The sequence below is a fragment of the Malus sylvestris genome, chromosome 1, assembly GCF_916048215.2.
Source record: "Malus sylvestris chromosome 1, drMalSylv7.2, whole genome shotgun sequence".
NCBI classification, from domain to species: Eukaryota; Viridiplantae; Streptophyta; class Magnoliopsida; order Rosales; family Rosaceae; genus Malus; species Malus sylvestris.
In genome coordinates, this window is record NC_062260.1 from 21,889,923 (window position 1) to 21,954,549 (window position 64,627).

The 64,627-nt window shown below is 37.0% G+C and overlaps 7 protein-coding genes, 2 non-coding genes and 2 pseudogenes across 10 annotated transcripts; 8 read left to right on the plus strand and 3 right to left on the minus strand.

Moving 5' to 3' along the window:
* Positions 1-6,080: 6,080 nt before the first annotated feature.
* On the plus strand, positions 6,081-9,436 carry LOC126623773 (triosephosphate isomerase, cytosolic). The gene is made up of 9 exons (XM_050292763.1): positions 6,081-6,245; positions 6,464-6,539; positions 6,682-6,805; positions 7,289-7,373; positions 7,460-7,592; positions 7,722-7,816; positions 8,156-8,234; positions 8,946-9,028; positions 9,169-9,436. The coding sequence occupies exons 1-9, from the start codon at positions 6,207-6,209 to the stop codon at positions 9,217-9,219; spliced, it is 765 nt and encodes a 254-aa protein (XP_050148720.1). The 5' UTR covers positions 6,081-6,206; the 3' UTR covers positions 9,220-9,436.
* Positions 9,437-14,650: 5,214 nt separating this feature from the next.
* On the plus strand, positions 14,651-18,378 carry LOC126621366 (receptor-like cytoplasmic kinase 176). Its single transcript, XM_050289851.1, has 6 exons — positions 14,651-15,026; positions 15,864-16,168; positions 16,442-16,577; positions 16,710-16,852; positions 16,942-17,065; positions 17,720-18,378. Exons 1-6 carry the CDS (start codon positions 14,975-14,977, stop codon positions 18,184-18,186), a joined length of 1,227 nt encoding a protein of 408 aa, XP_050145808.1. The 5' UTR covers positions 14,651-14,974; the 3' UTR covers positions 18,187-18,378.
* Positions 18,379-18,851: 473 nt separating this feature from the next.
* LOC126634041 (U5 spliceosomal RNA) lies at positions 18,852-18,968 on the minus strand. Its single transcript, XR_007627169.1, has one exon. It is a non-coding gene; the product is annotated as a U5 spliceosomal RNA (small nuclear RNA).
* Positions 18,969-19,282: 314 nt separating this feature from the next.
* On the plus strand, positions 19,283-20,870 carry LOC126621372 (probable serine/threonine-protein kinase PBL3). Of its 2 annotated transcripts, XM_050289866.1 has the most exons (3): positions 19,283-19,731; positions 20,224-20,476; positions 20,571-20,870. In XM_050289866.1, exons 2-3 carry the CDS (start codon positions 20,257-20,259, stop codon positions 20,708-20,710), a joined length of 360 nt encoding a protein of 119 aa, XP_050145823.1. In that variant the 5' UTR covers positions 19,283-19,731; positions 20,224-20,256; the 3' UTR covers positions 20,711-20,870. The 2 variants fall into 2 exon arrangements, with proteins under 2 accessions (XP_050145823.1, XP_050145827.1); XM_050289870.1 differs by lacking the exon at positions 19,283-19,731 and having other exon boundaries at positions 20,145-20,476.
* Positions 20,871-21,445: 575 nt separating this feature from the next.
* LOC126621370 (serine/arginine-rich SC35-like splicing factor SCL30) lies at positions 21,446-24,498 on the plus strand (annotated as a pseudogene).
* Positions 24,499-25,928: 1,430 nt separating this feature from the next.
* LOC126630803 (16 kDa phloem protein 1-like) lies at positions 25,929-28,836 on the plus strand (annotated as a pseudogene).
* A 123-nt stretch (positions 28,837-28,959) lies between these two features.
* TRNAK-UUU (transfer RNA lysine (anticodon UUU)) lies at positions 28,960-29,032 on the plus strand. Its single transcript has one exon. It is a non-coding gene; the product is annotated as a tRNA-Lys (tRNA).
* A 404-nt stretch (positions 29,033-29,436) lies between these two features.
* Positions 29,437-32,834, plus strand: LOC126622529 (uncharacterized). Its single transcript, XM_050291325.1, has 9 exons — positions 29,437-29,761; positions 29,874-29,990; positions 30,214-30,532; positions 31,073-31,487; positions 31,567-31,666; positions 31,760-31,819; positions 31,949-32,032; positions 32,136-32,243; positions 32,330-32,834. Exons 1-9 carry the CDS (start codon positions 29,693-29,695, stop codon positions 32,636-32,638), a joined length of 1,581 nt encoding a protein of 526 aa, XP_050147282.1. The 5' UTR covers positions 29,437-29,692; the 3' UTR covers positions 32,639-32,834.
* On the minus strand, positions 32,767-38,481 carry LOC126622523 (AP3-complex subunit beta-A-like). Its single transcript, XM_050291321.1, has 11 exons — positions 38,195-38,481; positions 37,998-38,074; positions 37,638-37,887; positions 36,662-37,285; positions 36,282-36,455; positions 35,941-36,067; positions 35,752-35,861; positions 35,398-35,598; positions 34,347-35,311; positions 33,558-33,827; positions 32,767-33,433 (listed from the first exon to the last, which is right to left on the minus strand). The coding sequence occupies exons 1-11, from the start codon at positions 38,408-38,410 to the stop codon at positions 33,058-33,060; spliced, it is 3,390 nt and encodes a 1,129-aa protein (XP_050147278.1). The 5' UTR covers positions 38,411-38,481; the 3' UTR covers positions 32,767-33,057.
* A 1,680-nt stretch (positions 38,482-40,161) lies between these two features.
* On the plus strand, positions 40,162-45,319 carry LOC126622509 (protein INVOLVED IN DE NOVO 2-like). The gene is made up of 8 exons (XM_050291311.1): positions 40,162-40,365; positions 41,292-42,234; positions 42,535-42,716; positions 43,050-43,139; positions 43,237-43,524; positions 43,856-44,065; positions 44,658-44,899; positions 45,007-45,319. Exons 2-7 carry the CDS (start codon positions 41,313-41,315, stop codon positions 44,895-44,897), a joined length of 1,932 nt encoding a protein of 643 aa, XP_050147268.1. The 5' UTR covers positions 40,162-40,365; positions 41,292-41,312; the 3' UTR covers positions 44,898-44,899; positions 45,007-45,319.
* Positions 45,320-47,362: 2,043 nt separating this feature from the next.
* LOC126631081 (expansin-A4-like) lies at positions 47,363-48,782 on the minus strand. The gene is made up of 3 exons (XM_050301249.1): positions 48,556-48,782; positions 48,057-48,375; positions 47,363-47,957 (listed from the first exon to the last, which is right to left on the minus strand). Exons 1-3 carry the CDS (start codon positions 48,710-48,712, stop codon positions 47,648-47,650), a joined length of 786 nt encoding a protein of 261 aa, XP_050157206.1. The 5' UTR covers positions 48,713-48,782; the 3' UTR covers positions 47,363-47,647.
* Between the last annotated feature and the right edge of the window lie 15,845 nt (positions 48,783-64,627).

A 64,627-nucleotide genomic window follows, 5' to 3' on the forward strand; every position in this document is an offset into this window, starting at 1 on the left:
TAACTAAAAAATATAGTCTATTCTTTAAAAACATAAAAAGTGAGTTTTTTTTTACACATTTTTCGTCTCTCCTGCAATTCGATCTCTTCGTTTTTTCGGTTCTTTCAAATAAAATACCAAACAGACCCTAAGTATCTAGATATCATCAATATCTTGAGAGTTGATCATTTTAAAATTTAGAATTTGAAAATAATTGTTTCAGCTAAATCTTGTGATGATAAAGGGATAACCCGTTTTTGCCCAAAAAAAAAAAAGGATAACCCGTTAATTTCTTTTATTTTTTAAATTTTGCTACAAAGTTTATGTATATAAATTGTAAATAATAAATTTAAAATAGATGGATTGCTCCGATGGTTGGACTTGAAATGAGGTCCAGCTCAAAATTTTGGATTTAGAAGAGGCAGGCCGAATCCTTTTGATCAAGGAGAGGTGTGGAGGCCCAAATCCTTTATGAAATTGCTCATTTCGGATTTTTTTTTAACAAACGATATTATCTACACTAAAAATGAGATGATGAGCTTAGCCTTACAATGGTCTATCAATAATGTGGTTCAAATTCGTCTTTGACGATAATCAAATCTAAAACTGCTCATTTCTTAATTAAAGTTGGGAATTGGTGAATTTCTTGTACAATGTTGTGAAGGAGTTTAAAATCTCAATATAGGCATCAATTTCTATTACAACATGGCATACTTCAACTCTTTACCCTAAGACCTTGCACCAAAGACACGAAACTACAAGAAACCAGAACTCCAAAGTTTCAAACATGTGATCTAGACCGTTGGATTTGGAGCTTATACCTATTGTCACAGTCTCAAAGCCTACATCTTTAGCATAGGACCCTATATACTCATAACATCTAACACCAAAACTAATATGTATCACTAAATTCAAGCACACTTATTGGACAGAACAAGTAAATATATATCTTCTTACGTTTAAAAGTACTTTGTCGGAACTCAGAAAAGTAAAGTACTTCATCCAACACACAACTTAATAAGTTTTACATAAGTACAATATGAATAATCCAAGTTCCAACTAGGTTAGTGCTTACCCATTTAGAAAACGAGTAGGCGACCGTGACATGCTACAAGAAACAACATGTCAAAGCTGCACTAAAAAGACCACCAAACCAAACATCTGCACGCACGCCGCAGCAATACTTACATAAACAACGTTAAAGTATGACTCTAAACTTTAAAAAATACATTAAGCATGACTTGTTAGTGAATGTTAAATTAAATAATTACATCAAATTAAAAAACACAGGAAATATATAACACCACGCATGCATAAAAAAAATCTACATATATACATGGCATTTGGCAAATTGGCATCTGCCCTACCGAAAAAACTACGCATGCAAATTAGTCGTCACACTTGAAAATTTAATTATTTCATGCCTTACATTCTCAACACACTTAGAGTTCGGTTCCTTTACCTCCTCATACAAATTTAGGATGTGTTTGTTGCATCGAATTAACTCTTACTGAACTAGCTTCAAGGACTAAATTAGATTGGCTTAACTTGGATTATGCACGATAAAAATTGTGAAGCGTTTGATATAGTATTAGACTAACCAACAAACTAATATATTATTGATACCCAAATTTGTTTTACTGAAAATATGACTTTAACCCCTAAAACTTAATTTTCTCCATATAAAACCCGAAATAAGTTTTTTACTCTAACAAAACCCATTGACTAGATTCCACATCAGCAAATTCATTAATTATATTAGACTTTACACATGTAAAATTTTTTGATGCCTAATATACCCATATTTGAATGTTTGATGTACACCATTAATTCTATACGGATTGTAAGGAAGATTTAATGATTTTACAAAAATAATAAAATAATAAATTTATTTCCTAATATATAATAACAATAAAACATGCCTACTATATGTAATAATACATGCTTAGTTTAGTCAATCAAATTATATTTTACAAATAAATGTAGGTAAATTATTTCACACACACACACACGCACGCACACACACACACACACACACACATATATATATATATATATATATATATATATAACCCACAAAAAAAATTTTAAAAAAACAAAAACATGCCTGATATTGTAAAAATTCATTCGAAATAATTTACGTACAAACAAAATGTTATTTGATTTAGTGCACCTACTATTCAAATTTTAAAATGTTAGATGCTTAAAAAAAAGAAAAATAATTTACCCAATAAATGTAAAGTACATGCAAAATAATTTACCTACATAATAAAGCAAACCCTATAGATGCAAAATAATGTGCCTACATAAAAAATAATATTTTTTATTCAATACTAGTTTACCTATTATTTGTACATATAATAATAAAATGTGCTCAATATATGATACATACAAAATAAAATACCTACATAATGAAGAATGTAATTTGATTCAAAATTAATTTACTTACAAAATAAAGTAATTTTACTTGATTTAAAATTAATTTACCTATTATTCGTACATATATCTTATTATAATAAAACGTGCCAAATATAAGTAATAATACATGGAAAATATATTACCTACTAATTAAATAAAAGAATGTTATTTGATTCAACATTAATTTACCTACAAAATACATGTTAGTTGCTCATCATAAATTTACATATAGGTAGATTAATTAGTATAATATGTTTGAACATATATGTAGTATTGTGCACATATATATATATATATATATATATATATATATGTCAGGGGTAATAATTTGTGTAATAACTATTTGTTCATTGTAATTAAGGTGAGTAATTACATTTATTGATTTATTTTGAATATTGTGGCACAAGTTGTAAATATCTTGTAGTAATAGGTCAATTATTTTTCTACTTGACAGTCATTTTCAAAATTGGGTTTTATTTGGAAGTTTATAACTATGTGGATTTTTGTCTATAAAATAAAAGTTGCAAAAGTCTATATCTAAAGAACCCTTTTATCACTTATTTTATTCACTTTGTCCTTAAAAACTAAAAACTAAAACACAGACGTCATCACCATTGTCTATCTCCCTCTTCACACTCATCCATATATTTCTTCTTCCTCCTCTATTTCTTGCGTTTCAATTTTCTTCTTCACAAGCAACCATTATTGGTCAATTCTTAGGATCCAAACTATTTTGGCCGATTTCAACCCCCTCAGTCTTGCTATTCACTCTGTCTTTTCTACCTCCTTCTCGTCGGAGTCAAGGCCTTTGTCCGTAACCTCGTCATCCTAGCATTTCAAGATGCGGCCCGCTGACAAAGAATACATAGCTGATCAGTGACCCTAAGCCACTGTTGTCCTAAACCAAGATCTGCGCCAATGTTTTCATCGTCGCCGACTACGCCACCACTCTCTGTTTCTCACACTCATCTGATTTTCTCAACAAAAAAAAGGGATAATTTTTCTATGGATTTGTTTTTGTTATCATTTTGCTTTTTTGTGTGGAATTTTGGGGGTTGGAATAGAAATTTTATGGGAATCAAAAAATAAGAGTCGGAATGGACGAAGGGGTGAAGTGGGGAGGTGCAAAATGAAGCTGGTCTTAGCAATCCGCCCAAAATTGGGGGGTCTCACTAAGACCCCCTAGTAAGGCATTTAGTCTAGGCGAGTCCCCCTTGGTCTCATTAACCCTAGTCCCGTTGCCGACAAACACAGGATTTCATTAACTAATAATCCTAGCCAGTCCAATGAAATCTAGCAAGACCAAACAAACACGCCCTTAGTGGATCGCAAATGAATTTAAGAATAAGAAGATTTCGGATGGTTCTATAGCAAGGCATGAGGCGAGATTAGTTGTCAAATGATTTAGTCAATCTCACAGATGTCTGAGGTTCCAATCAATGGTAAAACGTTAAAGTCTGTAGTTAATCTAACATCTGTGAAATTGGTTTTAGCCTTAGCAGCTCACTTCAATTGGAATCTCAGACAATTAGATGTCAATACTTTTATCGTACCAATTACCATACCAAACTTTTGGTATGGTGAAATTGATTACAATTACTATGCCAAACTTCTTGTATACCGAATTTCGGTATGCCAAATAGTTCGGTTGGTATGATATAGTAATGGTAAATTACCACTTTATTTTGGGCCAACTTTTTGGACCACAATATAATTTTTTTTCATTCAACCCAATTCAAGGCCCATACGTTTTTTTAAAAACTTTTTTGGGTGCATGTACTGCTCTCCTAGTTTATATTCAGAAGGGTCGGATTTTGAAGGCGGGTTTGGGGTGTTGTGGGGGATTTGGTATGTGGGTAGTGGTCGATTTAGGTGGGAGTGAGAGGCATCTGAAGGATTTTTTTTTTCTTTCTAATATTGAAATATTATATACATTATTTATTTATATATTTATATGTTTTGGTATGGTATCGTAATGTCGTGGTAACAATATCGAATACCAATACTTTAGCAAAAAATCTCAGTTCGGTATAATACCGTGCTATTACCAATTGGCACAAAATCGGTATGATATGGTTGGCATGGTAATTTAATAAAAAAATCCACTACTTTTAAATTGTTATGTGAGACACAATCATAACTGTTTACATTCATTCTAAAACCACTATAAACTCATGCCCTTGGATGGATAAAGTCTTAAATCTGAAGCCAAACCACCTTTTTCGTCCGACTCAATTTCACAAACTATTATGGCCCACCATTTTTTTATTTGAGATGCCTCACTAATCCATGTTTTGGGAAAGGGATCCTCTCCGGATTCCTTTCACCTAATCCTCCTTATCAAACAATCCGGGTTCTTGAAATATGATTCAACGGCTAAAATTATTATAATTTTTAAAGTTGAACCTAATTGTAACCCTTGAATCAAATTTTAATAATCTGAATTATTTGATAAAAATGATTAGGTGGAAAGAATGCGGAAAGGATCCCTTTCCCATGTTTTGACACCTCCAATCTCTCGAGAGATTAAGGGCGTTGTACCTAAGAGCAAGTCCACCTATAAAGACTTTGTGCCAGCACCCAGCGCATTTATCTAATTAAATGAACAGTAATATATCCCAGTGAACAGTAATAGGCCAAAACATCTCCACCCCTAAAAATACACTGGCACCCAGCCCATCTAATATATATTATTTTATTCATAACAATTAATATTTTATCATTTAATTTATTTTGTCTTCTTTATTCCTTTCACTATCCGGTCCTTTCTTTCTCTCTCTCTCTCTTTCTCTCTCTCTATCTATCTATCTCCCTCTCCCTCTCTATCTATCGATCTCCCTCTCTTTTTTCCAGCTCACTCCCGTGAGCTTTCCTTCCTCTTCCTATTCAAAATCTTCAACAAATCAAACACAAAATATTATTTTTGTAATCCCTGGAGCTCAAGGAACCCAACCATGGCCTTGCATGCGGCATCGATGCATGGTGTGAGGTCCTACCATTGAAGTTGAGAGCTTAAGCTCTCCTCAGATCTCTCTCCCCTTGTTCTATTTTGCGGGTCCAAGGGTTTCGGTGTTACTAGATCTCTCTCAGCGATTTGAATCCCTCTCTGGGTTCGAACGCTTTCTCTTTGTCTCTCTCTCTCCAAGGTGGACACGGCTGCATCGCATCTGTATATCCTGCCAGAACGAGACATGAATCCTTGACCCTGAATTAAAAAAAAAAAAAAAAAGTGTCTGACGCCACGTTGGCGTCAGCATGGCATCAGATGACCCGGTCCCCAGGTCTGTCAATTTTGGGCTGGCCTAGAGACCAGCTTGAGCTGGGTGCCAATCAATCCTGTTGGCTAGAGTGAATTGGCTGTGTATCGGGCCAGTTTTTTTACTGGATGCTGGGCTATTCCACCTCAGGTGGACTTGCTCTAAGAACCTGGGTGGGCCGTACCCATATACAAATGTGGATACCAAAATCCATGGACTCGGCTGGCCAAGGCTCCACCCAATCCGCTAACAACCACCCACGTCTCGTGACGCACAGGAAAGAAAACCAGTGGGCCCTTAAGGCCACATTAATAGACGAAACTACCCCTCATCCATTACGCATAATCCAAATGATGCGCCAAAGCATATTCCAAATTCCTAGGCCAGAACCGTAATTCCGCCCAATAACGTGGGCCCAAGTAAATGGAATCCACAGACTCCACGCCCTTGGGCAACAAGGAAAGCCGCACTTAAATCAGACCCCAAAAACCCGAAAGGCTAAAACGCAGTTTACACTCTCTGTTGTGCCGGTTTCGATAATATCCAGAAAATATGGGCAGGAAGTTCTTCGTCGGCGGCAACTGGAAATGCGTGAGTTCTCCGATTCGTTATCTCCTATGTATTTTTTTTCTTTCAATCTGTTTGGTTGCTGAGAAAATCAAAGAAATTCACGGAAAATAATCAGATTCCGATACTTTCTCAGCAACCAAGCAGATCCTTGTTTCTTCGATTCCGATTTGTTTTGTGCTCTGATTTCGATCGAACCGAGTGATGATTTAGTTAAATCTGAGCTGATTCTGAATCTGTAGAACGGAACCTTCGATGAGGTGAAGAAGATCCTGAACATACTCAATGAGGGACAAGTTCCATCGCAAGATGTTGTGGGTGAGTTGATTGCTCCGATTATTTACTTTTCGATTTCAATCTGATTTATTTGCCTTTTTCTGCTTCAATCAACTGATGAGATTTACTGATCTGTGTGAGTTATCAAACCGTTAATTTGTTCTGTGGTTTTTCCTGATTGCAGAGGTTGTGGTTAGCCCACCGTATGTGTTTCTTCCGGTGGTGAAGAGTTCATTGAGGCCCGAATTCCATGTCGCTGCACAGAACTGCTGGGTCAAGAAGGGTGGTGCCTTCACTGGTGAAGTTAGGTGTGTATATTTATGATTTACTAGCTTTCGATTCGTTGCAGTGTTGACATCTGGGTTTAACCTGGTGAATTGTAGAAATTGAGAATGTATATTGCTGATTTTTGTGTAGTTTTACTGATTTGATGATGTGCCTAGAAATTGATACTTTAATTAGAGATGTAATTATATTGCTGATAAGGAAATATCGGAGTAAGAGGCATCCGTTCTGATGTAAAAAAAAAAAAAAAATTGAATACATTAGAACGAAGCATCAATCTGTGAAGATCGTTTGTTTACAAAACCCTTATCACTTAGTTTCGACTTTCTGGAAATATTTTAGATGATGAGTGATGAATTAGTAGTGACAAATTCAATGAGCTATAGGCATATAAGCATGAATATATTGAATGTGCATCATACATGTCTTGTCTATTGAATTTTTGTTTTTCATTTCTCATTTTACTCTGATTAAGTAAATTGAAAAGATTTATTGTGTATATTCAGTGCTGAGATGCTAGTCAATCTCGAGGTTCCATGGGTCATTCTTGGTCATTCGGAAAGAAGACTGATTTTGGGTGAATCCAATGAGGTATGCTTCCCCTTCCCCTGTATTGTTAATCAATTTATCAATAACGACTGCGTAATATTTTCTCATATATCACATACTTCGTTCAGTTTGTTGCGGATAAGGTTGCATACGCACTTTCTCAAGGTTTGAAGGTGATAGCTTGTGTCGGTGAGACCCTTGAGCAGCGAGAAGCTGGCACAACCGTGGAGGTTGTTGCCGCACAAACCAAGGCAATTGCAGGTACATAATGCATATCAGAACTCCTTTTTATTGGCCTACTGTTAGTTTGAAGAATATTTGTTGTGTTGTGACTTGTGAGTCTGCTTAATTTTCTTTCTTTACTCATCTAAATGATGCTTTCTGTTGCAGAGAAAGTGAAAGATTGGACCAATATTGTTTTGGCTTATGAGCCCGTGTGGGCCATTGGAACTGGGAAAGTTGCATCTCCAGCTCAGGCTCAGGAAGTAAGTGGTGCCTTTATCTGATTATCTGGATGTGGTTTTGTATATTAGCTTCAGATTGAACTCGATGTTGTTTGTGTATGTTAGAGCAAGGGAAAAAATGTTCTTGGTCAAAAATAAGAATGGGCACAATTTGAGGAGATTGTGTAGCCTTCTTTGTCTTTAAGGTCTGATAAAACTGAATTAAACGGTGCTTGAATGAGCAATTGTTTCAAAACTATCACCAACCCACTTTTGTGGTTGGGATTTCCTGGGTCATATACTGATATTATGCATTTGTGTATGTATATACATATTTCACCCTGTCTGTGTTTCACACAAATGTTTCTCTCCATACAACAGGTGCATTCTGAATTGAGGAAATGGCTTCAAGCAAACGTCAGTTCTGAAGTTGCTGCATCAACCCGCATTATTTATGGAGGTATGTTTCACACCTCTACTGCATCGATTTGTTGTTTATGTGCTGGGACATCCCATCCTTTTCTCACTTACAACTTTGAATCAACTAAAATATATTTCTGTTGACTGATGAGCTTTTTCCCCCCTCCAAGACGAATACTATCTATAGAACTAATAAAAGAGTCGGTGATTTGTATAACTATCCCAATAATGCAGCATTATGACAATTTGTATACATGTTTCTTTACCCTAGAGCTTGGACTTTTAAGTCACCATTCTGCTTATATACAAAAATGGATGCTTATTAAAACATAATTTATTATGACTGACTTGGGTGAAAGATTGAAATTCGAAAAGGTTAGAGGGTAGGATTAATCTGTTGTAAGGATGGAACTGGAAGCTATCATGTGCCAAAGTCATTTTGAGTTATAAACATATTTGTTCTCTTCCCATACACCCCTTTTTACTTCTCACACACCCTTCTAATTTTTGGCCGTCAGATCGGATGAAATGAAGAAGATCAACGGACATAATTTAACAAGGGGTGTGTGAGAAGTAAAAAGGGTTATGTGGTTAGCACACCCCTTGATTTAAGGAGTCCACTCAGTTATCAAGGCTTTCTCTTGACTAAAATGCACGCGTTCTCCTTTGTATATATGGGAAAGATAAGGAGTCAACTTGTCTTTCTCTGTTCCCTTTCACAACACTTGGCTGAATCGAATAATTTTTTCAGGGTCTGTGAATGGTGCAAACAGCAAAGAGCTGGCTGGTCAGCCTGATATTGACGGATTTTTGGTTGGTGGAGCTTCTCTAAAGGTAATGTTCATTCGCAAATTCGCAATGCATACTAAATACGCGTACTATGTTTCATTAGTAAAATAAAAGCTTTCTTGTCACCGAGTTTATCGACATTTGTGATCTTACATTTGTGATTCTGTTGTGCTGTTTGTCTCCAGCCTGAGTTCATCGACATCATCAAGTCAGCGGAGGTGAAGAAGAGTGCCTAAAGACTGAAGAGTTGGACCTGATGAGAGTAATGTGACTGTTAGATCTCTTGTCTGGTTGGTAGCGAATCTTTTCCGTACAATTTTACAGATACTCGTTTGAGGAAATAATTATGCTCTTTTTTGTTCAGCAGAATCAGCACCTAGATATGGGTTTTTTCCTGTATTAATAAAAATTCTCAAGTGTTAATGCTTTTAATTCAAGTTTTTTCGCTCTCAAGATCCAAATCTTCCAGTTTACTTGATCAAAGAAAATTGAAATTATTGTAGCTTGAGTGATTTGTGGCAGCACTGCGCTCGCATAGTCAAGTGATTTCTGCACGTTCTTTTTGTCCCATGCACAACAAACAAACAGTAGTAGAAAATATACGTGTGCGGAAATTATTTTTCTCAAAGTTGTGCTTCTTTTCTAGTCGGCTAGAAAAGAAGCACAGCTTTAAATCTCTAGTGGGCACTAACGAAAAGAATGTGGAATGGGCTTCACGGAGTGGAGGCACCTTTTGTTCTCCCCAAAAAGTAGTTTTATGATTTCATGCTGATGGCCCATGAGGTCAGGCTGCATCTATAAGTTACACATTTAAATAAAGGTAAATCATTTAACCTAACGGAATCTGACGGCTTTTGTTAAAATGCGTAATTACTGATTGGCTCGTGTTCAAGGCTGCATATTGTCATGTTGGATTACTGATAGGCGCGTGTTTAATCACAGTTTTACACGTGCATAAAAATAACTCACGTTTGATATTGTAATTTGCGAGTAGGTAAGAGAGTGAGTGCTTCCACTAAAGGGAGCCAAGTAATATTGTCTCATGTTTTGTCTATGTAAGAGTGACGTCCTCGAATCGTTTTAGATTTTAGTGATCCTATCCTCTTCATGTCTCATGTTTGTAGTCAAATCCTTGAAATTGCTAGTCCTTTTTATCTTGCGAGTCCAAAAGGACCACTTTCAATGAGAGGATTTTATTCGTGTGGTGCCCCCGAAATTATTTATACAGATTTTGAAGTTGACTTGTGGCATATGACACTGAAACATTTCCTCTTCTCTGCCACTTGCTGTGACTTTTGTAACGAGCTTTCACAACTTCCCATATCTTCCAAAGATATTACTCATACAATGCATGAACGTTGTAATTACAATGAAATGAACATGAATGCTAGACTACACTCGTATGCGTGACTATGAGCCGTTAATGTATACATGTCTAAATCAAAGCTCAAAATGATCTACTGTCATTGTTGCATTAAGTTATACGTGATAGCTGAGCTTAAAATCTTAGATATAGAAGATTCTCGATTGTACTCAAAGATACGTATCCCTTTATGATTAAGTGATAAATATTATCGAAGGAGGCTGATTGATGTAACTAGCGAAAATAAAAATGACTCATTCCACTTTGAGGAGCCAAAGATTTTCCCTTCTTGTTGAATTCAGATCCTCGAATTGCTTTAGTTAGGCCGATCCTTATCTTGTCAGTCTAAAGGGACCACTTTCCATTAGGGGTTCATGTTTATATTGACCAACGGCGGATGTGACACCAAAACATTTGTGACTCTTTTAATGAGTTTCACAAGATCCAATATCTTGCAAAGATATTATTCATACAATGCATGCATGGATGTTGTGATTACAATGAAACAAAAAATGAATATTAGGCTCAGTCGTTTATGTTTAGAATGCGGTCGTGAGTTGTTAATACAAATGATCTTGACTATATGATCGAACTACGCACATTATAAGACCAAATTACGTATCAGGGAACTAAACCTAGCTTATCCTCAATTGTACGTAAGAATTTTCAGATTACGATGAATCGATGAGGTAGTTGGCATCGTTGACTTATACTTTCTCTGTCCGAAAAAGCATGGACAGTCGCCCAGAGCCATATCTCTCGTGAGTTGCCATCGTTGCTCATATTCTAAATACGACCCCTATTTTACGTGCCTATGGCCTGTCCTTTAATAATATTTATTTATCCATATAATATTTTGGATCAGAAATTTGATTAGGGGAGTTAGCTGAGCACAAGATTAATTAAAATTAAATATTAGCATGAGGTGAAGGATTACCAAACATACAGACTTTAATCAATATCTAATCACAATTATATATTTATAAAATTAAATCACAATATTTAACATATCTTTTGCACCTTTTGGAAAGTCTAAACTTTAAGCTAAGGCTGAAGAAAAAGTCAAACATTGACTAATTTTCTTGGCCTTTTTTTCTACGTAAAACTTCATCCATTTCACACTATGTAACGGCATTAACTACTATTTTTTTCTTTATTTGGCTCAAATTCTTCATCAATCGAATATTTGTTTCGAAAATGTTAAATTTTCTGTAATATATATTTTTTTACTGACATGGAAAAATCAAGTTATTTATTTTTAGAGACTCGAGGTATTCTTTTTACAGAATAATTGATCTGGCTGAATATTTTGATTTATTAAATTTTATGACAGCCTAATATTTTGACCCCATAGACAAATCAAAATAAATATTTGACCGTCTATTTCTAATTTTTCTACTTTCTACTTTCTACCCACTTGTTCTGTCCGTACGAAATGGGGACTTTTATGATACTTCATCACTTTCTCTTAACTTGTACACCAATTAAATTCAAAGAATATTTTAGTTTTTATGGTCATTTTCATGCATTTTCTTTTATATAAAAAGGGTAGATTTACCACTTAGTACTACGGCCTAATAGTATTTTTCTTTACTTGTAACTGAGATGTTTTAGGTTTGATTCTCGTTAAAAGTGAATTTGAACAACATTATTACTAACTCATTGTAAGGCTAAACTCACCCCTACCCTTTAGCGTAGATAATATCGTTTGCTCAAAAAAAAAAAAAGGTACATTTTGTTTTAAGAAATTTTTAAGAGTTTGGGTGCCAATAGAAGGAGAGGTTTTTCAGTGTGCTTATAATACAAGTATATACGTCATGTTATGGACCATGTCATTATACAAGTGAAAAAACACTTGAAAAGATTTTTTTTTTTTCTTCACTTGTATATGAAGACTTCGTGCATATTGAAAAATTTCGCAAAAGGAGCCTACCAACAATTAAGATACAATTTCTAGAATGAGGATCCTTTTCATATCCTCTTTGTGAGAATCCGGAGAATCTTTCAATCACGTCTGTTCATCGTACATCATGTGATCAGTTTTTTTCAGGTACTATTTATATTCAATTTTAAATAAAATAAATTAAAATAAATTTTGACCGTACAATATACGATAAACAGACATGATTAAAAAATGCTCCATATCCTTACAAAGACCAATTTCTATTCCAAAGGGGGGCCGCTGTGACGCATTGGCTGATCAGAGAAGCCCACTAAAGCAGCGACAACAAGTCAAGTGTGAGATTAAATTATTAATTAATCAAGATAGTTGCACTCAAGTCAAAGGAAGACATTTGTTGTATTATTTGTTACTTATTTATTGTGTTATGATGATTTACGAGCCACAGCTACAAAGCGTTTAGGAACATCATTCTCTTCATTTCTAATCCTCTCTAGTTTTGGGAATTGTCAAAAATCTTATTTTACATTTCAAACTTTTTATATTCGGGAAGAAAAATACACTTATGAGGAATGTAGAATGAAATTTTTGGAGCGCCAATAACATTTCCCCTAGTCTTTTCTTCCTCTTTTTTTATTTAATCGGTTACAATTAAGCTACAAATTTTTTATATAGAGAAAAAGACAAAAAAGTGTGAGAGAAGGGGAGAAAAAAGAATGGTAATAGGAGGAGAGAAAATCATATTCCAACATTTTAAGGCAAAAGTAACTACTCTTCGTATATAAAAAGCCATTCATATTTGTTCCCGAATCAGAGTAAAACTAGAAAAGTTTTATGCACGCTTGCTATATGAGGATATTTAAGGAGAGACGATTCATTTCCTCTAGAAACTAAATATTTTCTATTGGGAAATCTTGCACGGAATCACTTTAAGCGTTAATATCTTTTTTTTGTAAAGAATACGAATCTCACGTAAAAGGTGACAACATGAATGGTTCTACGTACGATTTAATGTACAGAAGTTGTTTATGATAAATCTCACACGTTTAAGATGTTGTAACTGATGTTAAAGGAAAATATCGAAGTATTTTGGTAGTGAGCCGATGATCCATCTGTTAGAAATAACTCTCATGGCTAGTCATTATCATGAACATAAGTAAACCAACATTAAACCAGTAACTTGAGTGAGAGTTGGCTTCCGTTTCACCTTTTACAAGAATTACATGGAAGAGAAGTAAAACGCACAGCAGAGGCTGCAGCCATGCAAAGCTGTCACACGCACCCATGAGTAAGGATGGGCAATGGTTATGCGGGCGGGTAACCGCGGTTAATTTATCCATAACCGTTTATGCTCATACCCGCATAACCGTTTATGCTCATACCCGCATAACCGTTTACCCATTGGGTAATTGTCTAAACGGTTATACCCATACCCATAACCGTTTATAAACGGTTAACCATACCCATAACCGCATACCTATTTAACCGTAACCGTTTACTACCCGTTTACCCATTTATCATTTTTAACCTGTTTTTTTTTTTTTTTTTTACCATTACCCTTTTTCACAACTTGAAAATTAAAAAAAAAAATTGTCATAATTTTTTTTTTTTGACAATTAAACACTGTTATAGGTACATTCATCATACATTTCCATATTTTAATTTTTTAAGTCCTTATACCATTCCAATAATTGAAATAATAGTTTACGGACGATATTTTTAACTGTTACCAATGAAGGTAAATATAATATTTGCTAAGTATTATTGGGTTACAAAAATTGTTTAGAAGATATTTCTGTCAAAACATTTCTATCAATTTCACGGTTATCCACAAAGAATTTAAATTAATTTGGCCAATTCCTTGATGATGAGAATCATCATTCCTATAGTAGTGTTATTGAGTGAATGACCGATGAATTCCTTGCTAATTTATTGGGTGCTAAATATTATTGGATTGAGAACATGGTTTGTGTTAATTTTACATATATAAAATAAATGGGTAAACGGTTACCCATTTATAACCGTGGTTAATACCCATAACCGCCCATTTAAATTTCGCGGGTAAACGGTTATACCCATAACCGTTTATTTATCTAAACGTTTACCCATAACCGTAACCGTTTAATTTAAATGGGCGGGTAACCGTGGTTACCCATAACCAATGGGTATTTGCCTATCCCTACCCATGAGAGAGAGAGAGAGAGAGAGAGAGAGAGAGAGAGAGAGATGCAGAGAGCACGTAATTTGGATAAGCCCCATCGAACACTCTTTTCTTTTACCATTTTCCAATCCACCAACGTGCTGCGTGCAGATGAAGAAAACACCAAAAGAAACGCTCAAGTGGGGGATGGCAAGTCAAACCTCTCACACTTTTGTCCTTCCCGAAGGTCGAATAAAAGAACTTTCCCAGCAACCAAACACCCCCACATATACCTCAAAAATCTTCCAAGTTCAAAGCACAGAGCTTTTCTTTGATTTCTTCAATATTTTCCACTATTCAATTGCTGAGTTATTTCGTGCTCTTGACAGCTAGGTGTTTGTGAAAAAGCCTAGCCGAGAGAGAGAGAGCGAGAGCGTTCACACTGATTGGTGAGACCATCATATTTGATTCACGGTCTTCTGCTTTTGCTTGCGCTTTGCAACTTGTTTGCAAACTTGGGTTTCTATTTCTTCCTCCTCTTCTGGCAGTTGGGTCTCGAAAGACCCGTTCTTGGGACGTTTTCTGGTGATGGGTTCTTGCTTAAGTTCTAGAATCAAAGCTGACAGCCCCCTTCATAATGGTAATTAAGTTTCACCAAGTTTAAGATTCATCATTTATTTTCTGATTAACTCTGTTAATTAAAAGTTTGGAACTTTGATCAAAGTTGGTAGTGTTTGATTAATGCAACATGCAGTGTTGGAGTCTATAGCAGCTAGAGCTTAGCGTGCTTTTTTTTTTTTTGGCTGAAATACTTGATTTTTGTTTGGGAATTTTGTTCTGATGAGTCCTGCTTCTTGGTTTATGTGACTTTTACTGCTCTGGTTTAAGATATTGAAATTTCAAGGAGAAACTTGAAATGTAGTTGTAATTAATGATGAACTTAGTAATTTTCCATTTTTGTTCTGTTTAAATTTCCTCAAATGGAAAAGCTTGGCTTCCATTTCTTTTGCTATATAGAGGATTATCAAAGGTTAGATCTTTGAAACCACAACCTTTTATGTTCGTTACGATCAAGTTCAACTCAGATTTGCATGGACTTGCTGGTTTTATTGCACCATTTTGTTGTTTTGGTTTGGATTATTTTCTCTAGAATTTAATGGAGCTCATATATTTTGCCCGTCAATTGGGGAATGGGGTTCTAGGGGTTTCGAAGCAAGACCTCTTGGAACCGAACCTCGAGCACCATGTTAGATTACCATAGTACTTCATAAGCTGTGGCATCATCCGAAGCTAACCATTTTGTTGTTGAAAGTCAATCGATGCCAAATTTGAGATTTAAGTTTTTGTACTATATACAGGAGCAACTAACTTAGCCTCACTCGTTCTATTGTGAAGTTACAGATTATTTTTAGAACTTACATATGTTGACTGAATGTTGAGCATTATTTACAAGTTATATGGTATTTGAAATGTGTAGGTTTACATTCAAATAGCAAATTACATTCAAATAGCAAGGTGTCGTCTGTCTCAGTGCCTTCAACTCCACGGACAGAGGGCGAGATCTTGCAATCCTCCAATTTGAAGAGCTTCGCCTTTAATGAACTGAAAACTGCCACCAGGAACTTCCGTCCTGATAGTATGGTGGGTGAAGGTGGTTTCGGCTCTGTTTATAAGGGGTGGGTTGATGAGAATTCATTAACAGCTGCCAAGCCCGGTACTGGCATGGTTATTGCTGTGAAAAGGCTTAACCAAGAAGGTCTCCAGGGTCACAAAGAATGGTTGGTGAGTATCACTTCTATCCTTCTTTTGCTTACAGGCACTTTCCGAATATCTCTTTTATTTGATTTTGGTGCAATCAAATACTTGAAAATCTAATATTCATTGATCATCAATTTGTCAAGGTCCCCCACAGAGGAATAGATGTGTTTAGGTCGAAGGGCTAATACATTGAACCAATCTTAATGAATCTTCTTCCGTTATAGTTGTTGCATGTATATAACGTTACACGTAATAACAGAATAATTTATTAACTTTGTGGAGCTTCTTGAACTATAGACGGAAATCAACTACCTTGGGCAGCTGCATCACGAAAATCTTGTAAGGTTGATTGGTTACTGCTTAGAGGATGACCACCGTCTTTTGGTGTATGAATTTATGCCTCGCGGAAGCTTGGATAACCATCTATTTAGAAGTGAGTTAGGAACTTCCTTCACTCTTTAGCCTTTTGATCTATTAAAGTAAACACATTGTTAAGGATATCAAATATTTCAGTATGAACTATGTAAGTATAATTTAGTGACTTAAAATGTTATTGGTGGAACAGGGGCGTCTTACTTTCAACCACTTTCCTGGAACCTTCGTATGAAGATTGCTTTCGGTGCTGCTAAGGGCCTAGCATTTCTTCACAGTGATGAGGCAAAAGTGATATATCGGGACTTTAAAACTGCTAATATCCTGCTGGATTCGGTAACTGAAACTTTTAATTGTTGAGTTTTATTGCTTCTAGAAGAATTCTGGTAAGACTTTCTCACACAATTTTAATTGAAAAACAACAGACCTACAATGCCAAACTTTCTGATTTTGGTCTAGCCAAGGATGGCCCAGCCGGTGATAAAAGCCATGTCTCAACAAGAGTCATGGGGACATATGGTTATGCAGCGCCTGAGTATATGTCCACAGGTACGTTTAGTTAACAGGATTGAGTTCACATACAAAAGCAACCTACCCTTAAAAATTGGGGATATTTGTTTACAGCTTCATCTACCTTTCACCAAAGTTGTAACCAAATATTTATAGGTTCTAACCACAGGCAGGCTTCGATCAATTTTAGAAAGAAAAAAAAAGACTAATACCGTGATGAACTATGACATTATCCAGTCTTTGTATGTAGTACATTGGTGTCTGTTTCCCATTTACTTCATTTCTACTCTATACCTATGTTGCATCTGAAACCTTCTGCTACAGCCTACATATTATCCTGCCCTTTCTCGAAGATTTCCTACTGCAGTACCCTAATGAATGACCAGCTTTTGGTTTTAATTTTCCTGTTCATTTTTTTCACCTCCATATAGTTGCAGAAAGTTCCGCTGTACTTTTTGGATACGTGATTGACTTACTCCTCACTTTGCTGTGGTAGGTAAAATCTGTTGAAACAATTTGTTCTCCTTAGATTACTTTGTTTTCCTATCACACTTCTGCTTAATAAGAGCTTTCGTCCCTATGTCTTCATCATCTTGATCAGTGCTGCAGCAACCATATGGCTGTATTTTCTTCTTAAACATGACAAGAATGCATGATTGCTCCCTGCTGATCCTTATTTCTTTTTTTTTTTAGGTCATTTAACTGCGAGAAGTGACGTGTATAGCTTTGGGGTTGTTATGCTCGAACTATTGTCTGGCAGACGAGTTGTGGACAAGAACCGGCCATCGGGAGAACACAATTTAGTTGAATGGGCCAAACCTTACCTTGCAAGCAAACGCAAAGTTATTCAAATTTTTGACGGTCGTATTGAAGGCCAGTACTCTCTGGATGAAGCTCTCAGAGCTGTTAACCTTGCAATTCAATGCTTAGCTGTAGAACCCAAGTCTAGGCCAACCATGGATGACGTGGTAAAAGCGTTGGAGCAACTTCAGGAGCCCAGTGACTCGGAGGGCTCAGGTATCTTCCAAAATGAACATCGCCCAAACCCTCATGCAAATTCAAACCACGCCCCAAAACATCGCAGACACAGCATCAACGGAGTCAACAATGCAGCAACTCCTCATCGTCCCAGGGCATCCGCTTCCCTCACCCCAGCATGAGACATTCATCATCGATGCATGCTTTATCATTAGTTTGATTGGTTCAAAGGAAAACTGGGATTCAGTCTCAAGGGAGAGGGAGGGAAAAGAAATAGGAGGAAGAAAGCGGATAGTGTGTATATTGAATACTGTATCTTGTAACGAGTATGTAACTGCAGACAGTTGAATATTTGTACAATTTTGTTTTGTGAATGCCTTCCTGGTTACTTTTCTCTCAAGCATTTTTTGTTTCTGAGCCTGGAATATGAGCAACTAAGCAAACCACATCAAGCTGAGGGGTTTTGGCCACTCACACTCTTCACCTTGTCCAAGCCAAACGACGCATCAGAATGATGGCAGACCATCAACGCCGCTAGTTCAACACCACAACAGCTTCTTCTACTCAAGCATGGATCTCTCTCTCTACACCACAACAGCTTCTTCTACTCAAGCAGCTCGTACGTACAAAACCTTATTCAGTTGTATGCCCGTACCCGTAGCAGAAGCCGTATATTACACCATATTTCTATTTTTTTACAGAGAACATACAAGTAAGGGTAGCATTTCACAATTTTACCTTCATATTTCGGTAATTGTTTGAAGTCCCAGCTATGTTTTTAACATTCATATTTCAGTAATTGTAAATGTCCCAGCTATATCTTTAATCTTCTACTAGAATTGTAAGGGGCACCCACAGAGGTGCGCCCCTCCAAAAATAGGCGTATGCCACTTAAAACGACGAGCACACGGTATTCTTTAGTAAAAGGCGAAAGAATAGTTCGCTTTGTGCTCAACGCATGGCTCCGTAAGTTTACAGCTTCACACGCCGCTTTATTTTATATTGCCTATTCTAGCTCGTTCTTCACGCTCTCGTCGATGTGGGACTTACCTACCGCTTAGGTAATTGTGGTTCAACAAAAACTGTCTGCAAAAGAAAACTTGGCTCAACAAAAAGTTTAGCTCCAATTCTTTTTGTCGTCTGCCTGGTTACATTTAGCCTTCACAAATCATCTCCCATTATTTCCCCTTGATTTGATGAACTAACTGAAGCTCCATGATTAAATTAAACTTCCAAGTCCCAAACCAAGTTTCATGAAGAACCAGTTTCTAGCAAACTCTCATTTTGTTTTTCTTCTGTTGGAGATAATTATATGAATGATAAGCAGCAGCCGATTGCGAAACGCGACCTCGGGTGGTTAAGATGGGAACACTATCGGTGTTGGACCAGTTAGCCAGCCGGCATGCATCGCCTGTTGGAAATTTCAAAACTCATTCTGTTACTATTTTTGTTTTTGTTTTTTGTTTTTTTTCGTGGGTTTGGTTTTGCATCGCTATCGTGTTCAATGAAAACGTTGAAAAGTCTGTTTATATATGCTGTCTGTGATCGTGTAGAAATTTCACATAAAAAAAACATGGTTACAAAACGTGTCTGTCTGGTCAACTGTAATATGTAAACTTGGTAATCTTTGTTCTTGTGACTTGTTTCTCCTCCGCCTTGCAGTTGCAGGACGACCTCTCTGCAGTCCCCTTTACTCGGTCCCTCGACTCCCTCCTCGATCATCGACCGTGAGTTTTCATTACATTCGTCGGCCTTTGAATTCATTTTTACTTGTATATGCATCATCATGTAAATTTATATGATCGTTTTAATTTTACAACTGCTCATCTTCGATTTAAATAACCCTAGTTGATTAACAAGGATAAGGCTGTGTAGGATAGACGCTCCTCCCCGTTGTTGGCTTGGGGTTGCTCTTTTTTAGTTGATAAACAAATTTGAAATCAGATGAAAAGGCTGCCATATCATCTGAGCTTGGAATACAGAACACGTTTTGTGGAGTGCGGCAGTACTCAAATCAATTGATTACATATTTACTTATGAAGTTCTGAAAATTTTATTAAATGAATGTTATGGTCTGTTCGATAACCATTTTATTTTTTCGTCTTTAGTTTTCATTTTTGTGTTGAAGAGATGAGGAAAGTGAAAGCAACTTAGAACAAAAAACGAAACGGTTATCAAATACTGATCGTTAAGGGAAATAGTTTCATTTCAAGTTTCAGTTATTGAGGACAGTTTCATAGATATTGACCACTATGTGTGGCGGGATTCGCACAAGCGTGAAAGGGTACACTAAGGTGAAACGCGGGGATTTGGCTATGGACACAACGCATGAGAATACTGAGAGGGATAATGCTAGCGAGACAACATTTACTAATAGCCAGTCGAGTAATGCGCCCCAGTTAGCTGCGGCTGCTGATTGCATAGACAAGAAACCAGCTAATGAAGATTCACCTTCGAACCCGCCTCGCGATGGTAGGTTTGCGACTTGTGATTCATTCACTCTTTAGCTGATTGCATAGATAAGAATCGTGTGCTGTATATGGCATGTTAACATTTACATGTCCAGGATTGAATTCGAATGTGAGGGTTTCGTCTGTCTCGGTGCCTTCAACTCGACAGATAGAGGGTGAGATCTTGCAGCCCTTCAACTTGAAGAGCTTCCGCATTGATGAACTGAAAACAGCCACAAGGAACTTTCCGTATTAATGCAACAGTTAATGGAGTTCGTATGCGACGTGTCTTTAAGGGGTGGATTGATGAGAATTCACTCACAGCTACCGTACCTGGTACCGGCATGGCCATTGCTGTTAGCTATGTGTTGTTTAAACATGAAATGCCACTTCATTTTCTTTTTGAAGGTGATTGCACCGCGAAATGTGATGTGTATAGTTTCGGAGTTGTTCTGCTTGAAATGCTGACTGGCAGACGAGCTGTGGACAAGAACCGGCCATCTGAGGAACAAAATTTAGTCGAATGGGCGAGGCGTTACCTGGCCAGCAAACGTAAAGTTGTCCGAATTTTCGATGGTCGTCTTGAAGGCCAGTACTCTGCTGGGGTAGCTCTTGGAGCAGCTAACCTTGCAAGCCAATGCTTATCAATAGAACCCAGGTGTAGGCCAAATATGGATGAAGTGGTAAAAGCATTGGAGAAACTTCAGGGTTAATCCTGTGACTTAACAAAAAACATGGGGTTAAATTCTAAACCTTGCAATTTATTTATGGGAGTTTTAACGAAAATTCCGATGTACTATTCACTTAAACGAAAAACCATATTTTTATACTAAAAAGTCAATCCTGGTATTATTCACTTTACCCTTTATTTTGTCCTTCTCGTTAAAACTCAAAGTTTCAAGCTATTTTCATTAATTTTCCTTTTATTACTAATTAGTTGTATCGTTTGTAAAAAAAAAAATAATAATAATAATATTAAGATGTAGAAATTCAGGACGAGTGCTAGCATGAAATGAAACTAAGGGCCCAAAAAACGGTTCACAGAAACCCGGCCCAACGGCCCACCAAGAGTACGTCATCAGATGGAGTGTCTGAACCGAAGACTCGGGGCTCATAAAAATCAGGGTTTCGAAAGTCTTTCCCTTCAGAAAATTCAGATCCAAAGAAGTACACCTTCTTCGAACTTCTCTCGTCGTCCGTACGATTCACTGTGTTCAGAAACTCACAGGTAAATCTCTTCTCTCGAATCTTCACGGTCTTCATCGGATCAGAGAAATTGGCAAAACCCTGATTCCAATCGTTGCTTCTTCTTCTTGCTATGTGATCGTGAAACCAAACGATTTGGGTACTTTTGCAGTATTGGATATGAGGAGGTACAGCCCACAGTACTATAGTCCTCCGAGGAGGAGCTACGGCGGCGGCGGAGGAGGAGGTGGGCGAGGAAGAAGCCCCCCAAGAAGGCGCAAGGAACAGAATAATGGAAGTCTTTTGGTCCGGAACATTCCTCTGGATTGCAGGTCCTGTGAAAGAAAAGTTTGGACTTTTGGTTTGATTTGTTTGCGGGTTTTCACTGTTTTCTGAAATTTGGGGTTTTTGTCTAATTTTGCAGAGCTGAAGAGCTGAGGGCTTCCTTTGAAAGATACGGGGAAGTTCGGGATGTCTACATTCCCAAGGACTACTATACTGGGTGAGCTTTAATTTTGTCAATGCGTGTTCGATGCATCGATAATGGTTTTGTAGGTTGTAATCTTGAAAATAAACCTGAGCTTGCTATATTTGACAAGTGAATGAGCACTATCCAGATTATATAAAAGCTTCAAATGGGTGAATTCGTTGGTTTGCGGTCGACATCTATTTACATATCGTGCTTATAGTTTATGCCAGTGAAACTCGGTTGATAAGAATGCTATTTGATTAGTTCTTTCAGATTTCGTACTTCCTACGATGTTGGCATCCTTGGTTAGAATGTCTGAGTAGGGAATATATTACATGTGTGTGGAATTTCGTAAACTATTTTTTTGAAATATTTACTTTCTTTTTTCATAGTGAAATGTTGAACTGGTTTGTCAGGGGTTGTGTGTTTGAAGTTAAAACAAGCCCAAGCCTCACATTTGATGAAGGCCTACTGTTTATCATTGCCTAACATAGTGGTATTCCAAGCGTGTTAGGAGTAATGTTCAAATGAAGAATGTTCTTTTTTATGAAGCGAAATTATATAATTACAACGATCAAATAGAAGTTTGGTGAGGACTACGTTGATTTCAAGTGCTTATAATCACAAGAATGTGAAGAATTTGTGGGCAACGTTGATTTCAAGTGCTTCTTAAAGAATGAGAAGAATTTCCAAGTTACTTGCATATTTTGAAGTTGCCTTTCATACTTGACTATAAAGAAAAGGTCAGCCACTAAGCTTCGAGTTTACCTGCTTTACTTAAATTCAGCATCCACTTAAGTGGAAGTGCTCAAGAGCTGACGTAAGTATGTGAAGAAGGTATACAGAGTAATGGCACTGTGGTGGTAACTTACTATGCTAATTTTGAAAAGTCATTGCCCTCGTACATTCTGTCTTTGCTCACTCTTAATCTCTGCTTCTTTGTACTGTACTAAGCTTTTTTGAACTTCTATGTAGGGAACCTCGGGGATTTGCATTTATTCAGTTTGTGGATTCTTATGAGGCCGCAGAGGCTCAGTATCATATGAATGGGAAGATTTTTGCTGGGAGGGAGATATCTGTGGTGGTTGCTGCAGAGACAAGGAAAAGGCCAGAGGAGATGCGCCAGAGGACTAGGGTTAGGTAGTTTCTACTATTCTGACTCACTCTCACTCTCTCGGTATCTTTCTTACTAACTTGACTCCGTATGTTTGGAATACCAATTGCCTGTTTTACATTTTGCAGAGAGCCATCAGGCCATGGGGGAAGACGATCATCTTATTATGGTATGTTTCTTATGACAGTACAAGTTATACTCATTATGGCATGCTGTTTCTGACCACAATGAGGGATGGTCCTCAACACTATTGATCATGTTGGCTTCACTAAGTAATCGGAAATCTGCAGCCATATGATTGCCTTCCTATTCATTGCTGAAGTGAATAATCAAATTAGTTAAGAAATGGTTTGTTGTATTTGTGATGCCATTTCTGCTAAACACTAATCGCCGTATCTGATATGTCACAGGGCGCTCGCGTTCTCGTTCTCGCTCTCCACGTTATCCATCAGGTTCTAGAAGTCGATACCGCTCAAGGTAAGCTTTGAAGGTGACAGATTTCCCTGATTTCACTATATATCATTTTTGGAAAGCCCACTGATGCAGGTGGATACATGGCAAATAACTTTCCCAGGTCCTATTCTCCTGCTCCAAGACGGCGAGGTGACTCTATTTCACCAAGCAGAAGGCGCCGAGACAACCCAAGATCACCCCGAGATCTTCCACCATTGCGAGACGGTGATCATGATCGCAGACCATATTCTCCAGGTTATGACAATGGGGCTGGACCAATTGAAAACGCCGATGGGTATGACAAGTGAGTCTCCAATTGCTTCACTTTTCTAGCTTATACTGCAGGGTTCACATTATACATTATCTTTCGGACTATGCTGTCATTATAAAGTGGTTGATTTTTATTTAGTATGTATGTGAACGCAATGCTGATCTTTTACGTTGATCATGTGTTCTTGTTTCGCTGTTGTAGGAAACCTATGCGCGAAGATAAGGACGGAAGAGATCACTGGAGGTCTCCTGATAGAGCATCAAGATCACCATCTGGATCAAGGTCCAGATCTGCTGAGTTATCACCTCCGCGCAGCAGATAAGGAAAAGGCTGCCGTATGAATGCACAAACATTCGTTCGATGACGTCCGGCAGATTTTTGAGTATTTCGGGTTTGTAATATCTGTTTATTGTGCCTGAGTTTTGGGCTTGTGTGCAAACATTTGGAACAATTAAAACCTTGGTTTGGTTTCTTTGGACCGCTAAAGTTCTCTGGTTTTATTTGATGTGTCCTAAATTGAAACAAATAATAATAATTCGTACTTTGGTCAAATCCGCTGCTCAATTCATATCTAAGTATGAAATTTCAAGGATGATAGATTAAAAATGTCAATGTGGGTTTTATAGAGAAGGGAATTTGTTCCAACACCGGTTGTATAGAATCATTTGCTAATCAAATGACGTGGTGGTTGATGATTGGATTATTACTTAAGTGTTAAATAACATGTTTATTTCTTACTGATGACATATCATCTGGTTTGCAAATTTGATTTATAAATTTAGTCTCCAAACGTGATCGTCAAAGGGGCAGATATCTGATTATGTATAAATAGTTTGGACTTTGGAGCAATGTTATTAGCAGCAATTTCAGTTGGTTACTAACTAGTTATGTCCATAAGCAAATGCATCATGAACTAAACCCTAAACCTACTTATAAACGAGAGAAGCAAGCAGATACTGACATTACGATCTAGTAATATACCTTTCTTTATTTAATTGTGCACCTGCTTTGGCAAATTCACTTGAGATTTGAAAATAGTTTTGAGTTAATAGGAAGACCTGGCCTTGGAACAACTCCACCCCACTAAGGCAATTACTGCTCGGGCTATTGACCTAATGCAATTACTGCCTTGTTGAACGATAACTGTTCGAGTGCATCTTCGCCCCTAAAAATGAATGGCCCGAGCTATTCACATTAAAAAATAATTATTTTTAATTATTAATTTTAGAAAAATTTCATATTATGTGTATTTTCAAATATGACTTTTAACAACCCTATCAAGCCACGTGTTATTATCCCCAGTTACAATCTCATCTCGGTCACACCACAGTTCATACTCTTAATTTTAATTTTTTTGTAATTTTTGTGTTTATTTATAATTTTCAAACATTGTTAATGACACAATTAATATGGACCGTTGGATGGCTTTTCCTATTGCAGTCCAAGTGTCTAGGTTGTGCCACGTGGAGAATAAATCTTTTACAAATTCTTTTCTATTGTTTGAATAAATAAAAACCAGAATAAAAATGGACCATTGGATTTGGAAAATCCTAGGGCCCAGATTAAAAGACTACTGCAGCAGGGCCCGCCGCTGGATTCTTGTAGGACCACTCGTGTCCACACACATGTGAAACGCATATACTTGGTGCAAAAGAAAATTATAACGTAGGTGATGTCAGATAGCCTCAAGCAAGGCCTCAAGTCATTTTCGCCCGATTGCTCAGAGCCTCAGCCAATGGGTCTTGGAGGGAGTTGGGCCCACCCAATGGCATGTGCTGGAGCAAATTTTATTGGGGTAAGAGGATTTAATAACCGAATTACAAGGGGAGTTCTATGGGGTGGAGTTGCTCTTAAGTTGACCACCAAGTGTCCTTTTGTTTGTATTATATATAGCTTGGAATCCTTCGTTACAAACCATGTCAAAGCTCTCACCTTTAGTACAACAATATCATACCAATAGGTGGGGCAATTGGCATGTGCTGGAGCAAGTTTTTTTGGGGTAGGGAGATCCAATCACCCAATTGCAAGGGGAATTCCATGAGGTGGAGTTGCTCTTAGGTTGACTGTCATGGAAGAATCAAGTGCCCTTTTGTTTGTATTATATATAACTTGGAATCCTTGGTTGCAAACCATGTCAAAGCTCTCAGCTTTAGTACAAGAATTCCATTGAATCTGATATTCGCATATCTCAGGAGAGAGAGAGAGAGAGAGAGAGAGAGAGAGAGATGGCAGTTGGGTTATTGGAGGTGAATCTTGTGAGTGCAAAGGGCCTTGGAGAAACCCATTTATTCAGTATAATCTTCTCTCTTCTTTCTTTTTTTGTATTTTTGCAACATTTTGTTTAATTTATAGCTGGCTCAATGATTTATTCAGTTGTTTGAGCTTGTAGTTAGTTGAAAGCATTCACGAACCTTGATGGGGTTCTTCAAATTTTTGATTTCTGTGTTTATTCATCTCCATGTCACTCTTGAAAAGTTCTAAACTTCAAACAATTTGGCCACAATATACTGCATATATTCTCTCCAATTCTGGTTAAAATCAACTTTTACAATGTTTCAAGTAATCCCAAATTTTCCGGGATTATTTGTTGGATTGCTTCAAAAATTTTAGAAACTATTAAAATGTACGCATTTTTATTACCAGCAGAAGTGGTTGTTTTTCGTTGTTGCTAAGTGATCTTCGCCTACTCGTACTCATCACCCAGCCCACCCGCACCGCTAGGCTAACCCAGTGGCTTACCGAAGCGGTTTTTTGGCTCCACTGGAGATTGTGCATCAACTTCTGCATGAAAAGTTACTTGTTCGTTGATGTTGTTGTTGTTGTGAGCGTGGAATGATTGTATTTTTTAAGACAAAGTATGATTTAGCAGGTCGTATGGATCCGTATGTTGTGATTGAATACAAAGGCCAAGAGAGAAAGAGCAGCGTCGCCAGAGGTAACTTCTAAAGTTTCTAATTCACCTCCACTTGCACCAAACACTTGAATATAACCATATTCGTATTTCTAGTTTCTCGAGTTTTTGCACGAGCAAGGCAAGTCATTGCAAGAACAAATTCAAATATAATGTGGGGGTCACTCCGTAATGTATTTTAACGATCTAACTGTCTAATTTTTAGGTATTCCCTCAAAGATCATGTTTACCAGAAATCACTTAAATTCGAACCATATGACCGTAGATTAAAGAGTTTAGGGTTTCTTTTTAGAATTGTATTCATCTATTTTCTTTACTGCAAATGAGTGTCTTAATAATTTTGAATTTGTCTAATTTTTTTCAAAGATGATCTATGAATAATGTTGTAAAAGATAGAAGGTTGAGATAGTTAACACATTATGGAGTGGGCCCATAAAAACTTGTGTAAAAAATTACGTAAAAAAAGTGGTGTCACAGATCCGTCACTATATATATATATATATATATATATATTCTATGATTTGTTGCTAAATGCATCGAATTAGTAGACTTTTTTCTAGCACAACTATAGGAGACTTTGAGAAATAAATTGGTATTAGATGGCATATCTACCCTATACTGCAGGTATTTCTAGACCGGTGGGCGTACTAATATATTGATCAACGCTTTCTCCTTCGCTTTAAAATTGTAATTAATTAAAACGACGTGAACAAGCTGCCTTCCAGAAGCTGAAGTACTCAACAAACTCATGGTCTGCAAGTAAACACTTAATTAATCAATTACATCAAATGATCACGGCACCGGCACGAAAGCCCTGCTTGTAATATTAAAACAGTCGCACTGTAATTCTTAATCATTGTGGCAACTTCAACTTTCGCGTTGTTCTGTGTTGGGTTGTGTTGTGTTGTGTTGTGTTGCGTAACTAAAAAAAAATAGATGTACTGATTTGAAACGATAATGCAGAACAAGGAAGCAGTCCGGAGTGGAACGAGAAATTTACGTTCAGGGCAGAATATCCAGGTTCAGGGGGAGAGTATAAGATCACTCTCAAGATCATGGACCAAGACACCTTCACTTCTGATGATTTATCGGCCAAGCGACGTAAGTCACATCATTGTTATTTCAGATACAATTTTGATGTAGAGCTCAGCCTAAACACGATAAACTTTTTAGTCATGTGATGCTACTAATCCACTTTTTAATGGACGGATGAAATGCGACACAAAGACCTATCTATCACCGAAAATAGATACGTCCTTATTTAGTCACGACTGTTGTATGGAAGATCATATTGGTCTTAATTTGCAGAATATACGTGAAAGACTTATTGGCACTGGGAGTGCAGAATGGAACTGCCGAACAACATCCTCTTTACTATAGCGTTGTTCGCGCTAATAATACTTATCATGGGGAGATCAAAGTCGGCCTAACTTTCACTCCGCAAGTAACTTTTTTCTCGCTTCATTTTTTTCCTTAAAGTTCAGCGCGCATTTTCAACAACGACCATTTCTCGTTTGATTGATGTGGGTGTGGTTTTTTTTGGTCTCCATTTTATAGGTAGAACAGGATGACGGGGAACAATCGTTTGGAGGATGGAAGAACAGTGGTGCGTATCCATAGAGAAACAATACGTCTGCAGATGGGGTTGCATTGCAGAGTAGGGTTTGAGTTCGAGTCCGGGCCCACACTCGATCTGTGGGACCCATGCTGATCGTAGATAAGCTCCTTAAGTAAGAGAGGATTTTGGGGCTGGTGTGTTTGCTAGGCCTAGGCTTATTTCCACTTTAGCCTCCTTGTAATCTCTCAAATCCTTGGTTCTTGGGTTTGAAAGCAAATTCCGTAATGATTTTATCTTCTCGCACATCTATGCTTACGACTCTGTAAGATTATGTATACGAATTTCTTTTCCCTATTATTGCTTGTATAAGAAAAAATATTTCACCCTTTTATCCAGAGTAAGAAATTACTTATTTGGTTTATTTTGTGATTAGTCCCAACTCCCAACTGTCCCAGTCTCTCACAGATTTTCAAAGCTCCCTAATAACTCATGGGAGATATTAACACCGGAAAAAAACAATTAATTATTCAAATCTATATTATCTGCCGTCTTAGCTCAGCTGGTAGAGCGTATGGCTTTTAACCATGTGGTCGTGGGTTCGATTCCCACAGACGGCGTTTTTAAATATATAATTATATTCTCTGTATTATTAATTTTTTTATTTTTTATTATTTACTTTTTCAAATTTGGCGTCTTATTTTTTGTGTTCATGGACTTCACGTCCCCACCGCCCTCCTCCTGCAGTTGAAATTAAATAGAAATTCAACTTTTAGAAAAAAGAGATCATGGGATTGCCATGCACTTCCCCTAACACCAACAATAATGATAACAATTCCAACCGTATACAATCACATATTTACGTCCTTCAAAGATTCTTCTAGCGCACCAACTATCTTTTCGTTTAGTGATATTTATCTTCATTTGAATTTTGAACAGAATAAGTCTCTTTTTTAACTCACGTAAATTAATGACGATGACAGTATATATTTGTGATGAGTTTGATACCTAGTTATCCGAGATATTTTTCCACCGCACATTCTCCATTCTCTCATGCATTTCAATCTCCCAATTTTTCACTCTTCTCCTTCCTTCCCTCCCAATCTTCTCAAATCTCAACCTCCTCCTCTTGTCTTCTACCTACCCTTAATGGCACCCACGAAGTCGCCTCACTCTCCCTTTGTTTTAGGCACCTCTCCCTGCCTCAACAACTTCCATTATTCCTGCAGCCCTCAGATTCCCAAACTGTTAGCTGGTGGTGATCTTTGCCTCTGCAAATAATGAAATTCGAAGACTTTCTAATGCAGCGAAGCGAGGAGAAGCAGAAAAAACTCGACCTTGAGGAAGAGGTGATGATTGTTTTAAGTTTTTCGCTTGTTTCCGGCATAGAATTCTGTGTAACATGTTAGGAATTTGTCACATAAGCTTGACACAGAGTCAAATTCTTCTGTATTTATACAGGTTAAGAAATTGCAGGCAGAGTTGGATGGAGAACAAACACTTGGCAGGTTTCTGCAATGTGCACTCCATGGACCTGTTCAGTCACATCCGTGTCTTTTATCGTTGTTTCCACCTCAGGTATCGTTGTGTTAATATAACGAGACTCTGTTGACAGACTATGAATCTAGACCGGTTTGGTCACATTGATTCTTGCATGAACATGCGGTCTAGATTCACAGTATGACAATATAAGCACTTTGAACGTTACTATGGATATAAATAAGGGACACACCCTCGATGTTGAAATAATTTCGGTAAGTATTGTTTTTTACAATTATATCGACACATTTTTGTATGGCAGTTTCAGGAGCTGTTTTTGGAGCTGGCAATGGTGGAGGAAGAGATAGGTCAACTCGAAAGAAAAGTCGAAGAGCTGAAACTGAGGTTGTACCAAGAGAGGGAACAAACAAGAGAATGGGAAGTGCAGCGGAAGCAATTAGGGCAACAGAATCACTTGTTATGCAGGGTGGGAAACCAGCCAGTGGTGAATGAAGAAAGATGCAGATCACAGAACTACGAAGCTTTGAGAAATTTGAGAAAAGAAAGAAGGTTGAAGGATAGAAGAGCTTCTGTAGGTTCTGCAGCAGATATCCCAAGATGGAATTTCACATATGCTGATGGTAAACTGCTTGTTATTACTAAAGGTCTCAATGCTATTAGTAATTGAACCACCTAACGTACGATGTATTTTATTTCGTAAGATTTCCGATGTGAGATTGTATACTCTTCAATGAATCTGACTGGAATTGGATTGTTCCAATAGTCTTATTTCAGTAGATGCCAATCCCGTCAAGATTATGTATGCAGGACGTCTGTTCTTTATCGAAGGACGGAAATATCATGGAAATCTCACTTATGATCATATTTACTCAACTCTGGTTTAATCTCATTTATTGATAGGGTTGATTATTAATTGTCAAGATTATGCATGCAGGACGTCTGTTCTTTACCGAAGTGATTACCGATCTGAGACTAGAATCCTAAAGTTTTAGATTTAAATGTTGATTAAATCGTCGCGATTTTACACCCTAAAAGGCTAAAACAATCAACCCATGTCAATAAACGGGATCGAAATTTAAGATTACTACGTAGAAATGACTGTTTCTCGACGTGTCCGTTCGTTACAAATAAATAATTCTTCTTTATGTGTGTTTGAACAGGTGAAACTGCTGAATTATCAAGGAGACAAAGGGGAAGAAGCAGAAACCAGGGCCATGGAGAAAATGATCTGAAACCAAATGAACTCTCGGAAGAACTTCTCAAGTGCCTTATATCCATATTTCTTGAACTGAAACAAACATCACTCGACAAGGAGGGATCATCTGTTGTCCCAAAGCTTGCACTTTCCTGCATGAACTCGAAGGGGCTCATTCCGAAGACCTCATTCAACTGCAAATCATCCACAATTTTCTTCAACTACAACACCTCGTCCAATGCCGACCCTTACTGCATACTGCCCGACTTAGACGGTGCTGTCAGGGATGTTGGCCCGTACAAAAACTTCATCCAGATCACGAGGAGCTCGTTCGATGTCAGCCGATTGTCTGAGTGTTTGAATGCAATCGAAAAGTTGAGGTAACTACTTGCTTGGCTTACAAGTATTGTCAAAACTGGAAAGTATTGTTTCGACGACATTTTTTTCTTGTGAATTCAGGAATTTGATGCATCAGCTGTGTGACGTGGACTTGACTTCCTTGACCTACAAGCAAAAGTTGGCGTTCTGGATCAACATCTACAACGCCTGCATCATGCATGTACTGTAAGAGATCTTAAGCAATGTTTAGTAAGAAACCGAAAAATCCGAGAATGATATGTAATCGGAGCTTCTATTTCTTATCAAATTTCAGGCATTTCTGGAACATGGGCTGCCGTCTACACCGGAGAAACTGCTGGCACTTATGAACAAGGTACACCAATTCTGTCATTCGTAGAAAAAATCGTAAAACATTCAGTTGGGAGTGCAGACGGCTAAAAAATGAGGTTAGATTTATAGCTTTCATATAATACTGAGACTAAATGATCCCGTTTTCGCCTAGGCTGCTCTAAATGTCGGAGGCATAGTGCTGAATGCTCTGGCTATCGAGCATTTCATTCTCCGCCATCCATCTGAATCGAAACATGTACGTGAAACAGACATCAAAACTTGAGCTCCAACTGCACCCTCTCTTTTTTTCTTTCTTCATATGTATGTTTTTTTCCTGATTAATTTACATCACTCGGTAGGGGCCTGCCTATGAGAAGGAAATGCTACTAAGACATGCGTACGGTCTCGGATACCCTGAACCTAACGTCACATTTGCTCTTTGCCGCGGCAGTTGGTCCTCACCGGCAGTATGTAGTGCCTAGCTCTCCCCTGCGTTATTTCACAACATTTTTCTCCGTAGATTTGATGAAATTAAGCTCTGATGTGCATGCAGTTAAGGGTTTACACCTCCGACGACATAGTCAATGAGTTGGAGAGAGCAAAACTGGAGTACTTGGAAGCTTCGGTGGGAGTCACAAGCAAGAAGAAGATTGTGGTGCCCAAGCTCCTTCAATGGAACATGCTCGATTTTGCAGACGGTATGGAATCATTGCTGGAATGGATTTACAGCCAACTGCCGCGGTCTGGTTCGCTGAAACAATTGATAATGGAATGCTTGAATGGAGAGACGAAGTCTCCGATAATCAGAACGGTGGAAGTCCAGCCTTATGAATCCGAGTTCCGGTACCTGCTGCCGTTGTGAGCCAAAATAACAAGAGTTGCAGAAGGGCATAGCCTGTAGCTTTAACGTCATCGGTTAATCCAAATGTAACTAGCTCCGGCGAAAGATTAATCACTGTGCAGAGAAATTAAATGTGATTAGCTAATAACTTATTGTACACTCTCTTCAATCATTCCACTGGAAATGTGTACTTCATATGGATTTAAATTACATAAAATTTCATGTCCCATAAATTACAAAAAGTAGAGACTGAAAATCAAGAACAAACACTTTCCGAGCGAAAGAAAATGAACTCGAGACAATTCTGTGAATGAGTATAATACCGAGCTTTTGCCCGCTGTACAGAAATACATTAAACATACGGACAGCCAGAAGAGTTGGCAGTACACCGCGGGTTTTCTATGTTCTCTCCAAAACTCAATTACTGGTTTCCAATGTCCTTACGAACTCACGTGGGCATGGGAGGGCTCAACTAAGAAATTTACGATCCTGTTCAGAAGATTCAACCCAAACACAGTTTCTTCACAGTTTACTTTAACTGACATTTCCAATGGTTCGGAACATCTACCTTCGACAGTAATGGTTATCAAGCAGGGGGCAGAGGTGCTTAAAATCTTGCTGCTGAACCGTAAGCACAGGCCTGTTGCATCATCAAGCTTTGCTGCAACTGGCAAATCAACGGATACAAGATGAAGATTTGCATTGCTGAGCATCTTCAATGCAAGACTTCGGCAGATTACGAGAAATTTGTCTTCCACCAATGAATTATCACCCTTGTCCTTGTCCAACTCCTTGATATGGTCAGTGAAGGTGCACCTGTTGAAGAAAACACAATATTATAGAATAACAAAGACCGAATGAGAAGGGGTTTTTCGGAAACTATTATCAACAAGTGAAATTTGCCTATACGACAATAGAAAAAAAAAAAGAGTCAGTTTACCTTCTTACGCATTCAAACATTCCACGCAGTTGAGACTCCTTATTTGTAAAGGCTTCAACATCCATAGGAAGAGCTTTTACAAAGTATCCAATGTCAGGCCGCAACTTAATAGGATGCCTCTTGCCGTTACAATATAAGGCCAGTTTTAGAGGCAAGAGGTGGTGATGGAAGCGGACCTGGATGCTTCTTGTTATAGTCTGACCAGGTTCCAGAGAAGTGATCTCTTCTACAGCAACTAGATTTGGCTCATTACTTTGAGGTATCGTGGAGCTGTGGTATCAAGATAATCGTAACAAAAGATTAGGCCCTTACAAAAGAAATAAACATTCTTAATACATGATACAAGAATAAAACAAATGCATTTTATTAAATCATCCTGCTCGATTATGAACAGTGGAACCCCCAGGCATAGCACGGACCAGTCTGGAAACTGTAAAAATCCACTAAAGCCTAACCAAACTACTCCATTAGATCTCACTTAGGATCATTAAGAATAGTAAGATATAATGATAGTAGATCTTAAAGAAATCTCCAGAAATGCTTTTGCGTGCAGATTTATTTGACAAATCCACCATAAAAACAACTTATTTGGCCTATTAACCTCAACCTAAAGTATAACACATGGGTTTTAACAAAGTAATCATCATCCTGTTCTATAACCAAAAATGGTCGAGAGTTCCTAACCAAAAGATAGCCAATTTATGTATCTCAGGCATGACATATCAAGTATTTATTGCAGAAGTATTTTGTATTGTGAGTTAAATTACCAGACATGTACAGTTAAATTACCTTTCATCTGAAAACGACGATTGCTCTACAGAGTCCTTGCCTTTTCCGGATTCCTCATCCACAAAAGTTATATCAGACATGGTCTCATTTGAGCAGTTCTTGAAGGAAACTTCTATACATATAAACAGAGGAGAGATACTTGAAATCTCAGATGAAAATGAATAGTCAACCTTTAAGCCATTTCCATTCACAGGGTCCAAGAGTGGATAGCTTTTAGGTCTAACTTGACCTCCAATATCCCCAATGGAGATTCTTGCTGAAGATGTACGGACTTGACTGTGTTGAGTGTGTTCTGAAGTATTTGGTTTTGAAAAACCAGGTTGGTCATCTAACCATGATTCTAAAGCTCTATTTGACAACAATTCGCCAAAATCAGAAGCAGACTGAGAAGCTCCATTTTTCCTTTCATCTGAAAACTGAATCAACTGATGAGAATTGTCATCGTCTTCACTTGCAGAACCAGCGTCTTCACCGTCATCAGTGCCAGTTGAATCAACACTAGAACGTTGCGAACTGTAACTAGAAGCAATTTCCTCATCCAAAGATTCAGACGCTGAGTCCTCATCGTCTGTAACATATGATTCACCATTTTCATTCATTTCGGGGCCATCACAGCGCAAACTACAGGGCTTTGGGAGAGGCTCATACCCTGGAGCAGCATGAAGTACTATCTGCGATAAAGAGCCAGGAAGGTAAAACCGGTGATCAATGGGCTCATGGCACACTGGTTTATTTTGTTTCCCAAACAAGTTTTCTGCCAGGAGAAGTGAACTATCTTTTTGTTGACCCGGACGGTTGGTTCCCTCCTCCAGACATTGAGAATCTAAATAAGTTGACAGGAGTTTCTTTAAGAAATGAGCTCGGTCACGAACGTCATAATTTAAGTCGCATTTGGCCAGCTCCAACACGTAGATTAAAACCATTTTGATTGTCAACACGTCATCCCCTTTTGCCCCCAATAAAACCTACAGAACAGATAACCTCAACATTTAGAAAGAAACGTAGTCACTTTTACCCCATGTACTTAGAGAAGACCTCCATGCAGTAGTACCTTAACAGCGGTATTACAAATCTGAAGCTTTGTTTCCACTTCTTCAGAAGCAAAGCACCCTGCAAGATACTTGAGCACTGTAGCTAACATCCTTGGGATGAGATCACCTAAAGAGTTATACTCCCCCAGCATCCAAACAACCATAGCACGTGCAGCAGGCACCTTTATTGAAGTTAAACTTCGAACCAATTGAATAATAACCTTGAAAAGGTGTAAATGTCAGTTAATAAATGCCCCAAAAAACAGAGAGAAGAAAGACAAGGTAACAAGGCATCACAAACAACACTAGTAAATCACCTCTACACCCCTGATTAGACATCTAATGACAGCAACTCAGCAGAAAATTGAAAATACCTTTTCATGACTGGGTGGATCTAGCTGAATGATTGACTTAATAGACATTATTGCTTGAATCAATATATCTGCTTCGGCATCCACAGACCCAAACTCACCAGTCATAAGTTCTGCAAAATTAGATATTAGTTCAGAACTCAAGAAGCAAAACTTTCTGAAGATCAATACAACAGGTAGATAGTCACAGACGCTGTCTGGTCAAAGCCAATAGAAATTCCAAGCATGCATTTGCCATTTCTGGAAGTCGTTGCGCACATATGCCAATTCCAGCAACAGTATCGGCAGCAAATCTCCTGTCGGGATCTCTAATATAATCCTAGCAACAAACACAAACAATAAGCAAAGCATACCCGGCTTTCATTTTACAAATTGTAACACATACAAGTTTGAAATTCTCAAATAAAGTTGATGGTGCATAGCTAACAAATAAATCAAGCAAACTTGCACTTAATATTATGAACAATCTAGCAGACATGAGTATCTGTGGTAAGAGGAAAAGAAAAATCTAATTTCAAAGGGGAAAAAACTACCTGAAATTCTTTGAGTATAAACGAAATTGATGAATCTGTAGCGATGTAAGCCAGTATATCCAGTTTCAAAGCTTTAATTTGATACGATTCCGAAGAGCATATAAAGAAGTCTTCAAAGTATGGAGAGAAGAGTGAAGGAATTGCTTTGGCAAATACTTGAATGTTACATAAAACCTGCACTGGTCAATCAATAAAACGATCCTTACCATCTTACCAACTGTAAATTAAGAAAAGAAAATTCAAAGAGGACAAAAGAAATGTTTATGAAATATCAACAATATATGAATTCACAGTCACGTGCATGCATCAATAAACTTAAAAAAAAATAAAGTACTTCAATGCTCATACAAACTAATTAACTGCAAGGAAATGTTAACTACCACATATTTTGAGGCATTGGATGATCTTAGAACGAACAAGAGCGGCTTAATGATTCTTTTTAAATCCTCCGTTGATGCCATAATCCAATGTACACCAGCAGCTGCTAGTACAACTGCACTATTATTACTCCACAACAATGGCGATGTACATTGCAGCAGGATCTTCACATCATCGTTATTCTTTCCAGATGTAAAACGAGCATCATTAAATTCAGAGGAATCTTTATTCATGAAACTTAATCGTGATAAGTATTCAGCTGGTCCTTCAATATAACAACGGGATACAGCATTTGTTAATTCAGACTCATAAAGACCATTAATGTCACCATCGTCATCCAACGCAGAGTTGGTGTCCGCACAATCCTTTTCAGATCGAGAATTCGCTGTTCCATGCAAAGAGAACATAATGGATTCCTTTATAAGCCCATGCCTTGCGACTACATAGCGCAAAAGGATCCCAATTAAAACTATTTTACCCCATTCTTCCACATCAGGAAGAACCTCACATAACCTTTTATAGTTCCTTCCAATCAGTGACAAATTATTTGGACAAACAGAAGAGAAAGCAGCAGCAGCAGCTCCAACGACACAAGGGGAAGAGTCATTCAACAATGTTCCAATAATCTGCACAGAGAAGACCATTATACGAACATTAGTGACACTGGACCTAGAGTTTCGGATGTTATAATGATATAAGATAAACACATATACAAATATGGCAATGCAGCTAGTACAATACAATGTACAGACTAGAAAGGTTGTGATGATCGGGACACAAGCATCGCAAACTTCAATACATGAAATGAATTTTCACAGGACATGTGATTTCACAATCATTTCCGATGAAATATCAACGGGACCAACGGATGGACTTTTTATAGCTTATATAAGAGAACAGACAGCAGATCATAAGATCAAATCAATTGATCATCAACATCTTAATGATGAGAACTACAAATAAGCACCGAAATCAAACCTCTTCAATCCCCACAGTATTCTCCTCAAGGCGCAAATCGTGCAGCTTAGGAAGTGCATTGGCCGCGCATTTCCTAACATACACAGACGGATCTCTAGCACATTTTCTGGCTGCAACAAGAACCAAAGGTGCAATAACATGCAGGCGTATCCCCGCCATGGTTCTCAGCGCCCACGCCCTCACTAACGGATTTGGATCCCCTAAATCCTTCTGGAAATAATTAATTGACAGCAACGCTTCATTCGGACGCCTAAATTAAAGTAAGCATGAAAAATATTTAAAACAAAAGCAAAAAAAAAAAAAAAGCTCAAAATTTGAGTAAACGATTCGGTTGAAATCAAAAGGTTGAATTTAGCTTACTTTTGAGCATAATGCAGCAAGTACACGTAAACGAGCTTCTTCACTTCCAATGACTGCGACGCTACGTTCTTCACAACCTGCGATTCCAATTCAACCAAATCGAATTTCAAATTACTAAATTGATGGCTACGATTATTCAATTTTTATCCTTTTTTTTTTGGGATTCGAATTCGAGAGTGATGAAGTTGGAGAGGTACCTGAGGGAAGAAATTGGAGACTTCGAATCCCTGGGCGATGAGAGCGAGCAAACGCTTGAGAGCCTCGCACTTCTCGGAGTCGAACCTGCTGTCCAGGAGAGGAGCGATGCTGACGTCGTCTGGATCGTCGTAGAGGTGGGCGTCAGTGCCGATCCGGAACACCAGTGTCGACGCCTTGCTTAGAGTCTCCGCCGTTGCTCCGAACTGATTGAACATCTTCCGCCACGGTTTTCTGGTGCTCCTGGAAGCTCACTCGTCTCTGTGCGTCTGAGTTTGCGAGAAACATAGGGGTGGGGATGAGAAGGCGACCTGGGGAGCGGGTCGGATCTGGCGCGTTAAAGTTTATTAACGGGTTACGGGTTGATGCGCGCCTAACCGACCCGCTAACATTGAGTGTTACTATGTTTATTGCATTTGCACATGTTATATTTTCTCACTCGCTCTATTCGGTATTTATCTAAATTACATATTAATAAAATTCTATTTGTCAATTAAAATTCTAACAAATTACCATTCTAGCTTTCTCATTAGAATTGAACAAAAATAAAAAGCATAGACAATTTAGTAATTACGCATAACACAAATTTTATTGTTTTTTATACTAACATCAGAACCATGTAAATATAGCATATCCTATTTAAAAATTTAAAAATAAATAAATAAACCTCACTTTTCTCCTCATTTTCCTCTCTACCTTCCCTAGGTTCTCCTACCTTTTTCTCTTCTATTTTTTTTTTGTCTTTTTCTTTTTTGAGTTGTCATCCGTGCTCATTAACGATAAGTTGTAGTCAAATAAAAAATAAATTTTGTTGCACACATGGAGCGTGTGTGCCGATTGCTGGTATATTTTAGTAAAATATATATGAAAATTGTAAATAATTTATTTATTTAAATAAGTACTAATGTAATATTAATTTTATTCACATGTTATATTTTCTTCCTCACTCTATTGATGAAAAATACTTTATATTATACACATGATATTTAAATAAGTACTAATGTAATTTTATTCTTTTAACAGTTAAAACATGTGATATGATGATTGACATGAAACGACATGTTATTTTGATGGATGACTTACTGATCTATTGCTACAAATATGACCTGATTAAGCACAACTTGAACATTAAATTTTTCGTGTGAATTCATATCGTGTTAACAAGTTATTAACAATTTTTCAAATATAATGCAAGGTGGATTACAATCGTAAAGGATCACCCAAGACGAGAACCAGAGATGGCAATGAAGTGTTTAGATGGCCTTTGGCGCACTCATCTTGAAATTTATTATGTACTTGTTAATAATTTATTTATTCCCGAATTTGTTAATTTGACGCATATTTTCTTCCAAACTTGTTAGGTTATATGTAGTTATCAATTCATTTTCGATAATTTCTTGACAATAATACGTTGTTTGTTAAACAAACACATCGTACATATCAAAGTACTAATATATCTTAAACAAGAGATGTAATAACTTATGTATATGGCATATTTGCACACCACCCACCCACAACTTACATGTTTCAACATACTGAAATTTGAAAATGTAAAAGTCACATCTTGTGAGCCAGACATTACATTAACAGGAAACTGATTAAAGTGTTGCATGTGAAACGTAGCTAAAGATACTAAACATGTGAGTTGCTCACGAGTTACTTGCACTTGACTGACAAAATTGGAAAACGGCAAACCCACAACACATATAACGTTTTTTTTTTTTATTATGACACTTGGTCTCTATACTCTATCGTGAAAAATGAATGATCTGAACTTTTTCTTAATCCGACAATCACATTTGATCCAATTAAAATTAAACACATCATAATTATATAGATATAAATATTGAGTAAATCAACTTTAGAACAAAACTATTTACTTCAATCGAACAAGAAAATGGGGATGTGAAAGAGGTTTTGCGTCCCTTATAGAAATGCTATATATAAAGGTTTGTTAGGTTAGGATTGTGACGTCTCCAATTTCATACATTTGTCGCCCTCTCGATTTTGTCACTTGTCGCGGACAGCACAGTGCTCCAATTACCAATTTCCTCTTTCGCTTTTGTGGCCTCCGCTGGGCACTGAGTTGCTGCGACTCACTCAGAGCCCTGCCCCCAATTCTTCTTCCCCCACAAACCCTAATTTTGGAGCTCAGGAGCTCCGATTTCCGCAGGTCAATCTCTCTCTCTCTCTCCATAATTTAGCTGATCGCTGTTGGGTTTGCTTGTTCCGTTACATGCATGTGCTTGTTTGGTTGAAATGTTGAATTTACAGCATGCATTGTGAATTTTGGGCTTTTGGGTTGTTTGGCTTCGAGCTTTGCAGCTTCAGCTTCCGTTTTGCTCTGTGTTTTCTCTGATCTGCGGCATCTGCTTGTATAATTTGTGTGTATGTGTTTGTTTAATCGATGGAATAACATTAGGACACTATTTATGTATGGTTTTCATTTAATTTTTTGGCGATTTTTCTTTTGGAATTTTGATGATTTTTCAGGGTTGCGTGAATTTTGTTACAATGCGGTTTCATATGGCAAAATGTTTCTTTTAAGGCAAAGATAGATTTTTATTTTGGAAATTGTCCTGTGAGTGATTTTGCAGTAGAGAATTAAAGGAATGATGCGGAGACCGAACCCGAATTCTATATAAAGCGGTTTCACTGCTGTACAAGGACTCAACTTGTGTAACCCTAAGCCTTAATTTGTGTGATTTCTTTATGTATCCTGAATGTTGGTGTAGCTTTGGTTATGCTTGTCCTTTCTTTTCTGGCTTCACTTTGCTTTTAATTTTGAATCCGTTGATTCGGTGCTTAGGGAGCAACAAATTTACCCATAAGCTTTTCTTTTCCTGAACTTTATTGGGGACGTTTATGTTGGGTTTTGTGGTGCAAACAGTGTCAAGTTCGCAAGAAATTAGATTAACAGTATTGATCCGTACTAGACACTTCAAACTCAACGGTGGCAACTAAACACTTATATCTACCTCTTTAACCTGCCGTTGCACATGTTCTGCTTCCCACAAAATGAACCATTAAAAACCATCGAATTCTCACAATTTTGACTAGTGACCTTGATATTTAATATTTTATGTTTTCATGGTTTAGTGCTCTTTAAACAAAGTTCAAATGGGGAGTGTGGCGGATCATAGCTCTGAAGATGATACTGATATGAGTGAAACAGAATTGGATGAGGAGGTAGAAGAATATTATGAAGAGCTGAAGAATGGAAAACACAGTGTGAGAAACTCAGATGGGACATATACTTGCCCTTTCTGCCCGAATAAGAAAAAGCGGGGTTCTGTTCGCAAGGACCTTCTCCAACATGCTTCTGGGGTGGGAAAGAGTACTTCAGAAAAGAGAAGCACAGAAGAAAAGGCCAAACACTTAGCTGTGGTGAAATATTTGGAAAATGATCTAGCAGCTGAAGGTGGCCCATCTAAACGTGTGGGTGAGGAAGAACCCCCAATTGATTGTGACCAGGATGAAAAGTTAGTGTGGCCTTGGACAGGGGTAGTGGTTAATATTCCAACCAGACGGGCCAATGATGGGCGATACGTCGGGGAAAGTGGATCGAAACTGAGAGATGAGCTAATAAGGAGAGGGTTCAATCCCTTAAGGGTGCACCCTTTATGGAATTTTCGGGGTCACTCGGGAAGTGCGATCGTGGAGTTTAGGAAAGATTGGCCTGGCTATGTTAATGCCATGTCATTTGAGAAGGCTTATGATGTAGACCATCATGGAAAAAAGGACTGGGAGATTAACAGTGACCAAAAATCTGGACTTTATGCTTGGGTTGCTCGTTCAGATGACTATAAAGCTTCTAATATTGTTGGAGAACACCTCCGCAAGATTGGAGACCTTAAATCAATTTCTGAAATTACGGAGGAAGAAGCCAGGAAGCAGGATAGACTAGTAACTAATCTTAACAACATCATTGAGGTCAAGTACAAAGACTTGGAAGAGATGGAGCTGAAATGTAGTGAAACTACAAACTCCATTAAGAGCGTAATCACAGAGAAAGAAAAGATCATTCAGACTTATAATGAAGGTAAGATTTTGTTTTATTCATTAAAAAAAATGGAAGAGTGCTATTTATCAAATAGAATGAAGTTACAGCTTTTTTTTTTTTTTTTTTTGCGTACTTTTCTGATTCCCTCATTAGAGTTGAATCCCAAGTATCTATTACATTCGTTATATTCCATTTCTGCAGCTGTACGGTTTCTGCATGATTTGGATAAAGTGGCTTGGTTTTCACCATTTTGGGTTTATTATATATCAATATCATTTTATACTGGTATGAGGCTGTAGCAACATTACTTCCTGACATGCATTTTTTTTGTTTTGATAGAGATTAAAAAGATACAAACGAGCGCTCGGGAGCACTTTCAGAGGATTTTTGGCGACCATGAAAAACTTAAGTTGCAACTCGAAACTCAAAAGAAAGAGCTAGAGTCCCGCATAGAAGAAATGGAGAAGCGTGCAGTTGCCAACGAAGATGAAAGTAGGAAGCTTGCTGAGGAGATTGAAAAGGTTTACTAAGTTCTGCACCATTGTTGCACATTCTCTCTTAGATTTCATGATTAAATTCTTGTGAACTTATATAAATTATGAATATTGAAAGGATGGAAACTAGTTTGTTGAAAGTTACTGAAAATTAGCATGATATTCAAGTGTCATCAAATTGTATCATGAGTATTTTAGGCTTGATGCATTTATGTTTAATTTATTTATATTGTGTGATGTTTTTTGTCTTGGTTACTTTTAGATTGCAGCATGAGTTGCATTTAATTTGTAGTCATTGTTGTTGAAGCCTTTAAGGATCGTTCCGAACACTTGATAACAGTGATGTTGTTGTTCTTGTAGAATTCCATAAAAAATAGTTCTCTTCACTTGGCTTCTATGGAGCAACTGAAGGCTAATGCAAATTTATTGAAACTGGCTGAAGATCAGAAGGTTTGTTGGCTATTTTTAAGTGCTTAAAAATGATCTGAACATTATATATTGATTTCAGAGAAGATCTTTGATGTATGTGACAACCATTTTGATCCAGAGGCAAAAGGAACAGCTCCACAATAAAATAATTAAACTGCAACAGCAACTGGATACAAAGCAAACTCTTGAATTGGAAATTGAGCAACTAAGAGGGAACTTAAATGTTGTAAGGCGCATGGGGGATGACGGTGATGTTGAAGTGCTGAAAAAGGTGGACAACATGATCAAAGGCTTGAGAGAAAAGGAAGAATCACTAGAAGACTTAGAAGCTTTAAATCAAACTTTAATTGTAAAGGAGCGCAAGAGCAATGATGAGCTGCAGGAAGCCCGGAGGGAATTGATTAATGTAAGTTTTTCTGTTTGATTTTAATATAAATGTTGCTCCATTACATCTCTTTATACTAAAAAAGACTTCTGACATTTCAGATGATCTTACAAGAATTCAGAATTTAATTATGTGTCCTTACTTTCATGTTTTGCAAAAACTGGTTGATATTTGACTCTGAAATTGTAAGGCAGACATGCTTTTGTTTGTTTATGTAAATGCTTTTCACTGGGGTGGATCTTCGATTTTGTACTGTAATGTGGAATGACCCTTTGTGCACCAGAAAATTCTTAAGGTTCTGTTCTTAGCTTCTTATGCTTATGATAAGCTACTAATATTCTTAAATCTGCAGGGATTGAAGGAAATATCAAGTAGTGCACAAATTGGTGTTAGGAGAATGGGTGAGCTTGACAGTAAACCGTTCCAAGAAGCACTGAAGAGAAAGTATAATGAGGAAGAAGCAGAAGAGAAGGCAATGGAGCTGTGCTCCTTGTGGGTAGAATACCTGAAGGACCCAGAATGGCATCCTTTCAAAGTTACTACAGTCGACGGGAAGCATAAGGTACTCTCTAATACCATTTTTTCATTGTGTTGGGTTCTTCTGCTGTTTCTCGTAGCACAAGAAAGCATCTGACAAAAAAAAAAGTATCCAATATGTTGGCATAAATGAAAAAGATTTCTTAGATTGAACCAGTTGGGCTATCCCCGTGAGTTATTTCTCTTTGTTGCTTATAAAACTAGTTGTGCCAAATTTGTGATTGTGGTGGCAAAATCCTTTCCCAGTGACGGTAGCTGATGTTCATCAAATAGGATCTCCATTCACATGTTTGTTTGGTTTGTATTTTATTGTCATTTATAATTTCTGGTTGGAAATGGACTCTCCGCTGTCAAAACGCATTATGCATTACAATGTGAGCATCTATTAATTACTTTGGTCGATAAACCTGCTTTGAGGGCAATAATATTTGCAACATTATTATCCCACATACAAAAGTTGACAGCATAAATTTTAGTCTTATGCTATTATTGAATCATCTAATTTTTAAGCTTTAATCATACTCTAATGGCTCTCCGTGCTTTTTCCTTGTGAATCACTTGGCACTTGCTCGCTGCCCCTTTGCTTCCTTTTCACTAGTTTATCTTTTTATGTTCAGGAAGTTATATCCGTCGAGGATGAAAAATTGAAAGATTTGAAGAAAGAACTGGGTGAGGAAGTGTGCAACGCTGTAATATCAGCTTTAACAGAGATCAATGAATACAACCCTAGTGGCAGGTACATAACGTCGGAATTGTGGAACTACAAAGAGGGACGAAGGGCTTCACTAAAAGAAGGAGCTGCATTTATTCTGAATCAGTGGAAAACAAAGAAGCGGCGGATGGAGCTGGATTACTAAAGGTCAGTTTTCGGTGTTTGTAATGACTTATTTAACGATTTGATATAAATCATCTGTAAGTAAGTTGCAATGATGATTGATTTGAGTATTTGCCTTTCTGTTTTCGCAGTTCCATCTGGCCAGCTTAATGGATCATCCTCCCAACACAGAATTGCTGAATAAGTGGCTAACCTGAAGGAGGACTCTGCCTTTAGATGCATTCGTAGTGTAAGCTTTCCCAGTCAATATGTGGACAGACGGGACAGTACCCAACTTCTTATTCAAACTCTCAGGGAACGAAACCGTTTCGTCATTTCACCTCTATAAAGGTTTGTTCCCGAGAGCGAACTATCGGTATCCGACTTTGGGTGTATCTGTATTTAACAATGTACAATACTCCTGCAAACTTTTTAAGTTCCTTTGTCTATCATTTGCTACCTGAATCCTGATGTGATGCTACTCCCATCTGACTCGTAAGTCTTCAGGTCGAGAAAAACTTGTATGAAACGGGCTGTATACACCTTGATCTAACACTCTCCTTGCGGAGAAGTGTATACACCTTACAAAACAAGGCTTTCTCCATCTGAATTTAGTTGAATCCATTGGCGGAGTGGTGTAGTTAGTACAGATGAAAAACAGTAAACTCGTTTCTTTTCTTATCACTTAATCATCCTGAGGTCTTGAGTTCACGTTTTGCACTTGAGGTCCCGAGCTTGACCCTAATATCTTTTGTTGTATACGAGCAAACAAAAAATAAAAGGAAAATAATAATAATTCCGTCGAAGTGAACGGAGAGAGAGCTGCAAACGACGTCGTGCAAACGTGTGAAAATCGAAAAAAAGTGCATTAATTCGTGGACGCAAGATTGACAGTAAAAGGCCAGTATTAAAGGATCCGGACAGATCCGGACAGATCCGGAGAGGATCTCAGGAGCCTAAATAAATACAAGAAACCGCGTGATTTCTGGACGGCGGCACATTTCACGACCCAGAACGACGCCGTTTCTGGTATCCAATCTCAATATCTGCCGTTTCTATGGAACCCTAGGGCTATATATTCGTGCTCTGTCTTCTCAAATCCTCAGAGATCTCCATCGCCTACCTCTTCTGTAAAAGTTAAAAATTAGGGCTGTGATTAGAAAGAGAGAGGCTTGAGCGGAAACCCCAATTAGGACTAAAGTATCAAGGAGCGCAAAGAGAAGCAGAAAGATCGCCGCCGCTTTTCACCCGAATCGTAGGCCTTTGGCGTCTCTGCTCGTATCTTTGCGTTCCACTGATTCTTTCGCCCTAATTGGGTCCGACCCGCAATGACAGGCCGTCCAATTCTATACACTTGATATGAGCCCCCTTTCTTTCTTTTCAATTTCTGATTTTTAGGGTTTTTATTTTTATTTTTTTGCGATTCAGTTTTTTATTTTAGGGTTTTGGGGAATATTTGGCACTTGTTGGGTTTGTGAGAGGAAGCGATTTTGATTTGCTTTCTCGCGGAGACCAATGGTGCTTACAGTGAAGGTCCGATTCGCACCGTTTCGGTGGGAGTCGGACGGCGGCCAGACAACCGTAGTGATGGTATCCACAGATGGCGGGTTCTCTCTGTCCCGTTTTTCTACTAATCTCCATCTCACATTTTCTTATTTTCCAATCAATTTATCCCAAAAACTTTATTTTTTAGTTGATTTGTTTTTTTCTATTTTTTTTATTGAAAATTGAAATTATAATCATTTAATTAAGGATTGTATACGATGTTTCATGGTTGGTTGATTTTTGAGTTTTGGATGGGAACCTGGACTGATTGAGCACGATGAGTAAAAGACCATAAACCCTAAACCCTGAGGATTCGATTACCTAAAAATGTATTGTGGAGGATTTGAGGACTTAAAACTGTTACACTGATCGATCCATCTAAGTTGCTCTCCTAAACTTAAGAAAGTTGTAATGAAACCAATTCCGAAAGTCTTAACCAAGTTCTATGAATTGCACATTACACGAACAACAAAGAATCCAATGTAGAAGACATGGTCACAATTTTAGTTTGGTCGTATGTTAAGGAGAAAAAAACATGACTCAGGAGAGAAAAACGTGACATAGGTTACTAGACTACGTAGCATATCCGACCATCATAAGCATAAGAACACATTATCGAGTATTGTCATGTCGTATATACTTAATAACTATACTTCAATTACAAGCCATCAGTATTAGTATTGTATCAACACATTTATGTCGTTTGTCAACATAAATCTTATAAAAAGGTCGTTTGTCAACATAAATCTTATGAAAGGTAAGTGACGGTGCAATAACCCTTTATTAGATGATCGAATAAAACACGTGTGATCAGGATGTCCGATCTAAAGTTTCTACGTCATTGTTTAATTTCTCATTCGGCTGCTGGTGGCAGACGTCCCTTCAAAGGTCCTTGATTGCCGGTAAAATCACACCCCAAATGCAAAGTTGCAAACCATCCCCAAAAGCCAAAAACAGAAAAAATACTAAAATTAAAGTATTTAATTATAAATATATTCAGGATCAGATAACCAAAGCTGCGGGCTACACTACCAGCCACCTCAGCTGCCTACAACAACACTTTTGAGGCTTGGAGCTTTTTTCACTCCTCCACCCAGCAGTAAAAAAAAACTTTAACTTTAACTTTAACTTTAACCCCACCATCAAACATTACTTTTACTTTCTTGCTCTTCTCTCTTTTACCAAACCCAAAAATTAAAAGGAAAAAGAAAGTAAAATGATATATTAAAAAGCGGGAAAATTGAAGAATTAGACCCTGAAGTTCTTGCCGGTGAAAGTTTGGCCGAACTGCCAGTTGGAAGGGACGATGTTCCAGGAAGTGGAGGTGCGGCGGTCACTGGCTGTCACCCTGAAGGAGAGTGACTGTCCAACCAGGATGGCGTTTGACTGCCAGTTCTGACCCCAGTTGCGGCTCAGGCTCATCCACGGAGTGTTCGTCCCTTTAACGTACACCTTCACTATGTCCCCTGCGCCCGCGACGTTGTGGATCAGAACCAAGTTGAAGTACTTGTGGCCGTTGATTGTGAACCTGATTCCACCTTGCTTCCGGCATGGCACCCTGTACCACAAAAAGGGCATTTTAGTCATTTGGCATTTACAAACGACCAAAATAATAAAACAAAAACAGAGAGAAAGAAAGAGAGAGTGCTGTGCTCACCGGCGGTAAGAAACAGGGACAATGCCGGCGCGGTACTCGGCGATCTTGAGGAACATGGGCATGGCGAGATCGAAGTGGGTGCGAGGAGGGTTGCACCAGCCGCCATCGTCGCTGGGCTGGGCGAAGTTTGGAGGGCAAAAGTTTGTGGCCGTGACAAAAATGGAGGGACTGCCAGATTTGCACCACTGAGGCTGATTTGCGCACTTGAGTTCGAAGCAAGCTCCACAGCTCAAACCGTTGTTGAAGAGTGCCGTGCTCAGCGCCGCCGTGTTCACTCCGTAGCCCTGGCTGTACAGATTTCCGTAGCCACAGGCCCCTCCTGTATATACACAGAGACAATCAAAAGGCATGAACTTTTAGTTTTTGTTGTAATATTTTGAGAGATTTTGGGAAATTTTGATGTGGGGTTTTGAAATTAGAGGGTCTAAATCCAAAAGAAATGGACTTTATGTTATATTATGCTTAAAAAATTCAGGGGGGTGAAATATCTTGAGCTTACCCATAGTTCCAGAGGCATCACTGCCGCCATAGAAGGTGGCATGAGCATCCTGCCACGCTCCGCCAGTGTAAACACCAGGAATTCTGGCCTCGACTACAATGGTACTGGCCAGTGCCATGAGAGAAGCAATGCAGAGCAGAGGAGCCATGGCGGCCATTGCTTTCTAGAGAGAGAGAGAGAGAGAGAGAGAGAGAGAGAGAGAGAGAGATGGGGTTTTTGAGTTGGAGGGTTTGGGTGTGAGGAGAAAGCAGAGGGGTGGAGTGCTATTTATGAACAAAGTTGCAGAGAAACATTGTCAAAAGGTGACAAAATCATCACCTTGATTAATGCGGCTTTGGTCTCCCACGAGTAGTTGAAGGTTTTTTTTTTGGCGGTAATTCCGTTCAACTCTTTTTTTATTCTCAATTGACGGAAATGCCCTTTTGGTTAATTCCTTTTAACAAGTTTTAGGGTGAGGATTGTACGTCTAAAATTATGATCTTGGTGCATTGAGGAGAATAGGGGTTCGGTTCTCTTCAATTGAACGAAAAAGAGTAGGATGCTTGAAAGAATAGTAGCCCACGATTGAACCTCGATTTAATTTGCTCGTTTAATTATTTAATACTCTCAAGGCTGGCCTTGAAAATAGCTAGAATAGGCGGACCGTCTAGGGTCCCTACCCTAGAGAGGCCCTCAATTTTGTATTTGATACACACACACTATATTACAAACTTTTTAATTGTTTAAATAAGAAGTTTATGGATTTTGAGATTTTATCTAAATACAAAAGCACATTGGGCTGAGCAGGTGAGCCCGTCATATTAAGCGACTCAAACATGTTCTTATTGACTTGGAAACAAGTCTCTATTTACATCTTTTATCTCACTTCCCAAACCGCTAGACACTGAACTCTAAACAGATAAACCCTTTGGTTTTTGTTGCATTCCCCAAACAACACACAAAATCCTAAGCATCATTGTTCATTCTAAGGTCCCACTTCGAAGCCTCGTCTAGAGTCATCAAATTCTCAGAATCGGACCTGAATTTATCATCGGATTGTTCTATTCAATCAATCAAATTACATTCGTCTCTCTATTCAAAGAAAGATGCGGGGTTTTTGTGGAAAAGGTGAGGGTAGTGAATGTAGGGTCAACAATGTCGGGGCTCGAGGGAGTTGTGATCATATTGGAAGAATCATGAAACCAGTTTGCTTCGTTTGCAATTTGTGCCACTGCGCACTCTTTGTCTTTTTGGCTGCCAAATTAGGGATTTTCTTTCTTTTTTGTTCCTTCATTTTTATCTCTTGACTTTCTAGATAGTGGGTGCATGTGCATTGTGGACTGTCCGGTGAATAGGAGGGAAGACTTGCTTGGCGTACTCAATGGTACGGACACAAGGTTTTTGCTTGAAAATTTTATTTAAAAAAATGACGTTGTAGTGTTTGATTGATTGTAGATCCGGTTAGTTATATGTATTATTATAAGACAAGGTATTGAACAACATAGTGCTATCAATAAGGGCTTGAGTCTGTGCGCTTGTAGTGGTTGAATCAAGAGTTTCTTTATGTACTGATTTGTGAACGATTTTGCAAATCATTCAACATTGCATTCTAATTCGTTATAGAGGTGGGGTTGAGATTTGTTATTGGAGAAGATTTTGTTTACTGCACATATTGTATTGCTTGAGCATTGTAATTCTTTTAAAATTCATATCATATCATGTTTATAAAATAAAGAATAACATATCGCTATCAGTAACCTGAACCTCGCATACAACGGTTATGATCTAATGTTCCACTTTATGAATATGAAATGCAATTTCCTTGGCACTACTAACCAGTAGTTAGTATCATCGTCACATTATGAGATATTTGATGAAACCAATTACGGATTTGAAAATTAAACTCGTTTGGTTATACACAATCTACATTGATAATCTCACATTGAATTTGTTTAGTGTTGAGAGTATGAATCTCACAACAGGAAAAAGAGAGACCTTGCATGTGTGTATAAGTAATTGAACTACTTTTCAGACTACCAATTAATTTTACGGTAGAATCTCAACTTTTTTTTTTTTAGCAAATAAAAAAAAGTTAATGAGTAGCACTAAACCTAAGCAATTTTTAGTCAATAAAGAATATTACCGACAAAGAAGAAATGAGATTCCAATTACATCGGCACAGCCTTTTGACGCAGCTACAATTTTATCTACAAATTGTCCATTTTTTTCAATTTTCAAAGAGGATGTATTGGGCTTTTTCCTTCAATGGGGCCCAATCATTTCCGCATTCTACGGTCCTCGTATTACGCCGTGCATCTGTCGTACAGCTGCGTACACATCACATGGATACGGTGGACCTACGTACTTGCCTACGTCACTATTGCTTTTAGCTTCTAGTTAGGTCTACTGAAAGTATTTCTTTGTGACACCTACTTCAATCCAAAGAAGATATATATATTTTTATTGTAAGTTGTTATCCAATTATCCATCACGTTTAGTGATTTGTTTTTATCCAATTATCATTAACCTAACTCACAAATGAAAAATGATTTCTAACTAAAACAACCAATAATTGTAGAGAATGAACGATCGCATCTATTCACGTGTTGAACCTAATAATTCACGTGCTTTCACGTCATCTGATATATGTTGTCATGAATGGTCGCATTCTAATACGAACTCAAGATCTTAATCAAGAATTGGAAGAGGGAGGACAAAGGAGAGGGTGGCATTTCTATTAAACGAGACACTCATAGCTTTATCAGCAAAAGAGAACTAATACAGAAAAGCCCCAAAAACGGTTAGGAAGGTAATGCTTTACTGCTTTTTTGCATTAAGGATGTCGATTTGGGTTGACAGAAAAGAGTTGATTTCATATCCATCAACAAAATCTAAGAGAGATATTCACCACGTGACTGCATCTCACAAAATTATTTAGCTGTGTTGTTCAACAACACATCACCAAACCCTTCGCCCAGTCACCCTGTTTTGGATTCACTTCCATGAAAACACGAACGGTCTCAAATCTTAATGCATGTGAATATTTTCCACGACTAGAAGTCTGGCTTAATTATTTTGTAGGTCTTTCATTTGTGTTTTACGTGTTGTTTGTATCATATTGTATGAGAGAGAGAGAGAGAGTCAAGTCAAACCGAGACTTAAATTTTACTTTTGCGTGTGCATGGCTTTGGTAGCTAACATATGACATTATTGATCTCCTTTGGAGCTGGGAAGGATGTTGATGTTGTTGATTACTTTGCCTGTGATTCTGTTAACTGCGACACTTACAAGTTTCATCATCCATGCGTACCTTATACGTAGTAGTAGTTGATATGTCGTAACTGGGTGCATGTCGTGTGTGTTATGCAATCAAATGAGAGTGGCATGAATGATTGTGAACCATTGATGTATGCGAGTTTCATGAGATTCACTCGTTTCACTATAAATAGCGATAGTGGCGGATCTAGAATTTGAGTCTTGGGGGTCCCAATGTTAAATACAAGTTCTTTAGATAGGAACAGAGCGCGAAGTGAACAAATAAGAAACTCAGTTTATTCACTTGCTAGGCTTGTTGTGCACATGTCAATAGATCTCGGTATATGCCAAAACAATTTGATGAGTGATATATAAAGAGAACTTGTCTAATGATGTTGACGCAACATATCGAGATAAGCCTAGCATGCATTACATCAAACATTTAGTAGGCATAAAAGAGACCCGTACCAAACATTTGGAGGGTTCTCAGAAGACCTTCACATGTATATTTTCTGGACTCGAGTGGTCCTGGGACCACCTTGGTCCCTATTTCCATCCGCCCTAGCGGAATATGTAAATGGGTGCATGTCGTGTGTGGGTGTGTGTTATGCAATCATATGAGAGAAATATTAGCATGAACGACTGTGGACCACTTATCTATGTGAGTTTCATGGAATTCACTCAAATGAGAGAAATTCTAGCATGAACAACGGTGAACAACTGATGTATGTGAGGTTCATAAGATCCACTCGTTTCACAGTATATATATATAGCCGAGAAATTTAATGTTTTTAATAAGAATTTGATTATAGAAATAGTAGAGACAACTTTAGAGAATAATCTCTCAATAAAGTAATTTTAAGAGAAGTGTAGATTACTAACTAGCTTTTCAAGGATATAACATTATTTCTCACTTGGCAAGCAATTCATATAATTATGTAGTATAATAATAACTGAAACCCAAAAAGTCCAATGCGTTTCTTCAAGGTTCGGTAGTTGGTACAGTCCATTATACACTAAAAGAATAATAATAAGGAAAACTAACGAAAAGTCAACAAAAAAATTTAGTTTTAATAAAAAATGACAAATAAATGTGTAGTAAATAGTACCATAGAAAGGTAAAAATATGATTTTTCGTTAAAAGCAGTACCGGGAGTATTTCGTTAAAACTCTCATAATAATAATCATAATCACCAATTAAAGCATACTATTTAAGAGATAATTAATATCTTATATCTCCATTTAATCAAAACAATTTCATCACTCAATGTGCAAAAAAAAAAGGGCACCAAATGCATGTGGTAGTTGTAAAATTACAGTCCTAAAACAAATTGACCAACCTAATTATTTTCTTACTATTAATTAGATAGCTCATCATTCATGCTTTGGAATTGGTTGAAAACTTGACTCATCTTTACCAGACCTAGCAGGGCAAGGGGACCATGTTTTATATTTGTGATGTCTCATCTTTAGAGGAAAAAAAGGCAGGCATCTATATGTCTAGGCTCCATTGAGTTTTACGCAAAGCCCCTACCATGGAAAAGAAATAAATTCCAAGTTTCTCAAGCAAGCAAATTTAGAATCATATCTTCAACTTTCTTCCTTTTCATGCACCACAACTAGATTAATTATACTTAACCTTTCTATTTGTTTATTGATGTATATACAAGTAGTATTTGAAAAAGGATTCAAATTCGGTTGCTCAAATGCAAGAGAAAATGTTCTTAACCAATTGAGTAACACATCCTTTGCAATTATATTCACTTTATATATATACATATATATATATATACACATATATATACATATACATACACAAGAATATATTTACACTATGGGACAAAAGGAATAAATTGGTATCGAATTCGTTATCGACGAAAATCGAATCTAAAACCTCTTACTTATAGGTAAAAAGAAATATCACTTGACATAATACTAAATGGCTGCAATCTGTGGCAGATACATATTAAGGCCAAGGTAGTCCAAAAGACCACGTTTCGGGAAATATATATATATGAAGATTTTCCAAGGACCCTTCAAATATTTGGTATTGGTTCATTTTGTGCCCATCAAGTGTTGAATGTAATGTCTGCTAGGCATTTGTCGGCAGCACTCAGCAGGTTGTGTCGAAAATACTCGACAAATTCTCTCTATATCACTCATCATATTGCTTCGGTATATGTCAATATCTGTTGACATATGTGCAACATGGTTCGTCTGACAACAAACAGTTCATCAAGTGTTCGACAAATGCCTCAATGAATAAATCAAAATTTTCTTGCATGCTACGCGCTCTGTATCTACTAAAAAACTCAGACGTTTAACACTAGAACCTCCCAATATTCGAATTCTAAATCCGCAAGTGGCTGCAATCATATTCAACTTTAATTTCTTTATTCAATTTTTTGGTTTACGTAGGCCAATTGCTAAAGAGAACAGTGCCTCATGAGAACTATAACTGCCACAACAACTAATCTAACTACCACCCACATTTATAGGGCAGAAGACCCAAATCACAAATCATTTTCAGAGAGAGTCAATTCAATATTTAAGAGTTCTATTTTATTTTCCATTTTTTTGGGCATTTGGGGTCAATTTATCCATATTATATAATATCTTTATTTCTTCAAATATATGTTATTTAATATCAATTGGGCAAGTCGAGAAGGAACTTAAACTTCTTTTCTATTGCTAATTACGTCAAACATTCATTGATGAACATGAGCTAGCTAGCCAGTCTTTACGCTATGAAACTTACATGGTCCACATGGCTTTGTTGCGAAGATAATATATATGTATAAAGTATAAATTAGTACTTAGGAGGCAAAAACTCTAGGTTAATTAAATTTTAAGTTTTTTTATGGGAATATTTTAAGGGTTTTTTTGTTTAAGTCAAAGGGATTTTGTAGGTTAATATACACATTTGTTTGACATTTGCTTCTGAGGCACATGCATGCTTGCTTGCCGAATATAGCATACTACTAACCTACTAGCTGATAAACTATATATAATGGCCAATCGGAGATATATGACCAAAATGATGGAATTCCTCTAACTTCTGTTTCATAATTTTAATTAGACACGTAAAATTTACGTATTGGTTGACACATTCTTTAATACAGGTAAGTTCTATTATTGTATGCATGATCTTTGTAATACAAATCTTATCGTCTTTGTAACCAACGAGGAAGAAATATCCCCTAAAGAAGCCACATCCGAACTCAACAAAAGTACCCAAGAAAGGCTAGATAAGATGATGGAGATTAGAGAAGCTATGTGATTACTGTTTCAAAGATAATATGTCTACAAGTATGTCAGTTTTGCAGGTCTAAAAAGAATAGTTTGTTTCATTTACTACAGATGAATGTCTTAATAATTTTATATTTGTTTAATTTTTTTACAAGGATGAATGAATAATGCTATAAAGATAAAATATTCGGATTGTTGAAATAAATTACAAAATGGACACAACAAAGATTGTGTAAAAAAAATGGTGTCACAGATCAAATAATAATGAATAACACACTACCCTCCATCTCTCAAGTCTCTATAATTCCACTACTGCAGACCAAGACCGATCCTATTTTCCTGTTCGCGGGCAGCAGCCGGCGACTTAGGTTTTAGTCCCCGTATGGAAAGTCGACGTCTCTTCCACCCTAGAGATTTCTGTCAAGTTGGGATTTCAAAGTTCTTTCCTTGTTTTCTGATCAATTTATTTTCTCCTGTTCAGGCTATTTTTAATATTATGGTGGTGACTGGTGACAATGAAAACTCTTGGTTCCGTCAAATACCTGGGAAAGAGATTCTCTACGGATCCCTTCCACCAAATCCACAAATCTGTACCCTTGAAATTTGATCAAACGGTTAAAGTTATTATAATTTTTAAATGAGCTCCTATTTTTAGTCATTAGATCAAATTTCAAGGGTCCGAATTGGTGAATTTAGTGGAAATGATCCCTTCCCAAATACCCTCATCATTTTTTCACTAGAACAAAAAAAATTTATCTTATAAAAACACAGCCAATATCTTGGGCCAATGGACTCGAATAGTTGAATGGAGTTACAAAGAGCTTCATCAGGAATATCAAATATTAATGATCGTCAAAAGACCTAAATTAATCCACGTAATTAATTTCCTTCAAAGATAATATATGTTGAGTCATTATGTAATTATTCTACGATATCGTCTTGGTATTTCTTGCTTTTGGATTAAGGGAACGTAATGCAGTTTAGTGTGTAATTAGGATATAGAATTAGTGTTTGCTTGTAGGAAGTATCACCTGACATGATTGTGTTATTTGCTCATATGATGTTCTGTTTCATTTTTGGAGAAAACTATATTTTTGAGTCATCAACTTTCTAAAAGTTTAGATTTGGTCCTGAATCAACACTCGGTTTGATAACCTTTTGGTTAGGGTTTTTTTTTTTTTTTTTTTTTTTTTACTTGAGAGGTAAGAAAAGTATATGGAAGAATGATGGGATACATAAGAGCGGTCGAAGGGAAGAAGAGAAATAATAAAGAATGAATGAAAAAAAAAATCTTAAAGGTGAAAATAGCTTAAATAATGTTTGGTTTATGATTTTTGGTACTCATAGTTTGTGTTCTTTTCATTATACATTTCTTCAATATTCCACCATCATTCCTCCATTGTTATGTATCCAATTCATTCCTTCTACATATTCCCCTCTGTCACTAACACAAGTATACAAACTAAATACCAAAAGGCAAATGGTTATCAAACTTGTCGGGATTAACTATAGTACTTACATGTAATTAATATAATCATCATCTGACAGTCATATACAATTTATATGAATATATACAATCACCATATGGCAGTCAAGATGATAATTGTATTAAATACATGTAAGTATTGTAGTCAATCTCAAATATACTTTGAGATATTTATATTTTACAAAATGTGAAGCACTAGTTCATTCGTGAAATTTCTCCTCAATTTGCTTACTTGGTAAGAAATGGAACCAATGCTATATAACAACTTTGATAGAGAGGATTTGAAATTTTGAAGTTGGGTTGGTCTTGCTAAGACCCCATATTACCTTGGACCACCTCGTCCAATTGGAACCCAAAAGCACTTTTGGGCAGTTTCAGAGAACAAGTCTACTAAACTATCAAGGCTTGGGTTGGGTTTGTTAGATTTTAACTAAGTATAGTGCCCCAAAGAGAGACATTTCACAAAAATCTGCAAGTCCTCTGCGCTTATGGAGAAGGGCTTCGACTCTTTGGTAGGGTCATTTAAGAATGTAAAATGTCAAGCAACGGAAAATTCACAAAATAAAATATAGTAATGAAGAATGTTTTGCTACTAATTACTAGGGCTAACTACATTTTATACTCTCTAAGTTTGAAGTGATTTTAAAAATGGGTCATGAGGTCTTAATAAAAGGCGTAAATTGATACAATTTTAAAATCTCAGGTGCAATGTGAAAAAGTTAAACCTCATGGCCAATTTGAAAATCACTCTAAAGCTAAAGGGTGGGAAATGTAGTTAATCCTAATAACTATAAGGCATTTTGTGATAAACATCATTTGGAAATGTGCAAGTAGGGGGTAATAGCAATGTTAGTGTCACTTAGGATTACGATCTAGTGATATTCCTTGTAAGTGAGAGGTCTTATGTTCGTTTATAGTCAAAAGGTGAATTTGAATCATATTATTGCTAACCCATTGTGAGGCTTAGCTCAATTCTCCACCTTAATATCGTTTGTTAAAAAAAAAAAAATTCAGTGTTAGTAATAAGCCACATATCCATCTATCTGAAATATTAACATGGTACCATGGCATGCTAATTGACCGGGCTCAAGTTAGTGGGTCTTTACTTGCATTGCCCGAATTAAAATCAAAGATTTATGTGGAATTGGTTGCATGTGTAGCCCATTATTTGGTGGTTCTACATGTAAAGGCGTGCTGAAAAATTTAAACTTTATCCATAAAAATTGACAAACTATGATAAAATACATAATAAATAGTTATATTCCTAATTGCACCGAGATAATTTGTAATAAAACTTTATGAGTAGGTCGACCTATACAAGAATTTCTAGTCGATTACGCCATTAAGAGACAAATGCTAATAAACATAACTACTGCATACAAGATATTTAATAGGGATGTGTTATCCACACACCCCAAATTACTTCTCACATATCCCTTGTTAATTTTTGTCCGTTGATCTTCTTCAATTAATCCGATCCGACGGTCGAAAATTAGAAGGGTGTGTGAGAAGTAAAATGGGGTGTGTGGATATCACACCCCTATATAATAAAGTAATACAACCCAGAGTATCATTTTTATGCAGACATAATTCAAGATTCTGAGGAATTAATCATCCATGATCCTTGCATGTGCGCGTGTGTATATATATATATATATATATATATTTATACACACATATATATATATTTATACATACATACATATATATAATATAAGCCATGCATACTTATTGTCATCTATACATATCTTCCCCAGCTAGCTCTCATGAATTTTTATCATTTACCTCTCATCTGCATTTCCATCCTGCCGTCCACCCCCATGATCCCATCCCTTTTGTTTTACTGCAACCCTCTCTCTCTCTCTCTCATGGGACATGGGAAATGGGACAGCTAGCTAGCCAAGGCTTGGGCGGAGCTACCATAGGCAGGCATCGTCGGCAGCATGTTCACAATTAGCTAGCAATCACGTGCTTTTTTCTTTTGTTCTGGATCATATCACCTTTCCATGCACCATATATTACACGTAGATCTTTTATTAATTATTTTTATTTAATATTTAGTCCATCAAATCTCTTTCGTGTTATTTGTTTGTAATATTAATTCCTTCCTTGTAAATACGCCCTTGTCGTCGTTGCCTTTTGGGACATGTCTGATTCCACACCCTTCGATTTATTTTTGAGCAAACACACTCTCACAATCCCACTTGGTTCCCAATTTGTTGTCGAGTAATTGGCTTAATCCATTTGTTTAGTACCCTCACCCCTACTTAATTCATTTACTTCTGTCTTTAAGTGACTTGACAACTATCACTTACGTAATTGCTTTTTTCTTCTTTAAAAAAGACGACCACTGTGGCTTTGTTATGGTAGTTCATTTTTTTTGGAAATCATAGAGATTAAAAAAGGCATTTCAACTTCCTCCTGGCTACCATCGCATGATTCATCAGTGTTAGAAACTGAACCCAAGACGTGTGAAATGTGGATATAAACCTGAAATTCATCCCTAACCACTAAACCATTCACTTGCATGATTGATGATTACCTAATTGTGTATATACTATATTTCTATCAAGACATTTTCTTTTATGTCCTCTATAAACTCTAATTAAAAAACAAAAATTTTCCATCCCTATAATCGCAAAATGGATTGATTAATAATGTCGATCTTAGTGATTTCTCTTAAGACACCATTATTCATTTGTTAGTGTGACTAAAATGTTCCTACCGTCACACATGATCAATAGGATAATAACTTATGCACAACATGCATTCCCTTTCATTTTTAGTACTCATCATGCAACGTGCATGATGAGTGCTAGAGAAATGTCATATAACTTGTATTAAAGGAATAAAGGGGTATACACTTGTGACATTCAAGTAATTTTTCTCTATAAGCAGGAGAAACATGTTTTATCATCGTGAGTAGATCTTTTATTTACAAGACTCTTAACATATGAATCTTGTTTACCATTAATATTACAATTTAGTAGTATTATTTTTCACTTACTTGACTTGGATTATTAGAATAGAAAACTTTATTTTAATCCTTAAAAAATATGAGTTTTAGATTTTAACCTTGTATAAGATTAAAATCCAATTTTAGTCCCTAGTACATTTAATCATATCATTTATTAGTTATATTTTGATGTTTTATTTATTTATTTATTTTTATTTTAATGTATCAATTACATTTAAATTTAATTTTTATTTCATTCATCATAATATATTTTAATGTCTACATTTAGGTAACTAATTCTTTTATAATATATATTCCGATAACAATTTTGTATGTTATTCATTTAGGTACATTAATATATTTGAATATTTCGGTATATCCATTGGTACAAACATATAGTTACATTGATTCAATATAATGCATTTCGTTACGTACATTTTGGTACACATATTTGAGTATTGACTTTTAGGTACATTAATTCAAGGGGTTTTTGAACATTAGTCCTTACAAAAGATTAAAATTTAAAAAAAACCTGGTGCTAGATTAAATATTCAATTTAATCCCTTGAATAGTGCTTTTTATCAAAATTTACATTCAATTTTTGTTATTTAATGTGTATTTTTATTTAATCTCTCCATATTGAATTTTAATTTTATTAATATGCACATATTTAGTTTTTTAATTATAAATGAACGTAAATGAGAAAATATTAAAAGACATTTGTGATACAAAAATATATAAATACATAAGTGTACAGAAATAACTATGCCGAAATATATAAAATTGACTTTTTTTTGTATCGAAATATTTGTACCTACATGATTGTACCGAAATATATTATAATTAACCTAAATGTATTATTGAATTAATGTACCTAAATGTCAATACCAAAATGTATGTACCAAAATGTACGTACCGAAATGTATGTACATAAATGTCAATACCGAAATGTATGTACCTAAATATCAATACCGAAATGTATGTACCAAAATGTACGTACCTAAATGTATTTACCGAAATATAATATATTGAATTAATAGAATGGTATGGTTGTGCATTTTTTTTCTTTTCTATTTTAAATTTAGGATTAATTTAAGAATATTATAAATTTAGGATTATTAGAATATTATTTGTTAAAAAAAATATAAATACAATATCCAAATAAATACGGTGTCTGCAGAAAAATTTGAGGGTGCAAATCACATTTGTAACCTTTTACGCACAAAATGTGACTGGCGCGTATAAAAAGCAAGAGGGTGACCGGTTACCGGGCACGTTGGCGGGAGTGGCAGGACAGTTACTGTGGGTTTCTTGAAGAAAGCGAAGGAAGCGTGTAAGACAACTGCTAATCCAGACAGTTTGACGGGATAACCGCGAAACGCATTTGGCCACTCATTCCGGTATCTTCGATGCCTTCTCTACGCACCACCCATTCGAATCCCCTCCTAGTCACTAACGCCGTCAAATATTCTCTGCCTTAATCCATCGTTTTTCCACCACCACCACTTCTTTTTTATCCATGTCCGACTGCGACTGACGACAGGTCATGGAAAAGTGTCGCACAAATTCCACGTGGCGAAACATCGTAATCTTAATTAGTTGTGTGGTGTTAGAACTATTGGTTTAGTTTAACTCGTTTTAGGCCATTGATTTTTTTTTTTTTTGGTGAACGAGATAATGCATTACCCGGGCAAAGATGCCAAAGAGAACAAGAAAGCTAACAGCAAAGCAAACAGGCCAGCAACGACCAAGCAAAAAAGAGTACAAGGAGGAAAACAGCCGACACCGCATCAAATGCTAAAAGTGTTACTCCTTGCACCCAAACTACCAGCCTAATGGGGACAAGGGAGACCGTCATTACACAGTACAAGAACGAGGGAAGATGGGGGTCGGTTAACCCAAAGAAAATCACAAACCTCCCTACAATGCCGCGACGCCAAACTGTCCGCTACCTTATTAGCCGATCTTGGAACCCAAGACCAGCGGCAGTCATGGAACGCCTTTCCCAGACTTGAGCATTTAGCGAGTAAAGGAAAAGCATCCCAACTGCCCATCGAATTTAGATCCTGAAGACAAGACACAGAGTCCAAAGAATCAGATTCAATGATAATATCATTCCATCCCATATACCGCCCCAACGAACAGCCATGAAAAATAGCCTTAGCTTCAGCCATAGCCACACTCGAAGCACTGATCTTCTTCCTGCAAGCAGCCACAAAACTGCCATGATCATCCCGAGCCACCGCTCCCACAAAGCCCACACTCTCCCTAGCAATCCAACTTGCGTCCACATTTATCTTGATGAAACCCGAGCCAGGAGGAGACCAAGAAACGTCATTGCCTTGAACCAGAGCATTGATTCGGGGCCTACTACATGGGACACTATTAGCCTCAAGGATCATACCCACCGAATGATGAACAGCGGCGATAACCTACCCCGGATAAATTGGATGACGCTGAAAGAGAAATTTGCACCGGGACTTCCAAATGTGCCAACAGGTAACAGCAATATAAGAGAACAATTTGATCCTATCACCCCTGTTAGCATAAGCCGCACCATAAATTTCATTCAACCAATTTACCCAAGAAAAGATCCCCACCCTGTCAATACCGCGAGTCAGACTTCCCCCATTCCACACCGCCTCAACCCACGGGCAATGAAGAAAAAGATGTTCCGTTGATTCCTCTGCCGAGTTACAGATGAGACACATGGGGGAACGAGAAGAGCGTCTAGAGAACAGATTCGCCATCGTAGCCACTGCCGCATGAAGAGACTTCCACATGAAAACTCTTATTTTTGGCGGAACCTTCAAACTCCACATGCACTTCCATAACTGAGTCGGAATCGAATCTGATCTATGCGGGTGGAGGTTCCTGGGAATATGGGACCTAGACAAAACCCAATGATAACCAGATTTGTTCTTAGGTTTATGTGGTTTTACTACGAGCTAGTTTAGGATTGTTCTGTTGTGAAAAAAAAAATGTTATTTTTAGAAGCAGAGGTAGAGTTGTTTTATGCTTTCTACTCTCTGCATTTTGTTTTAGTCTTAACTTTTTTTAAAATAATTTCAACAATATCAAATCAACCATAACTCCAATCAAACCATTAAACGAGATATTCTCAAAACATGCCTAATAAGTTCCCTTAATGAGGGAAGAGTCTTGCCTGTTAATGAGAAACACAATAATTTTTTTTCCTGTGATATCCGACATGTTATTTTAATTACATGACGTGAAGTGAGAGATAAAAAAAAAATGGATAAATCGTTCATTGTATGCTAGCTAGAATCCCCTCGTTTTACCTTGAGTAAAACTTGGTTGGAAACTTCGTACCACGTGAAAGGAGTTGAAATCAAAAGGTTCTATAAATGGAGAGAGGATCCTCGCAGGATCTGCTTTGTGAGGATCACAGGATTCTCCAATTATATCTATTTATTGTACATTGTACGGTCAATTTTTGTCAAATACTATTTATATTTAATTTTAAATAAAAAAATTTACAATGATTTCTGACTGCACGATGAACGATGAAAAAATATAATTGAATGATCCAATCTTTACAAAAAGGATCCGACGAGGAACCTTCCGGCTATTAATGAGCCTGATGTTGTAGCATATGTTCGTACCATGTGGTAAGGCAGTTGTCGCTAAGTTTTTCTTCTTACGATGGTCTAAGGCCTAGTTTGGTACTGAGGTGATTCTGAAAAAAGCTGGTATAAAAAAAAGCTGGGAGCTGTTTTTGTATTTGGTAAACATTCAGCTTCAATTTTTTTTCACAGTTTTGGGTGAAAAAAAGCCAAAAACAAGAAGCTGCAAAACCCAGCTTTGAAAAACCGGCTTTTTTCACATATGTTTTACATAAAAGTTTACAAAACACTATAATATTGCTTTTTTTCTTTCAAAATCACTTTTACAAAAAGTTTACCAAACACTATGCTGCTTTATCACAGCTGCTTATTCTTACAGCACAGCATAAGCAGTTTTTTTTTCAAAGCACAGCAATACCAAACCAGCCCTAAGTAATTGACAACCTTAACTTGTGCTTGAAGATTAATAACTTTTATACGAGTATTGCCATGCACACCCAAATATAATATTTTTGTGTTCATCTTATAACTAAAAGAAAGACATCAATCCATGTAAAGTGAATGAAAAATTATAGGGTAAATCACATTTTGCATGGACAATTTTAGGTCATAAACAAATTCATATATCATATTTTGAACATTGTAATGTCATACATTTGTTAATCAGTCCATCAATTTACGATTCGTTGCAATGTCAGACATCTGTTAGTCAGTTCATTAATTCAACAGTTAAATAATGATGTGTCAACTGTGGGTCCCACATGATGTCAAATTTGTGCTGCCGGGACAAACAACCAATTTTTTTTTAGGGTATAAACAACCAATTAAAATTATATCAACTTATGAAAATGGTATGGCAGTGCAGCAATGAATTTCGTGATCTCCTTGTGGATAAGTGTATAATTACTTATAATCTCCCTGTGCTCATTAAAATAAGAATAATCTTATTAGTGATGGGATCCGGAGCTAGATGCTTGGATATATAATGGATTAACCACTGCAAGCTGTTTGCATAGGAACACACTCACTGTTATTATATTAACAAGTTGGCATAATTTCCCATATATAGATATGATAGGTTGAATCTGTTTTTTAATTTAAATAATAGGCCCCTATACTCGTTAAAAACTCTATAAAAATAATTATGATTTGAATTAATTAATTAATGGATTTTAGTTGATACTAACATTGGTTTGAAGTGTATTTTCATAAGGCTTCCTTTTTGCAATGTCTTTTGGAACTCAACTTGAATCTCACTTTATTTTACCATCTGAAACTCAAATTTTGAGTCAATTTGCCATTTTCAGTCAAAAATCTGTCAAGTCTCTAAATTAGCATAAATGAGACCCACTTACTGTTAATGTGTCGTTTCTAAGTGTATAAGCCTTTTCGTAATTTGATTAGACAATAAAAAAACTTTAGAATAAAAAGCTTTGCAAGAAAATCTATGACAGTTAAAATATAGATTCCCATATACACCAACATGAAGATGATGCTTGCTTATTCTACTTCCATTAAAGGATTTCCCCTAGTGGACCAAGCAATGCAGTAGCAAAAGAG

What these genes read in the sequence shown, in the direction of transcription:
- LOC126623773 (XM_050292763.1), top strand. Translation starts at nt 6,207, where the DNA reads ATGGGCAGGAAGTTCTTCGTCGGCGGCAACTGGAAATGC. An exon ending in TTTTGGGTGAATCCAATGAG is followed by an intron (nt 7,374 to 7,459) that starts GTATGCTTCCCC and finishes TACTTCGTTCAG; the next exon opens with TTTGTTGCGGATAAGGTTGC. An exon ending in ACAAACCAAGGCAATTGCAG is followed by an intron (nt 7,593 to 7,721) that starts GTACATAATGCA and finishes TTTCTGTTGCAG; the next exon opens with AGAAAGTGAAAGATTGGACC.
- LOC126621366 (XM_050289851.1), top strand. Translation starts at nt 14,975, where the DNA reads ATGGGTTCTTGCTTAAGTTCTAGAATCAAAGCTGACAGCCCCCTTCAT. An exon ending in GGATAACCATCTATTTAGAA is followed by an intron (nt 16,578 to 16,709) that starts GTGAGTTAGGAA and finishes TTGGTGGAACAG; the next exon opens with GGGCGTCTTACTTTCAACCA. An exon ending in GCCTGAGTATATGTCCACAG is followed by an intron (nt 17,066 to 17,719) that starts GTACGTTTAGTT and finishes TTTTTTTTTTAG; the next exon opens with GTCATTTAACTGCGAGAAGT.
- LOC126621372 (XM_050289866.1), top strand. Translation starts at nt 20,257, where the DNA reads ATGTGTGGCGGGATTCGCACAAGCGTGAAAGGGTACACTAAGGTGAAA. An exon ending in TTCGAACCCGCCTCGCGATG is followed by an intron (nt 20,477 to 20,570) that starts GTAGGTTTGCGA and finishes TTACATGTCCAG; the next exon opens with GATTGAATTCGAATGTGAGG.
- LOC126622529 (XM_050291325.1), top strand. Translation starts at nt 29,693, where the DNA reads ATGAAATTCGAAGACTTTCTAATGCAGCGAAGCGAGGAGAAGCAGAAA. An exon ending in TATCGTTGTTTCCACCTCAG is followed by an intron (nt 29,991 to 30,213) that starts GTATCGTTGTGT and finishes TTTGTATGGCAG; the next exon opens with TTTCAGGAGCTGTTTTTGGA. An exon ending in AATGCAATCGAAAAGTTGAG is followed by an intron (nt 31,488 to 31,566) that starts GTAACTACTTGC and finishes TTGTGAATTCAG; the next exon opens with GAATTTGATGCATCAGCTGT.
- LOC126622523 (XM_050291321.1), bottom strand. Translation starts at nt 38,410, where the DNA reads ATGTTCAATCAGTTCGGAGCAACGGCGGAGACTCTAAGCAAGGCGTCG. An exon ending in ATTGGCTTTGACCAGACAGC is followed by an intron (nt 35,862 to 35,940) that starts GTCTGTGACTAT and finishes CTAATTTTGCAG; the next exon opens with AACTTATGACTGGTGAGTTT. An exon ending in TCGTCGTTTTCAGATGAAAG is followed by an intron (nt 33,828 to 34,346) that starts GTAATTTAACTG and finishes TTGATACCACAG; the next exon opens with CTCCACGATACCTCAAAGTA.
- LOC126622509 (XM_050291311.1), top strand. Translation starts at nt 41,313, where the DNA reads ATGGGGAGTGTGGCGGATCATAGCTCTGAAGATGATACTGATATGAGT. An exon ending in CATTCAGACTTATAATGAAG is followed by an intron (nt 42,235 to 42,534) that starts GTAAGATTTTGT and finishes TTGTTTTGATAG; the next exon opens with AGATTAAAAAGATACAAACG. An exon ending in CCCGGAGGGAATTGATTAAT is followed by an intron (nt 43,525 to 43,855) that starts GTAAGTTTTTCT and finishes TTAAATCTGCAG; the next exon opens with GGATTGAAGGAAATATCAAG.
- LOC126631081 (XM_050301249.1), bottom strand. Translation starts at nt 48,712, where the DNA reads ATGGCCGCCATGGCTCCTCTGCTCTGCATTGCTTCTCTCATGGCACTG. An exon ending in TGATGCCTCTGGAACTATGG is followed by an intron (nt 48,376 to 48,555) that starts GTAAGCTCAAGA and finishes GTGTATATACAG; the next exon opens with GAGGGGCCTGTGGCTACGGA. An exon ending in GTCCCTGTTTCTTACCGCCG is followed by an intron (nt 47,958 to 48,056) that starts GTGAGCACAGCA and finishes TTTGTGGTACAG; the next exon opens with GGTGCCATGCCGGAAGCAAG.